At 43.8% G+C, this 72,089-nt stretch overlaps 1 protein-coding gene and 1 pseudogene across 2 annotated transcripts; one reads left to right on the plus strand and one right to left on the minus strand.

Annotated features, from left to right (window-relative positions):
- Positions 1-5,044: 5,044 nt before the first annotated feature.
- On the plus strand, positions 5,045-26,485 carry LOC308334114 (eukaryotic initiation factor 4A-I-like; annotated as a pseudogene). Its single transcript has 16 exons — positions 5,045-5,068; positions 5,425-5,470; positions 5,932-5,939; positions 6,050-6,118; positions 6,544-6,709; positions 12,799-12,918; positions 13,704-13,926; positions 14,674-14,763; positions 18,791-18,806; positions 19,258-19,378; positions 19,972-19,979; positions 22,922-23,044; positions 23,563-23,779; positions 24,533-24,622; positions 25,207-25,282; positions 26,329-26,485. The product of its transcript is annotated as a eukaryotic initiation factor 4A-I-like (transcript).
- Positions 26,486-27,177: 692 nt separating this feature from the next.
- On the minus strand, positions 27,178-55,470 carry LOC308334115 (uncharacterized protein; the record flags this gene model as incomplete). Its single annotated transcript, XM_080790702.1, has 13 exons — positions 55,203-55,470; positions 53,502-53,583; positions 53,328-53,416; positions 52,399-52,457; positions 51,727-51,956; positions 51,323-51,529; positions 51,002-51,208; positions 50,677-50,883; positions 50,540-50,574; positions 49,345-49,727; positions 48,938-49,140; positions 28,029-28,135; positions 27,178-27,327 (listed from the first exon to the last, which is right to left on the minus strand). The coding sequence occupies exons 1-13, from the start codon at positions 55,239-55,241 to the stop codon at positions 27,178-27,180; spliced, it is 1,998 nt and encodes a 665-aa protein (XP_080646828.1). The 5' UTR covers positions 55,242-55,470.
- Positions 55,471-72,089: the final 16,619 nt, after the last annotated feature.

Genomic DNA, 72,089 nt, shown 5'->3' on the forward strand with positions numbered 1-72,089 from the left:
AGCGCAACTGTTGAACATATCTCAAAAAGGTTTGGAGATGCATCATGACTATTGACTACATTACTACAAAACACAGACCTAGCTACCAAAGAGTCATTTGGCTTGAGTGAGTCATCAAAATATCTTACTATATTCCTGCTGTGTGCTCCTCCTTTGTCCTGCTGTGTACGGTCTATGAAGCAAAGTTTAAGCATTGTGTTAGTGTACATCTTTAGAGTTTCCTGCAAACAGTCTGACTAATATGTATCTCTTACCACTTTCAGCAGCAGTGCCAAACATTACATCTTGGCTCTCTATGAAGTAAGTTTAGAGAGTTTATTGTGTAGGCCTATAGGCCTACAGCTTTATGATTGTTGTATTAGTAAACCGTCATGACTGTCTGATATGTATCTCTTACCACTTTCAGCAGGGCTGAAGTCGCTAGGCTCACCAGAAGCCTGCTCCTGGCTGCTCTCTATAAAATTAAGTTCAAACAATGATTAGGTACAGCAATGACAACTGAATGTTCCCCACAATGCCAATGACAATGTCATTCAATCTATCTTCCAGTATGCTGACATGCAGTTGGAGTCGGCCGGAGGAAATTAGAATTTGGGCTCTGTATGGATCCAAGAAATGCATGATCCCCCAGTAAGCCCACTTCCTCTTGCGTCCCCCTGCTGTGCTCCCGCTTGGCTTCATCTTTTCTTTCAACTTCAGTCTTCGATAGTAGTCCCGGATGGACTTCCACCGATCTTTGCGCCTTTGAACTGCATGTGGTTGACACCAAAAGTAGAAATGGTTTGTTTTCTGTCCTATTCAAATTTTTCATTTATGGGCTATGGCAATAGGCCTGCAGTACCATGGAGATTCTTAGATTGAGATTCTATTTTGGGATACCTGAACCCTTCAACAGCAACCATCTCTGCTTCATATCTTGACGGGATGAAGTCTACCTGACTTCACATGTTTGTTGTTTTCAAGCTACACTGCAGTGTGTGTTGACAGTATTCTGTATGGAATACGTGTATAGTGGCCACAAATATTTGGTCCAATATTTTATGTCTGTATAAATTGTACAGTACAATTACACAGTATAAATTAACTGGTGGCATTTAGGATTCATCATCTGCTGTGATACAGCTGCTGTATTGAAAGTAAAAGTCTTCATGTCATGTCAATACATGTGTGTATTCTGGTTTCATGAGCAGGAAGAACATTGACAGTATACAAAGATAGTTGTGTACTTGCAACTTTGTAATGCTGGGTATATTGTTTCCATGTTTCACTCCTTGACATTACAGCAATGACAATTACCAAACAATAGCAATAATATAGTTGCCTACATGGCCGGGATTGGGAGGTTAGACGAGAATAGCACATTCAACCAACAAGTTTAGCCACATTATCTACATAATCTATAATCTATCTATGGAATATGGATCAAAGTCTTTGGTACATATTGCAATTTGATGTACTTACGTTGAAGGCCTGTCTCGGCACTTACTAGACGCCAGGCTCGCTCTCTATTAAAGGAGAATTCCATGCTAGAATGCTTTCTTATCTTTCTTACCTTTCTTTGTAGTTGTTATGTCCCCACCAAAGAGGTCCAGGTGTTTTTTTTGTGCAAAAACTCCTTATTGGCTATTTTCCCTACCATAAGCCCTCAATGAATTGCATTGCATTGAATGGGAATTGAATGGGGCTATGGGGTGGTATGCTAGTTTGCTTATTTCCATCGAAAGAAGTAGTAAAGTGTGCCGCTTGGGATATTATTTACATTATGAAGAGAGGATATATACAAAGAAATTATAATTTTGAGCGATGGAAATAAGCGAATTAGCACAACACCCCATAGCCTCATTCAATTCCCATTCAATTCAATGCAATTCATTTAGGGCTTATGGTAGGGGAAACAGCCAATAAGGAGCTTTTGCACAAAATAACACCTGGACCTAACGTAACGACTACAAAGAAAGGTAAGAAAGCCTTTTAGTATGGAATTATCCTTTAATGGTCCTCCATATAGTCATCATGACTTAAGGTCATAAATGACTGGGTATTGGCTCACAGTCATTATGAGCGCCTCATCCCCGGTCTCCTCTCGTATCGTGTCCTCTGACATGCTTGCCTCCTCTCTCTGATATATATGTGCATTGAGCTGTTTTATAGCATAAGGGAGGGGGCCACAATCAGTCTCAGGCTTGACAGTAAATTGATTGATTTAGTATTGTATTAACATTTTGCTAATGCAGAGAGTACAGTATAGTGCTACGATTATACAATTATGCTAAGGCATGAAACAAAAAAGCCCCAAGTACTACTTGTTTTTCTTGTAGTGTGTATTCAATTCATGAAGACATTTCAAGACATACAATAATATACAAATCAGTGCCAGACTTGACACAAAATCAGTACTTGACGAGGTAACAGATTGGTGGGCACCAAGGAAGAGTGGACAAACTGAAAAGTATAGCCTACAGTAAATTATTCATGATTGCTTAAACTGAATTCACATCATGTATACATACTTATGATGTAAGGTGGGTGCCTTAATGCAGTGGTTCCCAAACTTTTTCATGTGAAGGACCCCCAAGTTGACACATACTTACCCGAAGACCCCTTCCCCCCCATTTGAAAATACATGCCTGCCAGGGACTCCCATAAGAGAAGATAATGGCTCTAGCAGTGATTCTCTTTCAAGCTCCCCGAGTTTGACATGCATTAGTCTACGGACCCCCATAGCATTTCTATCTCTGGGACACCCCATTTATATTGTAGAATCAATGTTCATTTAACTCTTGAGAGTGTAGAAATGGAAGAAAATGGATCCAGGGTCCATTTGGTTTTCGCTTGTGAAAATGACAAGCGTCATTTGACAAGCCCATTTGACGCTGGGGCAAGCTTTTCCGGGAAGCTGTCAGTCAGCTGCGGAGGTGGAGCTTCTTTTCCAGCTGTCTAAAAAGCCGGGGTTGACGTCGGGCGTCAGGCTCTTCTGACGCGTCTGTGCACGAAGGTGTGCCTGCATGCGGGGAGTGAGAGAGAGAGAGAGAGAGAGAGAGAGAGAGAGAGAGGGTACCGCACACCCAAAATAGCAAATCTACAAGCTCACAACACTCACAACGATCCTTTAATTCTGTGTGTGCGCACTTTCCACGCCTGCACGGCCAAGAGACATTTAATGCAAATGCGCTCATTGCGCTGATGACGGCCAGGTTCAGACTCAGAGCCTCAGAAGGGCAGGAGCCGAGAAGGGAATTGTTTTAACATGCAGTTCAGGACACTTTTCTCTGACGGTTCAAATAGGCAGGGGCTAAGCCGGGCCCCCTTTCATAAGTATTATGTACAACCCGTGGGACCTGCAGGCAACGTGTTCCCTGTAAGAGAATATCATGATTGGGGGTGAATGGGTGTGGTGCTGGTGATTGACTGGCAGAGTAAAGTGGGTGATTGAAAGCAGGTGGCTGCAATCAGGTCCTGTCTGGACCTCCCCTCGTTCCTCATTCGTTCCTCCTGTTCACGCCCTGGTCCTGGTTGGCTGGGCAATGTCCCTGCAGTGCTCTCTATAAAAGTGCTCAGTCTGTCCTGACTGCTGTGTAGATGACAGTTCAATTCTGTAGCAGAGACGCCATCTTGCCTGCTAGTCCTCCTCCACCTCCACCCATGTTTTCTTTTGTTAGTTTTGTGAGTTTGGTTCTTTTGAGTACAGTAAGTTGTATTTTGTTATCTTTGTTTTGTGTTAATTCTGAGTTCTCATTAAGTGACCCTTAGCATTTGTTTACCCTTTCATTAGTCTGCTCCTAAATCCAATTCCCTGTAGTTATTCATTGTCCTGTTGTATCTCCTTATTTGAATGTTAAACCTGCACTTCCATCCAAAGGGTGTTTTTGTATTTTGTGATCTAATTTATTGTATTTTTCTTAGTTATGTAGGTTATTTTGGTTATAGTAATTGTATTTTTGGGGACTTTTAGTTGGTAATTGTATTTTTTTCTATAATGCAAACTGACACCCTGAAGCCATTATTCATTGAATTGAATGAACACGCAATTGCCATGGTGTAACTCCAAATGTGGACAAGAAATACAAACTAATTGCTCCAGTGATTAGAAATTGATAATTCAAAATGATGCTCCTCATTGACTTACTTTGTATGCTAAAACGGCTCTCAAAGTCACTCTTTTAGTACGTAAACAAACGGTTGATTCAGACAACATGTTTTATCCATTTTATTAGGAAGAAAACTGGATCTGGATCTGTGGATCCAGGTCTTCAAATAGTAAAATCAACGGGAAGTTAATTTATTTTTTGAAAAAATAAAACAATATGAGTTTTGGTGATGCTCTATATTGTCTGAATCAACTTTGTTTGTTTATGTACTAAAAGAGTGACTTTGAGAGCCGATTTAGCATACAGTGTAAGTCATTAATGAGGGGCATGTATTTTTATTAGCAATTTCTAATCACTGGAACATTGTGTTATTTTTTGTCCACATTGGAGTTACATCATGGCAGGTAACTACACAACCCAAACCTCAAAAGTGGTCTTACACTTTAAAAAAGTAGTTTCAACTCTGACCAAACTGCATGTTGCCTAATCTAACCCCAGTTTCTTGTTGTATACATGTACTTCAGGAAATTGTATTATGATGATGCCATATTGCATGTGTGGGGCGCAAAGGAACTAGTCCAGAGATCCTGTAGCTATTGTTGCGAACGCAGTGATTGCGAACTATAGAAGCTAGCCTAAACTGTCTAAACTGTGTCATGCTGTAATACCACCTGCCGGCCACCAGAGGGCGTAGCTGTATAACACACTCACTCTCACACAAAATGTAACTTAAAAAGAAACTGTGCAAGCAAACATACACACACTAAAATAACTTTAAAAAAAAATCTTTAAAAAAACACAAATAAAAATAACTTTAAAAAACCCCTTAAAATACGTAATTTATTCTAATTGTTGCAATTTACGAGCTGCATTCGTGTGTCTTACTTGTATACCCCCAGCAGTTAATCATGGCTCCCCTCTTGTGATTTCAGAGACCGAGACAATGGCCCGAGGGCATGGAGCCAGATGGAATCATTGAGGTATGTCTGCCATATTTCTCTAAAACAGTTGTCGGTGAACAGTTTTTTTTTTATTTATTTTTATTTCCCCCCACTGCAGTACTTGGGTAGACATTTCCTATGTTACCCAACCCATTCAGACCTGAGGTTCATTCTACAAATGCCTTCTAAAACTATAGTTTGCACACTTCCCAGACTCTCCCAAAATGTTCTAAAATGGCAGATGTACAAGCTTGCAGCGCGTTGTGCCGCCATGCAAGATTGTACAGCTAAAATCTGAAATGGCACGATGCTTTCCTATAGTTTTAACCTATCGCTTCCCTTATTGACACTTGTTCTGATGTGTTCTTTCTCTGTTTGCGTTCTCTCTCTTGCAGAGCAACTGGAACCAGATCGTGGACAGTTTTGATGAGATGAACCTGTGTGAGGATCTGCTCAGGGGAAGCATATGGTTTTGAGCTATCCAGCAGAACCATTATCCCTTGTGTTAAGGGAAAGTGGGTTTACTTTCTTGCTAAAAAGAACAAGTTAGGACTTGGATCACGGTTGATATTGGTTATGTTTGGCAACCAAACGAGGCTCTGGACACATTGCCATAAATTGAGGAACTGCTTTGTATTGGTACTAAGCATTGCATCTAGAGATTAAATGTGACCCCTGCTACTGGGCAAGGCAGTGTCGTGTCATGTCATGTCACTATGTCTTATATCTGGCAAGGGGAAGAAAGAAAGAAGTCTATTTTAATCCCAGTCAGCTCTGCGTGGTGAGATATGGCTGGTTCATGCAGTGGACACAAAAATTACTATTTTAACCTATATACTCATGCTCTGAAAAGACCCTAAAAGTTCACAGTGTGTCACATGTGCAGTGCGTTTATCTTATAGATCAGCGAGTGACACACCCGATAATGGAGTATAAATCAGCCTTGAAACGTCACGACTGTCATGGTGTCCTCTCTGTCCCCATACAGGTTATGATGTGATTGCTCCATCCTGCAGCTAGGAGATTGATGTGGAGCTCAAGGGCACACAGGCCCTGGTCCTGGCCCCTACCAGGGAGCTGGCTCAGCAGGTGAGTGTTGCTGGCACAAACGCTGACTCACGACAAGTAGTTTATCTATCCAAGGTTCCCTCTCCTACCAGCTGCTCGTGTTGGTATAGGACTGAATGTTCTTTGGTAGAGCGTCCCGTCTGCTCTCCACAGTGACGGGGCCTCACCGTCCCTACTCACGACTTAACAGCAGACGACATGTTGAAACAAAATGCAACCCTTAAGTCAAAATGAACAAACTTTGACGCACAAGGGCCTACAAGTGGTTGACATAATGGTGACCGAACTACTTCAAGACACATGATTGAGTGGGTGACTGTCCCTTTGGTCAGTCGCTCCCGCAGAGGATCATGTTCAGGCTTGTCCTGTTACAAGACGATTGGGATAAATAAAGGTGCGAGAACATGACGGTAACAACGAATCCGTCTTCCCTATAACTCTCACAGATCCAGAAGGTGATCCTGGCCCTACATGGGTGCTGGCTGCCACACCTAGGCTGTATCGGAGGGCCTAACGTCCACGAAGAGGTGGCGAAGCTTCAGGCCGAGGGCCCACACATCGTGGTGTGAACCCCTGGACGTGTCTTCGACATGCTCAACCGCAAGTTCCTCTGTAAGTCTACTTTATTTGCTTTTACCTCATTACGAGTAGGTTGTAAATTTGGGGCATATTGTACAGCCATTACACATATACAGAACTATTGGTTACAGGCTTTAGTTTAGACATACTATTGGTCCGACTGTCATTAGAACGACAACTAGCTTTTCTGAAATTGACGCCACTACCCTAGGGTCCCTGACGGCTTATTCCGCGCGGCCCTCCATGGGATGCAGATGTACATACTCTCTGTTCACGGAGAGCCACGGCGCCACTTGAGTGTTGGTGAAATGTTTCAAAGATGCATCACACAGCTATAGGAGACAACGGAAACTTGTACGAAACCGCATTAACCGCCGATGCCGTTAAGTATTTGTACATTTTTTTTTAAATGTTGCTTCGCTGAACTCCTCCTCCCTTCCTTGACTTACTGCCTCTGATTGGCCGACCACGTGAATTCAGAATGGTTATAATGCTGAAGCCAAAACTTTAAAAAAACATCGGCGGTTAATGCGGTTTCGTACGCGTTTCTGTTGTCTCCTATAGCTTGTACTATGCATCTTTGAAACATCTCACCAACACTCAAGCCGCGCTGCGGCTCTCCTTGAACAGAGTATGTACATCTGCATCCCATGGAGGGCGGAATAAGCTGTCAGGGACCCTAGGGTAGCGGTGTCCAAACTTCAGAAGCTAACCGACAACCTACCTCAAACCCTAACCGCAAGCACGGAGTAGCGCATGTCCGACCGTTGTTTCCGCATGTCGGTCCGTTGGTGGGTCTAATCTGTGTGCATCCTTAATATTGGCTGTATAGTGATGATATCCATGCGTGTCAACTGACTCTGGATGTCACTGGTCTCCTGTGGGCACAGGGTCAGTGTTCTGTTGGCCTGGACCGTCCCAGTGCTTCAGAGCGAATCTACAAGTGCTCAATGTTTAGCGCTGCAACACGTGAGCTTGTGGATCGGCTATATTTTAGATGCACAATAATGGCATTACGACAAAATACAAATCGGGCCAAGTTGACTCTGGGTGTTTAAGGCATCTCCTTGATGAGAAGTGTCAGCCACGGTAAACCTCCATTGTGTCTCCTCACCCAGGTTGTGATGCTGTCTGCCACCATGCTGTGTCCTTCCACCATGCTGTGTCCTTCCACCATGCTGTGTCCTTCCACCATGCTGTGTCCTTCCACCATGCTGTGTCTGCCTCAATGCTGTGTCTGCCACCATGCTGTGTCTGCCTCAATGCTGTGTCTGCCACTGTGCTGTGTCTGCCACCATGCCCGCTGATGTGCTGGAGGTCACCAAGAAGCTCATACGTGAGCCCGTCCGCATCCCGGTGAAGATAAAGTGGAGCTGACCCTGGAGGGTATCCTGTCGGTAACGAAGTACTGGAAGCTAGCTGGACATGCAGTCCTCTTCATCAACACCGGCTCATGGCTCACCGAGAAGACGCACGCCAGGGACTTCACCGTCTCCGCCATGGTAAGACTACTCACCATGGAGGGTTTTTTTAGATCACTGGTTCCCAAACGTTCATGTCAAGGACCCCCACATTGACACATTGACACTACGTAGCCCAATTTATAATTGTAAAATCGATGTTAGTTTGACTCGGAGAGTGTAGAAATGGACCCTAACGGGTCTATTTGTTACACCCTCTGTAACCTAATGGACCCTCTTGGCTCTGTAACTGTCATTTAGCTGGGGACCCCCTGGAACTACCTCCAAGGACCCCTGGGGGTCCCCGGACCCCACTTTAAGAATCACTGGCGCGATCACTGGTCCGGAGTCCAAATGGAGCCTTATTGGTGTGTAACTTTATGTAAGCCACAGACCTAACGGAGTAAAATTAACTGAATATTGGGGAAGAGATGTGGGGACAATAACTTGGATTGATGAATTTAGCTCATCAAATTAGCATAAATGTTTTTGTTAACTCCTTTAGGTGTCTTTGTGCCCCCTGCCACTGGGCAAGGCAGTGGCCCACAGTGTCACAGAGTCTTATATCTGGCAGGGGAAGAGACAAAGCAGTCCATTTTAATCCCAGTCAGCTCTGCTCAGTGAGACAAGGCTGGTTCATGCAGTGGACACAAAAAAGGATGAAATCGTCACACTTTTCTTTTTAAACAAATGTTGCTCTGTGGCGGTGTCTTCTGTTTTAAAGGCTCTTGTGGTGCATACTTGATCTGAATGGCGCTTCTCTTCCTCCCTCTGTTGTAGTACGGAGACATGGACCAGAAGGAGAGAGATGTTATCATGGGGGAGTTCCGCTCCGGGTCCAGTCGAGTCCTCATCATCACTGACCTTCTGGTACGTAAACTATCCCCTGTGGGCACAGCGTTTGTAGAGTGGAGTTGTGAATACAGATTTCTTATAATGAATGGGCGGGCTATTTTGGGGGACTATCTGCTTGGCAGAAGTTGGCATAGTTGGATGTTTTTGTTCAAATCGATAAAATGACAACCGGAAGTTCTCGGTGACAGACTAGTCTGTGGTGGAAGGTTGGCGCCAAGTCGGGAACGTTGATGCAGACACACCCAGCTTATCTTTCCTGTTATGCAGAGCATTGACTTTAAATGGTGCATTTATATGATCCAACGCTTTGGCTCCCAAGCATGAATTCCACGTGGCTCTCCAAGGTTCCCTCTCCTCCCAGCTGCTGTGTTGGTGAAAGGACTGAATGTTCTTTGGTAGAGCGACCCGTCTGCTCTCCACAGTGACAGGGCCTCACCGTCCCTACTCACGACTTAACAGCAAGACTACAAGAATGCTATTTACATGAACTCACAATGTCTTAGTTTTTACACTGCCGTTCTAGAGGGGGAGGTTATCGTTTTACTGACGTCAACGGCACAAAGTAATGGCTATACTGCAGCGAGGATAAAGCATTTTGATTTGAGTGCTTCTGTTGGGTACAGGCTTTATTTTTTACTGTTAGTGTTGGTCTGACTGTCATTTGACAACCGACCTCAAACGCTAACCGCAAGCACGGAGCAGCGTATGTCTGACCGTTGTTTCCGCATGTCGGTCCGTTGGTGTGTCTAATCTGCGTGTGCATCCATCTACTGTACACTCCAGTAAGCTGTTGATGTGTAATGTAAAAGTAACGGCCAACGCACAGAGGTGTTCTTTCTTGCAGCGTGTCATTTCAACTCTGCTCAGTGAGACACAAGGCTGGTTCATGCAGTGGACAACTATTTGTTTTGAACAGTATTTTTTTTTTTTTGTATCCTGACTGCAGTACTTGGGTAGACATTTCCTATGTTACCCATAGAGTATTAAAAGGATAGAGACTAAACTAGCGTGAAGCTCCGCCCCCTCCACTATTCATGTCAGTGGAAGTTGCTCAGTGGCGTTTTGAAGCACCCGGAAGGCTGCCGGAAGTACCGTCTTTTCGCTGATTCAGCATTTCACTTCCGCATTTGGACACCAAATTTTGGTGTCCAAATGCGGAAGTGCACCCAGAGTGCACCTGGGCTTTACATTGGGCGCTCGGTTGCACGGGGTTTTCTCGTCAAGAATCCACGGGTCCGCCTGCAGTCCTTCCTCTTACCACTAGGGACCGCATTCTACAAATGCCTTCTAAAACTATAGTTCGCACACTTCCCAGACTCTCCCAAAATGTTCTAAAATGGCAGATGTACAAGCTTGCAGCGCGTTGTGCCGCCATGCAAAATGGTACAGCTAAAATCTGAAATGGCACGATGCTTTCCTATAGTTTTAACCTATCGCTTCCCTTATTGACACTTGTTCTGATGTGTTCTTTCTCTGTTTGCGTTCTCTCTCTTGTAGAGCAACTGGAACCAGATCGTGGACAGTTTTGATGAGATGAACCTGTGTGAGGATCTGCTCAGGGGAAGCATATGGTTTTGAGCTATCCAGCAGAACCATTATCCCTTGTGTTAAGGGAAAGTGGGTTTACTTTCTTGCTAAAAAGAACAAGTTAGGACTTGGATCACGGTTGATATTGGTTATGTTTGGCAACCAAACGAGGCTCTGGACACATTGCCATAAATTGAGGAACTGCTTTGTATTAGTACTAAGCATTGCATCTAGAGATTAAATGTGACCCCTGCTACTGGGCAAGGCAGTGTCATGTCGTGTCACTAAGTCTTATATCTGGCAAGGGGAAGAAAGAAAGAAGTCCATTTTAATCCCAGTCAGCTCTGCGTGGTGAGACATGGCTGGTTCATGCAGTGGACACAAAAATTACTATTTTAACCTATATACTCATGCTCTGAAAATACCCTAAAAGTTCACAGTGTGTCACATGTGCAGTGCGTTTATCTTATAGATCAGCGAGTGACACACCCGATAATGGAGTATAAATCAGCCTTGAAACGTCACGACTGTCATGGTGTCCTCTCTGTCCCCATACAGGTTATGATGTGATTGCTCCATCCTGCAGCCTGGTCCTGGCCCCTACCAGGGAGCTGGCTCAGCAGGTGAGTGTTGCTGGCACAAACGCTGACTCACGACAAGTAGTTTATCTATCCAAGGTTCCCTCTCCTACCAGCTGCTCGTGTTGGTATAGGACTGAATGTTCTTTGGTAGAGCGTCCCGTCTGCTCTCCACAGTGACGGGGCCTCACCGTCCCTACTCACGACTTAACAGCAGACGACATGTTGAAACAAAATGCAACCCTTAAGTCAAAATGAACAAACTTTGACGCACAAGGGCCTACAAGTGGTTGACATAATGGTGACCGAACAACTTCAAGACACATGATTGAGTGGGTGACTGTCCCTTTGGTCAGTCGCTCCCGCAGAGGATCATGTTCAGGCTTGTCCTGTTACAAGACGATTGGGATAAATAAAGGTGCGAGAACATGACGGTAACATCGAATCCGTCTTCCCTATAACTCTCACAGATCCAGAAGGTGATCCTGGCCCTACATGGGTGCTGGCTGCCACACCTAGGCTGTATCGGAGGGCCTAACGTCCACGAAGAGGTGGCGAAGCTTCAGGCCGAGGGCCCACACATCGTGGTGTGAACCCCTGGACGTGTCTTCGACATGCTCAACCGCAAGTTCCTCTGTAAGTCTACTTTATTTGCTTTTACCTCATTACGAGTAGGTTGTAAATTTGGGGCATATTGTACAGCCATTACACATATACAGAACTATTGGTTACAGGCTTTAGTTTAGACATACTATTGGTCCGACTGTCATTAGAACGACAACTAGCTTTTCTGAAATTGACGCCACTACCCTAGGGTCCCTGACGGCTTATTCCGCGCGGCCCTCCATGGGATGCAGATGTACATACTCTCTGTTCACGGAGAGCCACGGCGCCACTTGAGTGTTGGTGAAATGTTTCAAAGATGCATCACACAGCTATAGGAGACAACGGAAACGTGTACGAAACCGCATTAACCGCCGATGCCGTTAAGTATTTGTACATTTTTTTTAAATGTTGCTTCGCTGAACTCCTCCTCCCTTCCTTGACTTACTGCCTCTGATTGGCCGACCACGTGAATTCAGAATGGTTATAATGCTGAAGCCAAAACTTTAAAAAAACATCGGCGGTTAATGCGGTTTCGTACGCGTTTCTGTTGTCTCCTATAGCTTGTACTATGAATCTTTGAAACATCTCACCAACACTCAAGCCACGCTGCGGCTCTCCTTGAACAGAGTATGTACATCTGCATCCCATGGAGGGCGGAATAAGCTGTCAGGGACCCTAGGGTAGCGGTGTCCAAACTTCAGAAGCTAACCGACAACCTACCTCAAACCCTAACCGCAAGCACGGAGTAGCGCATGTCCGACCGTTGTTTCCGCATGTCGGTCCGTTGGTGGGTCTAATCTATGTGCATCCTTAATATTGGCTGTATAGTGATGATATCCATGCGTGTCAACTGACTCTGGATGTCACTGGTCTCCTGTGGGCACCGGGTCAGTGTTCTGTTGGCCTGGACCGTCCCAGAGCACCAGTGCTTCAGAGCAATGATCAGAAACCTCTTTCTGAATACAGCATCTATAGATTCTATAAAGATTAGTTGAACAGCAAGTAACAGTGTTGCAGGATTTATTTAGTAGCAGTTTAGGCTAAAGTAGATTGTTAAGTTGCGTGATTATTTTGCCTTCCTTCCGTTACTCCCCAGCCTCGAAATACATGTACATCGAGATGTTCGTGCTGGATGAGGCTGATGAGATGTTGAGCAGAGGCTTCAAAGACGAGATCTACAAGATTTTCCAGAAATTAGGAAGCAACACGCAGGTATGTGGTGCAGAATGACAAATGATCTATAGAGAATAATCACTTTTCACAATAATCCACAATTCTAAGAAAAGCCGTTTATCCAAGGTTCCCTCTCCTCCCAGCTGCTGTGTTGGTGAAAGGACTGAATGTTCTTTGGTAGAGCGTCCCGTCTGCTCTCCACAGTGACAGGGCCTCACCGTCCCTACTCGCGACTTAACAGCAGACGACATGATAAAACAAAATGCAGCACTTTCAAAATTCAAGCACCACTACCCTTTCTCTTGTAGTGTTCCCTTGACTTCACATTTGAAGACCAAGGGCCTACATACAACAAATGGTTGACGTTGACTTACTACTTCAAGACACGCAATTTGAGTGCACTTGGCAAGTCTAATATTTCACTGATTTGTCACATTTATTTTTTCAACGTCTTTTGTTTACCCTAGGTCTGATCCATCTATACATGGTTATGCTTTGTGCCATCCCCCCCAAAAAGAGCGAATCTACAAGTGCTCAATGTTTAGCGCTGCAACACGTGAGCTTGTGGATCGGCTATATTTTAGATGCACAATAATGGCATTACGACAAAATACAAATCGGGCCAAGTTGACTCTGGGTGTTTCATCTCCTTGATGAGAAGTGTCAGCCACGGTAAACCTCCATTGTGTCTCCTCACCCAGGTTGTGATGCTGTCTGCCACCATGCTGTGTCCTTCCACCATGCTGTGTCCTTCCACCATGCTGTGTCCTTCCACCATGCTGTGTCCTTCCACCATGCTGTGTCTGCCTCAATGCTGTGTCTGCCACTGTGCTGTGTCTGCCACCATGCCCGCTGATGTGCTGGAGGTCACCAAGAAGCTCATACGTGAGCCCGTCCGCATCCCGGTGAAGATAAAGTGGAGCTGACCCTGGAGGGTATCCTGTCGGTAACCAAGTACTGGAAGCTAGCTGGACATGCAGTCCTCTTCATCAACACCGGCTCATGGCTCACCGAGAAGACGCACGCCAGGGACTTCACCGTCTCCGCCATGGTAAGACTACTCACCATGGAGGGTTTATTTAGATCACTGGTTCCCAAACGTTCATGTCAAGGACCCCCACATTGACACTACGTAGCCCAATTTATAATTGTAAAATCGATGTTAGTTTGACTCGGAGAGTGTAGAAATGGACCCTAACGGGTCTATTTGTTACACCCTCTGTAACCTAATGGACCCTCTTGGCTCTGTAACTAACTGTCATTTAGCTGGGGACCCCCTGGAACTACCTCCAAGGACCCCTGGGGGTCCCCGGACCCCACTTTAAGAATCACTGATTTACATCACTGGCACGATCACTGGTCCCGAGTCCAAATGGAGCCTTATTGGTGTGTAACTTTATGTAAGCCACAGACCTAACGGAGTAAAATTAACTGAATATTGGGGAAGAGATGTGGGGACAATAACTTGGATTGATGAATTTAGCTGATCAAATTAGCAGAAATGTTTTTGTTAACTCCTTTAGGTGTCTTTGTGCCCCCTGCCACTGGGCAAGGCAGTGGCCCACAGTGTCACAGAGTCTTATATCTGGCAGGGGAAGAGACAAAGCAGTCCATTTTAATCCCAGTCAGCTCTGCTCAGTGAGACAAGGCTGGTTCATGCAGTGGACACAAAAAAGGATGAAATCGTCACACTTTTCTTTTTAAACAAATGTTGCTCTGTGGCGGTGTCTTCTGTTTTAAAGGCTCTTGTGGTGCATACTTGATCTGAATGGCGCTTCTCTTCCTCCCTCTGTTGTAGTACGGAGACATGGACCAGAAGGAGAGAGATGTTATCATGGGGGAGTTCCGCTCCGGGTCCAGTCGAGTCCTCATCATCACTGACCTTCTGGTACGTAAACTATCCCCTGTGGGCACAGCGTTTGTAGAGTGGAGTTGTGAATACAGATTTCTTGTAATGAATGGGCGGGCTATTTTGGGGGACTATGCTTGGCAGAAGTTGGCATAGTTGGATGTTTTTGTTCAAATCGATAAAATGACAACCGGAAGTTCTCGGTGACAGACTAGTCTGTGGTGGAAGGTTGGCGCCAAGTCGGGAACGTTGATGCAGACACACCCAGCTTATCTTTCCTGTTATGCAGAGCATTGACTTTAAATGGTGCATTTATATGATCCAACGCTTTGGCTCCCAAGCATGAATTCCACGTGGCTCTCCAAGGTTCCCTCTCCTCCCAGCTGCTGTGTTGGTGAAAGGACTGAATGTTCTTTGGTAGAGCGACCCGTCTGCTCTCCACAGTGACGGGGCCTCACCGTCCCTACTCACGACTTAACAGCAAGACTACAAGAATGCTATTTACATAAACTCACAATGTCTTAGTTTTTACACTGCCATTCTAGAGGGGGAGGTTATCGTTTTACTGATGCCACAACGGCACAAAGTAATGGCTATACTGCAGCGAGGATAAAGCATTTTGATTTGAGTGCTTCTGTTGGGTACAGGCTTTATTTTTTACTGTTAGTGTTGGTCTGACTGTCATTAGACAACCGACCTCAAACGCTAACCGCAAGCACGGAGCAGCGTATGTCTGACCGTTGTTTCCGCATGGCGGTCCGTTGGTGTGTCTAATCTGCGTGTGCATCCCTTTCTGCCATCTACTGTACACCCCAGTAAGCTGTCGATGTGTAATGTAAAAGTAACGGCCAACGCACAGAGGTGTTCTTTCTTGCAGCGTGTCATTTCAACTCTGCTCAGTGAGGCACAAGGCTGGTTCATGCAGTGGACAACTATTTGTTTTGAACAGTATTTTATTTTTTTTTGTATCCCGACTGCCAATGCCTTCTAAAACAATAGATTGCCCACTTCCCAGACTCTCCCGAAAAGTCACATGTGCAGTGTGTTTATCTTATAGATCGCACCCGATTATGGAGTATAAATCAGCCTTGAAACGTCATACTGTCATAGTGTCCTCTCTGTCCCCATACAGGTTATGATGTGATTGCTCAGGCCCACTCTGGGACGGGGAAGATGTGGAGCTCAAAGGCACACAGGCCCTGGGGCTGGTTCCACGAAACTTGGATTAACTAATCCAGGATTTAGGCCAAAACCAGGCTTTTAAAATCCTGGTCTTTACAGCCTGGTTTATTCCATTCCACTAAAGCCAAGCGAGGCTTAGACTAGGCAGATTTAGCTAGCCAGGATCATAAAGCCTGGCTGAATAGACAGCCTGGCTTTTTGTCTCTAGACCTATTTGGTGGAACACAGATTTACTGATCCTTCTTCTTCATGGGATATTATGGCAGTTTGATTCCTTAATAGTTGCATTACTGCCCCCTTCTGTATCTCAGTATCTTTACTATTCAAGACTGATACAAGGACTTAAGCTTCTAAAATAAATACTGCTGCTGTAATTAAAGAGAACATACTCTCAATAGTGTATAGACTGAATGATTAACTACCCCAAAAATATAGTTTACATTTTACCACTATTAACTTAAAGGCCCGCTGACACGCCCCTCGGGAGCTAAGAACTGCTATCAAACAATGCTATCATGATTCTGACGTCAGAGTGGCGAGGGGCTTTCCCCATCGACATCTATGCGGGCTCGCCGGGCTTGGTGGCCTTGGTAGCATAGCAACTTATGCTACTATTTTGGTGTCACATTTAGCTTCAATACTGGGTGAAAGTCTCATTCAAAAAATTATTTTTTCGCTCGCAAATCTTTGTTATAATGACATTGAGTTGCTTGTTCATTGTAATAATCAATATCGCTATCATGATTTATCGCCGCGTCGCTCCGCATGACAACATACAGTCTAGCCCGTCTCAGATGCAGACTGCACACACACGGGGGGGGGGGGGGGGGGACGGGACGGACGTATAGCATCTTTAGTCTCCGCATTGAACTGGGCATGTGTGTACACGCACTCACTCACTCACTCACTCACTCACTCACTCACACACTCTCTCTCTCTCTCACACACCGATATGGGGCGGGCGGGACCCCCCCCCCTCTCTCTCTCTCTCACACACACACACACATAATGTATACTGTATGTATGGAGGGGTATAATATTTTATATACATAAAATGATCACCCATACAAGTTGATAATTATAGCCTAAATAACGCTATGTCAATGATTAATGAGATGAAAGTTTCATCATACTTCTGGTGGTGACGGAGACATTATAATCACATGCAGAGCCTTCTGAATGTGGCTATTTGGAGATCGAGCTCCAAGTTGCGCACGGATACTTTTTTTTACAGTGGTTCCTAAATGCTAGTTTCTTCGAATATATCTAATCTTCACAAGTTGTCGCGCTGTGATGCGTTTTTTTATTATTATGAGAGAGAGAGAGAGACTCTCTCTTTATTATTATGAGCTCTCTCTCTCTTTCTTCCTCCACCTCCTGCTCGTCCTCTTCCTCGTATTCATCGCTGTTTTCTTTTCTGCCGGCGGGGGTGAAAACTCCTCCACAAAAAGAAGTACCAACAGTAGTCGGTACTCAGTAACAGTAGTCGTGCTGCGGCGCTGCTCTCAGAGCGGCCAGACAACAGCAGACAGTCCGTAGTCGCGACTGTCGCGCTGCGGGGCTCAGAGGTCTCAGAGCGGGCAGACAGGGGTGTTGGCGACCGGGGGGACGTGGGACTCGAGTCCAAAATGTGCGCTTGTGCTGCAGTTCCCCTAAAAAAAACCCACGCCAACCTCAATTGCATTCTAACTAAGCATTTCTGGCGAAAAAATATTTTTTTTCAATTACATTTATAGCCAATATGACGCTAAATGTACCGTCAAAAATGCTAGCCTGACCTATAGCCACTTGTTGCTAGCGCCGTAGCCCCGTTTCAAACTGTTTCAAACTGTTTTCAGTCAGACCACGTGATGTGCTGTACCACCCATATTAATTTCGGGGCGTGTCAGCGGACCTTTAAAACAGAATTATTAATATTGTAAGCATAATATTGTCGCATTGTGATATTTGGCCTTAACTCCCTCCTCTGAGGAAGCTACCTTTGGGGAAGGGGGTTGTTGTCCAGACAGGGGCTAGACTGGTGAACTGTGGGTCATGGGTTCAAGTGGGTGAACCGTTACAATGGTAATATGTTGTGAAACAATGAGTAATGGTAATATTTAGTAGTTTTCACTTTTACAAAAAATAATATAATATAATGTATAATATATAATTCTTCTTAACCGTGCACTTGCACGACAGCAAACTTATTCTGGGGAACATTTAAAAGCAGCTGATCTACAAGCTGTCATGATGTTGTGCAGCCTATATATTTTTGTTCTTTGATTTTAAATAGTGCTTAAATTAGTCCTTTAATGCAGACCGATAAAAATAAGGCAACATAAACTCATAAAAGTGTGGAAAACATCATTGGTTTGTGATCAGTTTGACTGCTTAATGAACAGTAAAGACATCAGGATTAGGTTAAACCTGGCTGTTAGCCTGGTCCGGAGCAGGCTAAGTCCAAAGCATTAGTTTCCATGGTAACTAATGTAGCATCACTTTCATGAAACCGAATCAAGCCTAAATATATCCAGGTTAACTGGTTAAATTAATCTGGCAGGATTAACCAGTTTTCATGAAATTTTAATTGAGGTTAATTGCGGATCCAGCATATATTAAACCAGGATATCTGTTAAATCCCGGCAAGGGCCGATTCATGCACCTTTTACCGCTGTTTCGGCGCTGTAGTGCCGAAATGATTTTGGTTCGTCAGAAAGTTTCAGTCGCACCGAAGAGAGGACTTTAGGACGGTACCCGCCCCCCCGAACCTAAAATGATGTCAAATTGTAGGCTCTACAGCGCCGAACCGACTTTTATTCGGCTCTAAAATAGGAGTATGAATCGGCCCTTAATCTCTAATCCAAGTTTCGTGGAACGGGCCCCTGGTCCTGGCCCCTACCAGGGAGCTGGCTCAGCAGGTGAGTCTGGCTGGCACAAACGCTGACTCACAACAAGTAGTTTATCTATCCAAGGTTCCCTCTCCTACCAGCTGCTCGTGTTGGTATAGGACTGAATGTTCTTTGGTAGAGCGTCCCGTCTGCTCTCCACAGTGACGGGGCCTCACCGTCCCTACTCACGACTTAACAGCAGACGACATGTTGAAACAAAATGCAACCCTTAAGTCAAAATCACCACCTTTTCTCTTGTAGTGTTCCCTTGGCTTCACATGAACAAACTTTGAAGCACAAGGGCCTACAAGTGGTTGACATAATGGTGACTGAACTACTTCAAGACACATGATTGAGTGGGTGACTGTCGCTCCCGCAGACGATTATGTTCAGGCTTGTCCTGTTACAAGACGGTTGGGATAAATAAAGGTGCGAGAACATAACGGTAACATCGAATCCGTCTTCCCTATAACTCTCACAGATCCCCAGAAGGTGATCCTGGCCCTACATGGGTGCTGGCTGCCACACCTAGGCTGTATCGGAGGGCCTAACGTCCACGAAGAGTTGGCGAAGCTTCAGGCCGAGGTCCCACACGTCATGGTGTGAACCACCGGACGCGTCTTCGACATGCTCAACCGCAAGTTCCTCTGTAAGTCTACTTGATTTGCTTTTACCTCATTACGAGTAGGTTGTAAATTTGGGTCATATTGTACAACCATTACACATATACAGAACTATTGGTTACAGGCTTTAGTTTAGACATACTATTGGTCCGACTGTCATTAGAACGACAACTAGCTTTTCTGAAATTGACGCCACTACCCTAGGGTCCCTGACGGCTTATTCCGCGCGGCCCTCCATGGGATGCAGATGTACATGCTCTCTGTTCACGGAGAGCCACGGCGCCACTTTAGTGTTGGTGAAATGTTTCAAAGATGCATAACACAGCTATAGGAGACAACGGAAACGTGTACGTAACTGCCGATGCCTACATTTTTTTAAATGTTGCTTCGCTGAACTCCTCCTCTCTTCCTTGACTTACTGCCTCTGATTGGCCGACCACGTCAATTCAGGATTTTTATAATGCTGAAGCCAAAACTTAAAGGGCCACTTCACCCCTGACACAACCTGATCTTATTTTAATGATGTTTAGGGCACTAGAAACACTTTTTCTGTGTGCAATCTCTGTTTTCAGATATCCTGGTAAATTCAGAATGTTATGTACGTCACTAACACGGTGACCCCTCCCCTCCGGACTACAACAGTCTAACCTCGCGTCACCGTAGAGTATGCGCGTCACCTACACACGGCTACACCTACACCGGCTGAAGACAGCCCCCCGAGGGGTGTCCGTTCCACCTACAACCCCAGGCCACCCCCACCGCTGCATTCCTCAGTTTGTTTGTGTACTAATATCATGGCGTCTGCAGTGCAGAGTTATACTGATCCACGGACTCCATGGACAATATTTATTTGAACCCGAATACACAGAAGAGGAGAGCCCTGGATATTTTTTACTTGATCAAGTAAGTATTTCTGTAGCCCTGAAACATGACTGTCATACGAGCGAGCGTCATGTGAACCATAGCATTTCTGCAAAGTGTAAACATTATGTAAACTTGCATAATCTAGCAATTGATTGCTTTAATGTGAGATATGTATTACGTTAGGGTAGTAGCTAGGCTATGTATGTACTGTATTTCAGACTGTTCAGAGTGTTGTAGTACTACTATATTTGTTTCATATCAAGATTCCAGTTCATAGACGCAGCCATGTTCTATCATATCGTTACGTTGGGACCCGAAAATAGAAGGTCTACAAGCTCACAGCGCATCGCGGATTTGAGTGACACTTTGTGAGCTTGTAGGTCTGATATTTGTGGTGCATCAATGCCATGCATGCGTACAAAGTATAAATCAGGCTTCACGTCGGATAAATGTTGGCCATAATTCTCTCATTTACAGGAATCAGGAGGACAGACAATACGGATGTCGTTTTCAGCCTTCAAAACGAGGAACTGCTGAAGAGTTGTGTTCACCTATAAAGAAGAACATTCCCTTTTCCAAGCCTTCATGTCATCATTTAAAATCTTGGAAAACAGCTATGAAGTTATCTAATAAAACGTTTACATGATGTGCACCTGCTTGCTGCTCATTGACTAATGACTATAGCCTATAGAAAAACAATGAAAAAAAGGTTGCACCCCAAATTCCATATAGTGTTCATTTGAACGATTTTCATTTGGCAGAAATTATTAGATTCATATTTATTGCATAACGTGTTGTACATTACCTTCATGTAATAATTTAGCTGGGGATTGCTTACTATACAGTTGAACTACGTACAGTAAAACATATGTTACCATATACACTAATTAAAAGCATGATGACACGGTTACAATGAAACATGTTCTCTGAAATTATTGGGATAGCACATGAATATGAAACGTACATTTTGTTTTATTATAAAATGCATTATTATTATCTCCCTTCAATGTCAATCACAGACTTTCTTTATGGTGTGGGAATGACGAAACAATTCTGAGGAAAAACCTAGTGATACTATACTAATTTATATATTTAGTTTGCTTTGCTATAAAAAGCTACATGACAATTTTCAACATGCATGAAAAACAAGACGCGTCTGCAGCGGCTCTGTCTAATTCCTGAAGAGTGAATACTTTCTTCCAAAACAAATCCAACCGTTTACTGGTTCAAGAAAAAGGAGAAGCAGACTTCACGTTGTACAAGAAAGGGCTTCATGTCGTGTTTTTCAGTCATCCACTCCAAAAAAGCTAGCAAAAAGTGGGTATGAGTCAACGTCAGGTTTGTTGTTGTTTTTGCAAAAAGTTCTGCAAGCTGTGAAGGTTGCCAGATCTTTGACTTTGTGAGAGAAATAAGCAACCATGTCCATGCAAAGTGCAAACAAGCCCAAAAACAATATGCACATATACTTTTGGTTATTTATATTATGCATATATTAGGCACATAAGCCGGCTATTTAAAAAAAAATCTTGAGTGGATAAAGTGCAAATGTGGAATATCTTTCAAACATTTTAACACATATCTAATACAGGGCACCATGGCACAAATTACGTGGAGAAATACAAATTCATTTGGGGGTCCTTGGCATGTTCATGGAGAACCACTGGTGTAAAAAACATTTGGAAGAAAGCCCAAATATCAGTTCTACATTTTGAAACGAGCCAAAAAAAAGAATCAACCAGTGAACCACCAATATTTACAAGCAACAAAAAAAAAGCCTAAAGTTGCTTATGATAAGCAGACATGGCAACACTGGGGCACTTCCATGTGTATTTGTTGTTTTTAGAAAATGGGAGGATAAAGTCACACCTACACGCAGCCTCCCCCTGAGGAACAGCGCAGCAAAGCATTATGGGCATTGTAGGAATTCTGCAATCCAGTCAACCCCTAGTCAAATACACAGACTTCATTCTTTTTCTGGTCAAAGGGTGCAAATTTCAAATTGTGCTACTGTTATCTATTACAAATAACATTAACATTAAAATAAGATCAGGTTGTGCCAGGGGTGAAGTGGCCCTTTAAAAAAAACATCAGCGGTTAATGCGGTTTCGTACGCGTTTCTGTTGTCTCCTATAGCTTGTACTATGCATCTTTGAAACATCTCACCAACACTCAAGCCGCGCTGCGGCTCTCCTTGAACAGAGTATGTACATCTGCATCCCATGGAGGGCGGAATAAGCTATCAGGGACCCTAGGGTAGCGGTGTCCAAACTTCAGAAGCTAACCGACAACCTACCTCAAACCCTAACCGCAAGCACGGAGCAGCGCATGTCCGACCGTTGTTTCCGCATGTCGGTCTGTGTGTCTAATCTGTGTGCATCCTGAATATTGGCTGTATAGTGATGCGTGTCAACTGACTCTGGATGTCACTGGTCTCCTGTGGGCGCCAGGTCAGTGTTCTGTTGGCCTGGACCGTCCCAGAGCACCAGTGCTTCAGAGCAATGATCAGAAACCTCTTTTTCTGAATACAGCATCTATAGATTCTATAAAGATGAGTTGAACAGCAAGTAACAGTGTTGCAGGATTTATTTAGTAGCAGTTTAGGCTAAAGTAGATTGTTAAGTTGCGTGATTATTTTGCCTTCCTTCCGTTACTCCCCAGCCTCGAAATACATGTACATCGAGATGTTCGTGCTGGATGAGGCTGATGAGATGTTGAGCAGAGGCTTCAAAGACGAGATCTACAAGATTTTCCAGAAATTAGGAAGCAACACTCTGTTATGTGGTGCAGAATGACAAATGATCTATAGAGAATAATCACTTTTCACAATAATCCACAATTCTAAGAAAAGCCGTTTATCCAAGGTTCCCTCTCCTCCCAGCTGCTGTGTTGGTGACAGGACTGAATGTTCTTTGGTAGAGCGTCCCGTCTGCTCTCCACAGTGACAGGGCCTCACCGTCCCTACTCGCGACTTAACAGCAGACGACATGATAAAACAAAATGCAACACTACAAGAGAAAGGGTAGTGGCGCTTGAATTTTGAGTGTTCCCTTGACTTCACATTTGAAGACCAAGGGCCTACAACAAATGGTTGACGTTGACTTACCACGCAGTTTGAGTGTACTTGGCAAGTCTAATATTTCACTGATTTGTCACATTTATTGTTTCAACGTCTTTTGATCCATCTATACATGGTTATGCTTTGTGCCATGCTGTGTCCTTCCACCATGCTGTGTCCTTCCACCATGCTGTGTCTGCCACCATGCTGTGTCTGCCTCAATGCTGTGTCTGCCACCGTGCTGTGTCCGCCACCATGCCCGCTGATGTGCTGTAGGTCACCAAGAAGCTCATGCGTGAGCCCGTCCGCATCCCGGTGAAGATAAAGAGGAGCTGACCCTGGAGGGTATCCTGTCGGTAACGAAGTACTGGAAGCTGGACATGCAGTCCTCTTCATCAACACCAGGAGGAAGGTGGCTCACCGAGAAGACGCATGCCAGGGACTTCACCGTCTCCGCCATGGTAAGACTACTCACCATGGAGGGTTTATTTAGATCACTGGTTCCCAAACGTTCATGTCAAGGACCCCCACATTGACACATTGACACTACGTAGCCCAATTTATAATTGTAAAATCGATGTTAGTTTGACTCAGAGTGTAGAAATGGACCCTAACGGGTCTATTTGTTACACCCTCTGTAACCTAATGGACCCTCTTGGCTCTGTAACTAACTGTCATTTAGCTGGGGACCCCCTGGAACTACCTCCAAGGACCCCTGGGGGTCCCCAGACCCCACTTTAAGAACCACTGATTTACATCACTGGCACGATCACTGGTCCCGAGTCCAAATGGAGCCTTATTGGTGTGTAACTTTATGTAAGCCACAGACCTAACGGAGTAAAATTAACTGAATATTGGGGAAGAGATGTGGGGACAATAACTTGGATTGATGAATTTAGCTGATCAAATTAGCAGAAATGTTTTTGTTAACTCCTTTAGGTGTCTTTGTGCCCCCTGCCACTGGGCAAGGCAGTGGCCCACAGTGTCACAGAGTCTTATATCTGGCAGGGGAAGAGACAAAGCAGGCCATTTTAATCCCAGTCAGCTCTGCTCAGTGAGACAAGGCTGGTTCATGCAGTGGACACAAAAAAGGATGAAATCGTCACACTTTTCTTTTTAAACAAATGTTGCTCTGTGGCGGTGTCTTCTGTTTTAAAGGCTCTTGTGGTGCATACTTGATCTGAATGGCGCTTCTCTTCCTCCCTCTGTTGTAGTACGGAGACATGGACCAGAAGGAGAGAGATGTTATCATGAGGGAGTTTCGCTCCGGGTCCAGTCGAGTCCTCATCATCACTGACCTTCTGGTACGTAAACTATCCCCTGTGGGCACAGCGTTTGTAGAGTGGAGTTGTGAATACAGATTTCTTGTAATGAATGGGTGGGCTATTTGGGGAACTCTGCTTGGCAGAAGTTGGCATAGTTGGATGTTTTTGTTCAAATCGATAAAATGACAACCGGAAGTTCTCGGTGACAGACTAGTCTGTGGTAGAAGGTTGTCATTGAATTGATTCATAAATAGAAACTTGAATATGCACAGCAGCAAGCTGAACTGTGTAGATGTTAATAATCTGCTTGACGGCACTGTACTGTCTAAAACGACACCCTGGTGACAATGCACCACACCTGACCTCATGCAATACACTCTGAAGAGTTTATCATCTGTACATGCGTATGGGAAGAAAAGTCTCCATACTTCCCAGAATGTGTTTGTGGAGCCACTCAAGGACAGTCAAAATACAGGATCTAGTGTCTGCATGTTTGTCGGTTACTAATGAACGTTGTTGTCGGTGTCTAATGAACGTTCTTGTCTGTGTCCTCATGTCGGTGTCTAATGAACGTTCTTGAACTTCTTGTCTGTCCTCATGTCGGACTGTACTTGTGTCCTCAGGCCAGAGGTATCGATGTCCAGCAGGTTTCCCTGGTCCTCAACTACGACCTGCCCACCAATAGAACTACATCCACAGGTGAGCACTTTAAAACCTAGTCTAGCCGAGGCGGACCATCACACCTCTGACTACAGGCGATGCCTTTGTACATCTAAAGTCAATGTATCGGCTGCCAACAAACCTACGCCCACTGTTCTAGAAAGTGAAATATATCACACGCTCTCCTAAAAGTCTATTCATTGGTTCTGCGACGGCAGTTTCGGTGTTTTGCACATTTCTGCTCGACTAGCTATGTGAGACTATACTTTCCCTAATTCTGGCACGTCGCGCAGGCAAACTAATATACATCCTCAAACGTGTCGCAAGCGTTGACCTTATGGTTAGGACGAGACCCAATGATTTGCTGATGAAAACAGCAGAAATGTTTGCATTCATGCGTTGGTGGTCATTTACCAATTAAGATGTATCTTTTGGCCCCCTGCCACTGGGCAAGGCAGTGGCCCACAGTGTCACAGAGTCTTATATCTGGCAGGGGAAGAGACAAAGTAGTCCATTTTAATCCCAGTCAACTCTGCTCAGTGAGACAAGGCTGGTTCATGCAGTGGACACAACTGTTTGTTCTAGTGTTGATGGAAATGCTTATAGGGGTAGTTCACCGCAACATGTCTTATTTTTCTATCGATTTCACACCCCATGAAGCCTTGAATTATGTGTCAAAGTCCTGGGTAATCCGACCGGGTCATCGCTCTATAGCAGGGGTTCTCAAACCGTGGGTTGAGACCCCTCGGGGGGGGGGGGGGGGGGGGGGGGTCGCCAAATTATGTTTGGGGGTGTCCCCAAATTATATATATATATATATTACAACTGAATGTGTACTATATGTAAACTCTTCATTTCCATTTTCCAGCCATAGTACATATAAACATTCCCTAATGATTATAACTGGTTTCAGTATCGCATGTTTTGGGTGAACTATGTGGTATGTAGGGGTTTACCGAAGCCTAAAGTTTGTAGCTTTACCGTGTGGCAAAGTAGTTGGTTGATACTATAACGTTCACCAAACTGTACACTTCATCAAATGCTAATCCTGCATCCTCCTCCTCCTCTTCCTCTTCTCCACTCAGGATCAGGCACGGCGGTCGTTTCGGCAGGAAGGGCGTTGCCATTAACATGGTCAACAGAGGACGAGTCCAACAAGCGCACCCTGCGAGACATCGAGACCTTCTACAACACACCACGGTGGTGGAGGAGATGCCCATGAATGTCGCCGATCTCATCTAAAAGGGGAAAAAAACCTGCGTTTTCTCCACTTCGACCCTTTAGTTCACACTGATCCCATATCTGCCACCACGAGAGCAGGCTCTCGGCCCGACTAAAATTGTCCCCGCACTCCTGTCGTCGTCCCCCTCCACCCCACAAACTGGTAATGGAAGGCTGAAGTTTCCTTGTTATTCCTAGTTTATTTTTGAACAGCACTGTGTACAAACATAATGCATTAACTCCCTAAGCCCTTGAAAACGAGATGCATCTGAAGAGACTTTTTCCTCTAGTTACATTTCCAAAATAAAACGAACAAATGTCCCTTGCCTATACCCCTGCAGTACAGGAATACTACTAATGCTAAGAAAAGGCATTATAAGAACTGAAACGTAAAACGGTATGCAAAATGTGTGACTTGAACAAAAAAAGTGCAACCCTCAACGGTGCTTATTGAAAGGCCTCTGCAGTATGAATGATGTATTTTGAGGATAGTCCTTGAGAAGCTTTCCCCACAAGTAAGGCTTTTCTCACAGCATTCGACCCGTATCTCTATTGAATCGGTGAAATCCGTTATCAGCACCTTTGAATCGATTGTGACGGGTGATAATAATGTCCTGACGGAGGCGCGCCAGCCTTGAGGCACCGCCGAGCGAGTCGCCGAGCGTTGCGAAGGCCACCAGACCCGACTCGGTGCCGTCCGAGTTACGTAGCCCCTATTGGTAGCCCCCCCCCGCGCCCACCGCGGGCGGGGATTCGGCGCATGGGCTCTTCCCTCTTCGCTCGCCGCTACTGGGGGAATCCTTGTTGGTTTCTTTTCCTCCGCTTAGTAATATGCTTAAATTCAGCGGGTCCTCTCGTCTGATCTGAGGTCGTTGTGAGAGTGGGTGGGACGTTTAGACATACCTATTCTGTGTAACTTCACTGGCATCAACATGGCACAAACGAGTGTTTGTTAAGCTTAACAGACAGGTGGCGCCCTTATCCTATATGTCATGTGTTGTATTCTATACAGTGTACAAGGGTGACGCACAGGATGTGACGTCTTTATGTCCTTGCTGGAGAGCGCCAGTTTTATCCCGCCAAGAGCAGAGCAACAGTCTTGCGCTGACAAGATTTGGAAAAGACACGTCCAGCAGTGGGAGTCCTTGACCAGGCTATGTTCAGCCAAGGGCCATACTGGCCCCATTCAAAGGTGCTCATAACGGATGATTTTGCCGATTCAATGCAGAGAGAACGGTCGAGTATGGATGCACATATGTCTCTTTAAATGTTTTGAGCACTTATAACGGGTATGGGCACTGACACGGAGGAGGGAACACGCCGCCAGTGCCCACAGCGTCCCCAGCGGGAGACGCCAGATGAGTCTTTAAAGTACTATTGGCCGCAACACCTTCACCACACTGATCACAGCTGTAAGGCCTCTCTCCAGTATGGATGCGCTGATGGCACTTTAAATTTCCCGACTGACAAAAACTCTTACCACATTGATCGCAGGCAAAGGGTTTCTTCCCTGTGTGTATTCTGTTGTGCACTACAAGGTCTTTCTTATGGCAGAAGCTTTTACCACACTGCCCACAGCTGTGAGGCCTCTCTCCAGTATGGCTGCGCTTCTCTTGTCCAGTGTTGATTCTCTGGTGGGTTTGCGAGTCAGAACATGTGCTGAGGCTCCTCCTGCGCCGACCGCGAGAAGGATGTTTGGGTTTCACCGGGGGCGGTGCCGAAGAGTCATCTGAGAAAACGACATTGACATAATTATCAACATGGGTTCCCTGGACCCTGAGATCCACATCATATGAGAAGGGATGCATGTGTGGCAGGATGGACGTGCAATAACACGGCCCATCTCCCATCCTTGTTGGTGGATGGATCAGAGTCACAGCCATCCTCCGCCCACTTATTAGTGGGCTGATTGGTAACGTTATAAAGGCAGTGCGGTTCCTTTGCTAGTCAGCTGGTTGTCTCTGCTGCTGGTTTGTGGCTGCCACACCTTGCTGGTTGAGCTGGTGTGTCCACACAGTTGATACCTAACTTGCTGGCCCGTCGGGCTACAGCGTGGGGTTGTTGTTTAACCGATATCTGGCATTTGATTGTTTGACCATGAACTTGACTATGACCGCTTGTCTCTTTAGCTTTGGGCTACGCTCTGCAGCCACTCACTCCTGTTGGAGTCTTGTGCTGGGTGTGCGGTGTAGCTTCACCACGCCACCCAGGTCCGTGGTTTATCCTCCTCCTCTGCAGTATTTCATTTGGTGTCTTTGACGCCACGGGAATGTAAACATGGGCTGTTTTTGTTGTTGTTCCAGTGGTTTCCCTACCAGCTTCCACTGCGTGAGGCACTACGTCGATGCTTCCCCCTTCCACACAGTCCCTCCCCACTCCTTCCACAACGGCCCGGTCGGGAATCGACCACATAGCCACTGGCTGGATAGGCCACCAGGGGGTCGCCAGTATTGCTTGATTTATTATATTATTATTTAGTTGTGTTTATGTTATTGGAAGGCTCATCAGGCATATAAGCCAACTCTACCGGGGAGTGATATACAATGTAGGCAATTAGCAGACGCTCTTAATCCAGAGCGACTTACATTAAGCAAGAACAAAAAAGCATGGGAATACATCACATAAAAACATTTATCAAACATGCGTAAGCTAAGAAAGTAACAGTGGAATATCTATATAATGAAGCTATACATATAAACTATACATCTATACTACTATGCTATGCATATGTACTATGACGTGCTATGACTACATACAATGCAATCATAGTGCTGTCTACATAACATGCTATAAGTCTGTATCAAATTCTATCTAAGTCTACAGAAATGCTATCTAAGGGGGGTAAGTGCTATGGTAGCTATGATATGATTTTAATATATTCCACTATGAAGTGTGGAAGGGAATACAAGCATTACATCTGAACCGCATTGTTGGCTATAGGTTAATTCAGACCATCCTGTAACACATGCATAGCAAGTGTTACCAAACAAACTTTGTAGGAGCCATGAATTGGATCATTGTGTTTATGTTTATTTATACCTTGGTCAATGAAATGAATGGGCTGTCAGTCACTGGTGTTAATGTGATTGATTGTGTGGCATGCCGTGCTTTTTGTTGACCGCTTTATTTTACTTTATTTACGTTGATCGCTGTGATCTTGATTTATGTTTGAACACCCTTATGAGTTACATTTCACTGCTTTAATAAATCCCTTAAACACATTATTTTTGGACCAAACTAATTCCTTTTTTTTTGTGGAGCGGCGTGAACACGGCCCATACGATGTGCTGCTCAGCGACTTATTTATAATTTACTCTCCTCGCTTTACAAACTTTAAGATAACTTGATATTGATCAAACTTTAGACATACTTATTCTGTGTAACTCGATCACTGGCATCGGGTTACACACCGTTTGCAGGTCAGAACATGCACCAATAAAGCTCTTCCCGTGTTGACCACGAGCGGGATGTTTGGGTTTCCCCGGGGGCGGTGCCGAAGAGTTATCTGAGAATACAAAACGACAGGAATAATAAATATGTAAAATGACATGCGTTTAAATAACCTCTGCCTTTTATTTATTCATGGTATTGTAGGCGTACGTTTGTCAGCTAATGAGCATCCTATAGCTCAGTGGTTCCAGGTGGTCCCCATGCAGCTAAATGCTAGTGTTAATTGGTAACCAAATGGACCCTTATAGATATTTAACTCTTGAGAGCGTAACATTAAACCAAATGGACCCGTACCATGTTGCCAAACCAAATCGTGGACAAAATCTTATACAACTACAATATTCTTTAGCTTTGGGTCCGAGAGGCTTAATCTCATCAAATGGTGGTCCGTGGCTCAGTCGGATGCCAAATAAATCATGGGCCTTGAAATGAACGGGGTTGAAAATTCTAGCTGGACTTTGCAACTCTAGATTGTTTTTTTTAATGGGATGAATCTAGAGTTGCAATACCCTCCATTGACTCCCCATTCATCCAATTTGCTTTTGCGATCTGCTTAAGAGACGTTAAACTCAGCAACTCGAAGTCACTGAACAGCCCTGCGTTTAACTTGAAAAAATAATCACCTGCAGAGAATTTCTTGACAAAGTAGCTCATAACATGTCTATGGTGGATTTTTATGAAACAAACGCTTGGCAGATTGAAAGAGTACAATTGGCCTACAGCTGCAATATTAGTGAGTTTAACGTTGTTTAATACAAGCGGATCACAAAAGCAGTGGAGTCGAGGGTATTGCAACTCTAGATTCATCTATTATTTGGCATCACTTCCAATTGCACATGTTAATACATTCTGTTGGATCAATTAAAATCCCCCAATGACCCCTGGCCCTGGGGGTCCCCGGACCCCACTTACTTTTAGACATACCTATTCTGTGTAACTTCACTGGCTTCAACATGGTAGCGATAAGCGTTGATGCTAGAAGGTTCTCCTCAGAAGATGTTTTTATGAAGTCAGTCAGTCAGTGGACACGTTTCTGGGTTTCCGAGACTAGTGGATACTCTGACCAAGTTATGTTCTGTTGCTATGATGCTGTTTTCCATCCACGCGGCTCCAGGAAATACACCGTGCTGCCACCCAAGCTGTTCACAACACAATAATCACGCGCTTGGCTGCCTATACCTCGCTGCTGCAAGTTCTTCAAAGACAGGCAGGCAATTCCCTACAATAAACTACTAAAGTTTAAAGGGACACTTCACCCTTTTTGCAAAAAAATAGCTTTAGAACACTTTCCTGGGGGTCTTTATGTGTAATATGTGGTTTTAGATATTTTAGATTGTAGCAGTGAGCCTGTTGTCTCTGATGTCATGGACACTGGGCTCACTTCCTTCCTGGACTACATGTTGTCTCAGTAAGACAGCTCTCCCCCTATCCACAAGGAGGAGCAGTGCACCAAAGAATTATGGGAATTGTAGTCCAGGAAGGTAGTGAGACCAGTGTCCAATAGTGGCAACTACTGTAGTGATGAAGGGCCAGTCCTGGTAATCAGGCCTTTATGTCCCACCAGATGGACTGTTAGGGCTCCATTTTTGTCTCATCTTTCTAAAGCCACTATTTGGGGATTTAGGAGTGGGGAAAGGGTGTTCCCCCACTAAAGTTGTATTTTGGTTACCTGTCTAAATCCCTTAAAGACCTCCGTTACCCGTTATATTATGCATAGGTGTGGTTTGGGCGTTAAATAATTAAACAGAATTTAACCAATCACCAGTCCACGTGCCATTGCCTTTAATAGATCCCTTATCCGTTGCCCGTTAGTACTATATTGCTTCATAGCCTTACGGTCTATAGCCCATGGAAGAGTGTTGCGTTGCTGTTTTTACAGAAAATAAGCCAGACAGTGCTGGCTGCAGTCTCCACAGTCCAAGACAGCTTTAAAGACAAAAAGGGACTCTGACCACTTTGATAAGATATTTGAGAAGGCACAAGGTATGTGTGAACGACTGTCTCTAGAGCCCATTGTTTTTCCACGCAATCGTAAGCACCCCCAAAGATACAGTATTCTGGGCCGGCTGCTGCAAAACTGTTGCGACAGATTTCCTGAGATGCTCAAAATTATGTCAAACTCACTAAAATTGCAGCTGTACGAAAAGCTTGAATGATGCTCTTTCAATCTGCAAAGTGTTTGTTTCATAAAAATGACACCTGTGTGAACCGAGTGGTGCAACTCCCCTCCCCCCCTCTCTCATTAGCAGGCTACAGTGCAGTACTACAGCGCCCCTACTGGCCCCTACTGGTACATACTGGTGCTCATTAACGTCACATAGGTGAACAACACATACGGACATTGCTGTTCCTTGGAGTGGTTGCACCACTCAAAAATCCACCATAGACATGTTATGAGCTACTTTATGTCAAGTGATTTTTGTGTTGGATTCCTTGCAGTTGATTTTTTTCTAAGTATTGGAGTTTGGAAGCGCCCCCTTTCAGTAACGCAACATCCTGCTGCCTCCTGCATTATGTGCAAATTCAAAACAGGTGGTACACATGCAGGACTGTTGAGTGATTAATCAACGAGCGCCTCCAAACTCCAATACTTAGAAAAAAATCAACTGCAAGGAATTAATTGACATAAAGTAGCTCATAACATGTCTACCGTGGACTTTTATGAAACAAAACTTTGCAGATAGAAAGAGGATAATTAAAGCTTTTCGTACAGCTGCAATGTTGGTGGGTTTGACATAATTTAATACAATTAGATAGGACTTTGTCTGTTTGGATGTAGGCTGTGGGCGGTCATTGGCAAATTGTGGCTAGTTTCCACCCTGCCATTAACTTATGGAAAAATGAAGTGCATATCTTAGCCAGGTCCTGGAGTATAACACTGTGGAAACACTATACAAGATGCCCGACAGGGGGCACCCTTGTCTCACTGACCTTTCCAATGGAAAAGTGTCAGTCAGAACTCCATTTCACTTTACACAGCTCTTGGCATTACTACTATACAGCAGCTGAATCCATTTAATGAGCATAGGCCCAAAACCGCATATCTCTCCATTGTTTTGTAAAGGACATTATGCTGAACTCTATCAAATGCTTTATTTAAAAAAAAAAAAAACATTTCTGGACGGGAAACCCTTTTGTTGTTTTAAGCATTATGTAATACTTATTGCAAATAGCAGTTCTACAAGCTCATAGCATGGCAGCTTGTAGATCTGCTACTTTTTTTTATTGTGAAAATGTGGCTCAAATCTTAGAATGTATATTCTTCCAGAGAGAACGTTTTCAACTAAAATCTTTGCTTCTGGGGGGGTTCCTGGAGCAACATATGTTCAGATGGGGGTTGGTGGCCAATGACATATAATTGTTGGGGTCCTTGACATGAAATATTGAGAACCACTGATATAGAAACATGAGGTATTTCAGAAAACTTTTAGAAGACATTTGTTTTTTATTTCAACGTCAGGCCTAAATAGTCTATATTTAAGATTATACCACCTTCTCCATCATTATTCATATGGGGAATCACATCTCGCATTGTGCATATTATATCTTCTATATCTCTGTATGCCTGTGTAGAAGATATAATGCTACCCAATACCTTTTTAATCCTATTTGCCAGAATCTTATAGCAATAAAGTCATTGTTCAAGAGACTGATTGGTCTGTAGTTCTCTACTTTCAGTTTTCTACCCTTATTCTTATACAAAATTGTGATTACACCAGTCGACATGGATTGTGACACCAGCTGCATCCTCCATATGCCTGTAAAGCCTTAGGTGCCACCGTGCCAGCACCTCTGAAAAGGTTTTATAAAAGTCCCCTGTTAGCCAGTCTGACCCTGGGCTCTTGTTAGGCTGAATAATATAGCCTCTCTAAGCTGCATCAATCAATATATCATCATCACATACAGTAGCTGTTTCTCAGATTCACTTATTTTCACCTTGTTCAAAGCATTCTCAAGTCTCAACACACTCATTGTCAACGTCACTTTTCCCGAATAAGTCCCTATAAAATGATTCTACCGTTTCTAGAATACATTTCCTTTTCACCATTTTTATTGAATGAATAAAATTTCTCTTTTGCTTAGTTTTTTCAAGCACTATAGGAAGAAGGAAGTACATGTTTCACCCTTTACAATTTGTGCCCTACTCCTCACAATTGCATGCATAGGCTACACTTGTTGTTTGTGCCCTACTCCTCACAATTGCATGCATAGGCTACACTTGTTTTTCTCATATTCATCTAACGCAGGCTTTATTTTCAAATATGTTTTAACATTGTAATTCATATTATTACCAGCACTTTCAATTTCCCTTGATAGCTTTTCCCTCAGTTCATTTTCCTCCTGTTTCTTTCTGAAATGACTTTGTTTTGCATATAGGCCTATACTTTTCTTTTTCAGGGTCTCCCACCAAGTAGCAAGTTCCCCCAAATTGACACTTATTAGGGGAAACTATCCCTGTGGCAATTGTGCTCAGTGAAGCAATACCTTTAAGGCTGCTTTTTTCACTCATCCCCATACAGGCAAGAAGTTCAAAATTCAGAGTATAATCACTTGTATTTCCATGTGGTCTATATGATCCGTTGCCCATGAGGATTGGCCTATGTGGGCAAAACCACTAGACCGCTCAAGCAACGAATTAGTGAACATAAGAGCTCCATTCGGAGAAACGACCGTGATTACCCTATTGCTGTCCATTTTAATGACTCTAAACATGACATTTCTTCTTTCGTTTTATGGGTATAGAACAAGTTCGCCTGCCCAAAAGAGGCGGTAACCATGACCTGTTACTCAAACAACGTGAAGCATATTGGACCCATACCCTTCACCCAAAGGGGCTCAATGATGAACTGTTACTAAATGTGTGTGTGTGTGTGTGTGTGTGTGTCCTAACGCTATTTACTAATACGTCAAATATATAAGCACTTTAATTCAGAACTTCTTGCCTCGTTGAGTGAATTTGGTTTGTGTATATATATTCTATGTATTTTTCCACTCTGTGTGTACGTCATGAGAGCAGGACCTAGTGACTTTTGTCTCTTATTGTTGACTATGTTGATTTCCTATTGTATTTGTACAACCATTAGTCTTTACATCTTTTCTCGTATAATGTAAAAGTTATTTGGGGTCCTTGTGCCTTGTGCCAGCAAATTGAGGATCATCACAAGCTGTACCTCTTCCTCTAATTAGACTCTGTCTATTGAGATTGGTTGATTCCTTTTAAAACGTTTGTATATAAGTAACTCTGTTAAAATGATGTGTTATGCCTGAGAAAGGTCCGGAGGGACCGAAACGTTGCTTCATTAAATAAGACAATACTCTTGTGCCGAGCAGATACACAGTGTGCGGGTGTACCTTATTGCTTTCAAGGACCCCAAGTTTGACATGCATTATGGACCCCCATTTAATGGAATTTCTATCTCTGGGACCCCCAATTTATGTTGGTAAATCGATTATTAATTTAACTCTGACAGTGTACAAATGGAACCATGTCCCGTTAGTGGGTCCATTTGGTTCCATGTGTACACTATCAGAGTTACAGATGGGTGGGGGGCTTTTATTTTGTATTTAATTTGAATTATGAAGTGAATCTCACTCCAATTCAAGTGAGATTTGAGTTTAGTTATTGTATATTTAGTTGTATTATGGTTAAAACTTTGAGAGCTTCTGCTCTGTCTGCACTGCAAACAAGACCTGCTGTGTTGTGGGGTAGCTGCATGTGGAAAGCCTGATCCAGTCTACAGCCCGCCATGGACAGTAACTATCCGAGGGGGGCCCTGAAATACAAAGGAACGTGATTAATATCTCACTTACTGGTATGTAGGCACTAGGCCTACACCACGTACACGCGCGCGCGCACACACACACACACACACACAAACACACTGCATTTAACACTTTAACTGCTACAGGTTCTAGTGGACCAAGGATTACTGGTGCTAAGGGGTTAACATGGGATTTTTGAACTTTTTGGGGGGCCCACAGCGAGGGGCCTCTTATAGCGAGAATCACACCGCATAAATCAAAAGAAAGCCCAACTTGTCCACTAATATAAAAAATTATGATTCTACCATCTTCCATTCTGGAGATATTGACCTTTTTCTAACACCTGCTTTTGCCTGCACGCTGCTCGTGAAAAAAAACAACAGAGATATGGAGGCTTGAAGTTGACAGACATTGACAGACAGATATAAAAATGAACACAAATAATATCATATACATACTATACACTGAATGAAAGCCCTGAATGTCTACTTTTAGGAGGAAAACAAATACACATTGATCCCATGTACAGTTTGTCACTAATTGGCTATTGAATGCAGCTTGCGCCCACCAGAGAACTTTAGAGAAGGCATGGACCCGAATAACTATTATTCACAAAAAAAGGCCTATAGCGACATGTACATACTACAGTATATACCGTATGAAACAGTAGACTCTCTGCTTTCATAAGAAAAATACCACCCAGAAAAATCACACCCCTGTGAAGTGAGCAGTGCAATTGCACTGCTCACTTCACAGGGGTGTGATTTTTATTATTATTACAGTATTAGTATTTTTCTTATGAAAGCAGAGAGTCTACTGTTTCATACGGTATATAGTATGTACATGTCGCTATACGAGCTACAATCGCAGTAACAGGGGGGGGGGGGCAACTAGGCTTTGAGGAAATGATCTTGCATAATCAACATTATTGTCGATCGTCGTGTGCCGCTCCAAACATGTCCAGACATACCACTAACCTCATCGATCCAGTCTCGCGTCTCTATAAGGTGAGACGCGAGACTGGATCGGTGAGGATTATGTCTGGACATGTTTGGAAAAAAAAACAACGACGATGGTGGATGGATGCGGCAGCAGCAGAAGCAGCACGTCAACGTGTTTGGAAAAAAAAAACAACGACAAAGGGGGATGGATGGTTGGATGCGAGCAAAGCAGCAGAAGCAGTACGTCAACAATTATAGGGAAAATAGCTTTATCCACCACGGCCTCCGCAGTTTAGGATGAGACATGTGTATTCGTTATACATTACAAACGGGTCAATGACGTCCCAGACGTCTTCATTGCGGTCTTATCACTGCAATTATAATGAATGCAACGGTTACAATCACAGCCGATAGATAGTGTCTGCTGGCGAAGACGCTATGGCTTGCGATCAGCGACCAACGTATCATGGCGGTCCCTCGATAATGATGTGCAATCTGTCCATGACTAACTCCATGTGTCTGGCAAACGTTATGAAATCAAATGCCGATCGTTGCAGGTTTATATACGGGCAGAGAGCAAATCGCGTTGTATCTTTTTCCGAGAATGAGAGAAGTGCAAGGCAAGCCTTGCAGTTGAAAGCAGTGGGGAGTGGGGGGGGAACTGCCAATGCGATCCAAGAGGAAGAGACCCCCCCCCACAATTCTCCCTCGGGAGAAACCATGTAGAAACAGGAGGGGAGGGGGAATCGAGTGTATTCACACACACAAGAGCATGGACCCATCCATTTTAGATCCCCTGACATCTGCGTTGGTCTATGCCGGACGGCCGTCTCCATTACGTCGTAATGGGGGCTGCCTCCTCGCATAGACCAACCAATAGGCGGTGCCAGACGCTTCTCAGACCAACACCTCTTTTCAGCAGGGGGGGGTTTTAACTCTTTTTAGAGCCGATCGGTGTTACATTATGAGTTGTCCGGGCGCGTATATAGTTGAACTACAGAAATCAATAAAAAGACGTATTTTGGACCATAAAACGTATAAAAACGGTATGCGCATAGCACGGGTGGGTATAATAAAGCGTATAGAAACGCTTTCAACATTCTAAGTGTTAAGGCCCTCATTTATCAACCGGGCGTACGCCAAAATATGGGTGCACGCCGAAACTTGACAAAGTTCAAAACTCACGTCTGGTCGGGAGCTGTCCTCGAGCTGTCCTCGGCTGTTTTTCTGTCGTACACAAGCGGAGCAGCATTGTCTGAACTGCTGACACGCTGTCACAGGCATCTAAACATATGTTTTCACTCATAAAATGTTAATATAAAACGGTATGTGTATATACATTGTGGAGTCTCAGTGGTCAAGGAGCAGGCGGAACAGGGGATTGCAGCAGTTTCAAACGGCTCTTTATTTGTTTAGCAGCAAAGTATACAGAATGCATGCAGGAGAAACCCCACGTAGATTCAGCATAAATTATATTCCATACAATTTAAGTTTCACAGGCGTCGTCGCCAGCCTGGAGAAGGATGAGAACAGAAGATTAGATTTCAACTCAGGTTTGTACAGTCTCTGATAGCTCGCTCCTCACTGGAGGGCTGTGGTTTTAATAACGATAAGAGGTGACGGCGCTGCCTTGCTTCGTGACGTCATCGGTCTTTATCTTTAACTGTAGCGGGTCTTCTCCCCTAGCGGGTTCCAGCTCCAAGGCCTCAATAGTAGACTCAAGAATTATAGGTTTCTTTCCGACCTTATTTTGTGTAGTGTCCTTGTCGCTGTCACTGTGGCGGGGCTGCCACCCTCCCGCCGCGCGATATGCGGACTTGGAACTCCCGTCTCTATATTTTACTCATACAGTCCGAGTGTCTCTGTCCCTCGGACATTCCCTGGACCGTTCCTAAAAGCCTGTGATGAGAGGAGAATGACAGTTAAGACATGCAGAGCTATTCACATGAATGTGTGTTCGGTGGAGGTGTGTGTGTCGTCTTACCCCCCGACGGTGTGCCGTGCGTGCCTCCGTGAGCATATGTGTGTGAACCAGCCGCTGTCAGACGTAGACTGAGTCTTCCTTTTTATATGACGGGTGTGGCCGCTTGCTGATTTGGGTGCGGTCGATCCATCAGCTCCAGCTGGCGGAGGAGGAGATTCGGGACGTATACATTCCCTATCACACGGCCGAGGGCGTTCCTAACGGCCCGAGGCTTCTTCTGTCTGACAGCGTGTCTGGTTGCCCTGGCAACGCACTTACCATCGCGGGGTGTCGCTCTCGAGACCCCACAACATGTAAAACTTTCCAACTTTACAAGTAATTAAAATTGCGCAATTAAAAAACAATATAACATGTTTACATTGTATTAGTTTGTGCTTAATCAAACAGTGCTTTACTGGCCTTGTTATGCGAGCGCACTTGTGAGATGATTTGGGAGCGCATGCGGTGATGCGGCATCACTGTGATATTATTTAAAAAAAAGGCATAAATGGACTGCACGCCATTATTTCCAAGTGACAATGACAGGCATACAGCTTGCCTATTTGCAATTGTAGCAGGCTATAGGCGTAAGGGGCTTAATCATTCACCATTTAAATAAGTGCTTTGACAGTTCAGATAAAAGCGAGATCATTTTTGGGGTTCGGGGGGACGGGACCGTGGCGTGCGTCGCCAACACATACCAGCACACAAGCGGCAAGCCTTCATCCATATGTTTATTATTCGTTCATCAATGATCAAATCACTACATAAACGTTGATTATGACTGCCTTGACGACATGATAGCCTATCTCTCATGCAGGCTTCACTCACCCACAGGACTTATCACAGCAGTGTGCAGTCTCACGCCTTCGCGAGGCTTGATTTCATAGGGCGTGCCTGATAGATTTCAGCCGTCACATTTATTAACGTCAGAACGAAATTAAGGAAGGATCAGCTGTTTGCGATCACTTTATAAATGCCGGGGCGACGTGGGTGTACTACGAAACCCACACTCGAATTTGGGGCAGATTTTACACTCAATTGATAAATGAGGGCCTTAGTGTCTTGCTCAAGGACACAGAATGGGAGACCTTCCATTTCCCAGGTGGCCTACTCTACCGAGCTCCTGAGCCACTGCCGCCCAAAAACATGAATATTCTAAAATGATGATTTGATAATTTAGTATAGCATACATAATGTCCTGTCATTTTATCATATATCATGCAACACAACAAGCAGAGTTGTCGAAATATTAATATTACATTTACAGTTTCATATTGATTGATATTTGATATTTTCACCTGGCCAACTTGTATAATTCCTGCATACGTTACTGGTGTGTCACTACAATGTTTTAATAGCCTGTTAGTAACAGCACGTCCCTAGCAGGACTTTTACATTCTTGTTGTGTTCATATAGTTTTAACCATGTTGCATTATGCATTATGTTGTACTTTAGCTATTGAAAAATAGAGCTTGTAGGTCTTCTATTTTTGAAAAATCATGAAAATGTGGCCCAAATGTTTGAATATATTCTTTCAGAGTGAATGTTTTTAACTAAAACCTTTTCTTCTGGGGGGTCCCTGCGGAACAACATATTTTCAGATGGGGGTCGGCGGCCAATTACATATATTTTTGGGGGTCCTTGACATAAAAAGCAAAGCTTTTACACACCTACAGGCGACAGGTGTGTAGGAGAGGGTACGATGCCCGATAATGAAAAAGGAACAAAAACTGTCTTCAAATGCAGTGAACCAACTTTAATAGGGAAACAGCAACGTTTCGGCCTATGCGGCCTTCATCAGGCTATCTTTGAGGTCCTTGACATGACATTTTTTGAGAACCACTGATATAGAAACATGGTTTTTCAGAAAACTGTCAGGACTTTGGAAGGCATTTGTAGAATCGATCTCAGGTCTAAATGGGTTAAGCAGACTTATTTCAAGATGCTCCACTGTTTGTGTTCATACAGTCTCCATATAGTAAAGTGTCACTACCTGCACTAACCGTGCAGCCAAACCAGCCAAATCCAGATGAGCATGAAGAGACCACACGCTGCTCGAGCTGTGAAGATCAGAAGACAAGATAAGTGCTTCACGCCTTCCATTAGACTAGTAGACCACACAGCACATACACACACACACACACACACACACACACACACACACACACGCGCGCGCGCGCACTGCAGGCAGACACGCAGGCTGTCTGTCTGACAGTGAGGGAAGAGGACAGGGGATAGTCACTGAGTAGAGGGCTTATACAGAAGAGAGAGGGTAGACTACTAGACTGTATCGCCATTGTGTGATATATGGACCCTGAGTCTGTACTAAAGATAGAATAACAAATGTCTTGCCTATAATGACAAACCCGAGGCTATGTTCATTGGAGATTGACAGTAATGTTAGTAAACTAAAAAGTAGTTTTGGAAAAATGGAAACTTGTCAACTGCAGGATGTGGTTAGAGACGTCATTTCTCATAGACCTGCTGTGTTTTCCTGTAAGTGAAGATGTTATCTTCTGTGTTGGCCTAAAAATAAATATAAGATCCTACAGATAAAGGCCAATGCACACCTCATAAGGTTGTTGACTGCAGGTCTGTACTGCGTAGGACAAAAGTGCATTTAGGGAATCTTTGAAAAGCAGAAAAGCGGAAACTTGGCAAAAATGTTGCTCTTTACTCCGTCCTGATGAAGGTCTGACGACCGAAACGTCGTTTAATATAAGGAGCAACAAACAATGTGTCAAAAGTGGACCATCTATCCATAAATGCTTCAAATTAGACACACACGTTCCTCCACTCCACCACGGGGAGTGCAGTGCCCGTCCTTGAGTCGGTCTGACCCACAGTTTTTCAGAACCGCCACTAAAGGCTAGCTCTGCCCAGGCTCTGGACAGGGCCCAAATTAGCCAATTGATTACACCTGATCACCCCTGCATGGATCTTCACTTTTTTCTTATCAGAGTTCTATTAAAAGTTGAGAATAGTTTAACATTTTCAGTATAATGCGTATCTAATGCTTTTTTATCATCTGTCCAATCAGGTGTGTCTCTCTGTGCCGTGCTATCAGCGGAAGCAGCCACACTCACACTGTACCACCACCAGGCCAGCCTCCCTCCACCTCCACTGGGCTCACAAAAACACTATCAACCTGAATTACACAATCCAGTCAGGTGAAAAGTAAAATGGTATAGCCTACCTTTTTCCTATATATCAATGTATTGCTGTATTGAAATTGAGATTAGTTTTGTTCTAATTTCACAGCTTGTGCTTGTATTGATGATTGCTTACTTTTAAATGGCTGTACAAAAGTATAAATGTACAACAAGTAAAACATGAGGTCAAAGTGGTTATACTGGTTGTGATGCCATGTTAATAAATGTGTGGACCCCCTGGAAGCCCCTTCAAGGACCACTGGCGCGCACGCACGCGCGCACAGTGGGGTTTGACGGCATGGGATCTTTTTTTAAAGACTGTAAGCACATCCTGTGGTTTAAACCTTTCAGGTAAACACTTTTTGAAAACAAGTTTTTGATGAGACATGAGCAATAGTGCATGTTAGTGGTGTGTGTGTGTGTGTGTGTGTGTGTGTGTGTGTGTGTGTGTGTGTGTGCGCCTGCCTGCCTGTCCGCCCGCCCGCCCGTAGCACATTTCACATTACGATGGAAAGAGTGTCTTTAAGTCAGCTTGATTGAAATCCCCTGCCGCTAGATGATGGGTGTGGATTGACATATTTTATTTGTCGACTTAAAATCTGATTAATAAAAAAAAACATTCACACATATTCACGCGCAGGCAAGCAGCACACACGCACGCACGCACGCATGCACGCCAGCCAGGCTGTCTGACACTGAGGGAAGAGGACAGAGGGATAGACACTGATAGAGGTTTTTTACAAAAGAGAGAGGGTAGACTGGACTGTATCATTGCCATTGTGTTTGTGATATATGGACCCAGAGTCTGAAATAAAGATTGAATAACAAATGTCTTGACAAACCCGAGGCTATATTCATTGGAGATTGACAGTTAGTATTAGTAAATAACAAAAAAGTAGTTTTGGAGAAAAGCATTTAAATGGAAACTTGTCAACCGCAGGATGTGGTTAGAGACGTCATTTCTCATAGATCTGCTGTGTAGCATTTGGGTTTTCCTGAAAGTGAAGATGTTATCTTCTGATCTAGAATGAGTCTATTGGCTTAAAAATAAAATTAAGATCCTATAGATAAAGGCCAATTGGTGACAGTTGGTGACAAAAATGTTGCTCTTTACTCCGTCCTGATGAAGGTCTAACGACCGAAACCCGGCCTTGAGTCGGTCTTACCCACAGTTGACCAAAACCGCCACAAAGACTCCACATTTGGGCAGAAAAGGGACGCAGACATAATGGGTGGGGCATCCATTTCCAACTTGCATCGTTCCAAGTAGGCCAGTGCCCAACGGGCACCGCTGTAGTGTCTATAAAGACTGACTGAGGTCCATTAATTTGTTTAAGCAGTGCAGGTTTAGTCAGTGTACTGAGGTTTTTTCATGTCTCTTTGGTGTCATGTAATCCTTTGAGAAATTAACAAAAGTTGACCAGTTAGACACTGCTCAGAGCACTTTTCCTGCAGGCTGAGCAGAGTTCTTTTAAAAGTTGAGAATAGTTTAACCTTTTTTCAGAAATGTGATCTGTCCAATCAGGATTTAGTGTCTCTCTGTGGCGCGCTGTGAGCCTCCGTCACAGAAGCACACTACCACCACCAGGCCAGCCTTCAACCTGAATGACCTAATATTCACCATCCAGTTGTCTTAAAGGCATTCATTAATATATCTCAATTAATAAGTGAGCTCTGTTCCAGCTTCAGCAGTGTGAGGCCCAGTCAATAAAATCACCAAATAATTCATAATTGGTATAGCATTTTTCTATATCAATGCATTGCTGAATTGAAATTGAATTAGTTTGTTCTTGTTTCACAGCTTGTGCTCGTATAGTATATAATAATAATAATAATTATATTTTATATTTAAGATTATACCACCTTCTCCATCATTATTCATATGGGGAATCACATCTCACATTGTGCATATTATATCTTCTATATCTATGTATGCCTGTGTAGAAGATATAATGCTATACCCAATACCTTTTTAATCCTATTTGCCAGAATCTTATAGCAATAAAGTCATTGTTCAAGAGACTGATTGGTCTGTAGTTATTTACTTTCAGTTTTCTACCCTTATTCTTTTACAAAATTGTGATTACACCAGTCGACATGGATTGTGACACCAGCTGCATCCTCCATATTCCTGTAAAGCCTTAGGTGCCACCGTGCCAGCACCTCTGAAAAGGTTTTATAAAAGTCCCCTGTTAGCCAGTCTGACCCTGGGCTCTTGAATAATATAGCCTCTCTAAGATGCATCAATCAATATATCATCATCACATACAGTAGCTGTTTCTCAGATTCACTTATTTTCACCTTGTTCAAAGCATTCTCAAGTCTCAACACACTCATTGTCAACGTCACTTTTCCCGAATAAGTCCCTATAAAATGATTCTACCGTTTCTAGAATACATTTCCTTTTCACCATTTTTATTGAATGAATAAAATTTCTCTTTTGCTTAGTTTTTTCAAGCACTATAGGAAGAAGGAAGTACATGTTTCACCCTTTACAGAATATTGTGCCCTACTCCTCACAATTGCATGCATAGGCTACACTTGTTTTTCTCATATTCATCTAACGCAGGCTTTATTTTCAAATATGTTTTAACATTGTAATTCATATTATTACCAGCATTTTCAATTTCCCTTGATAGCTTTTCCCTCAGTTCATTTTCCTCCTGTTTCTTTCTGAAATGACTTTGTTTTGCATATAGGCCTATACTTTTCTTTTTCACCATTCACTATAGCAAGTTCCCAAACTTCATGTCCCCCAAAGGACCCCCAAATTGACACTTATTAGGGGAAACTATCCCTGTGGCAATTGTGCTCAGTGCAGCAATACCTTTAAGGCTGCTTTTTTCACTCATCCCCATACAGGCAAGAAGTTCAAAATTCAGAGTATAATCACTTGTATTTCCATGTGGTCTATATGATCCGTTGCCCATGTGGAATTGGCCTATGTGGGAAAAACCACTAGACAGCTCAAGCAACAAATTAGTGAACATAAGAGCTCTTTAATTCAGAACTTCTTGCCTCGTTGAGTGAATTTGGTTTGTGTATGTATGTATACATGTATGTATTTGGTTAAAATGGGTAGGGTTTAAAAAAAGGCAAAAGCTTGCTCTGGTGCACTGGCCTAAAAGTGGGTCCTTAAAAACTGCTAAAACGTCTGAAATGTATGTATGTATGTATGTAAGTATGTGTGTAGTATTTAAAAAGGGGGGCTTTTTAGTAAAAAGCCCAGCCCACAAAACCTTCAAATAGGCAAACTGCCTATTCACTGGGGACTATGCAAGGCAGAGGCGTCCACCCCCCTGAGTCCAAGTTAGGCTAGACCGCATACCTAAACCATGGTCCGAAACTGTCCTCTAAAACCCAATGGTAAAATGGATATAAAAATAGACATTAATAAAACAACCTAAAACCATAAAAGAGTAAAAGTTCACAGCAAGGCCTGGATACCATTTATTTAGTTTGCAGATCAATGAACAGAAAAGGGATAAAATTCAACTTCTTTCATTTAAACCAGTGGGTGTTACAGTTTGCAATTTTTGAATCCATCTGTGTTCCATGAGTTTCCGCTGTCCACTGGTCCATCGGACTCCACATTCCAGACCTGAAATGATGAGGTTAGTGATGGGATGGGATTGAAAGTGTGTGTACAGAGTTGTGTGTAGGTCTGCTCGTTTGATGTGATATAGGTGTTGTTTGAGGCGTGTTTCTAATGTGTGTCCAGGAGGAAGTGTGACTATGGGGGTTGTTGATGAATTTGCGGGGTTTGAAATGGAGTGTATGTGGCTGTGGGGGCTTGGGAGGTAAAGTGGAAAATTTGGAATGCACAAGGAGGTCTCCCAGGTTCCTATTCCTTCTGAGGGCCGAAATTACCTGATGTGTTTGTGATGGGGGGTAGGATTGTTGTGTAGTGGTGACATTTTGTTTAAATTTGTGGTGAAGTGGTTGGAGTGTATGTGAAAATGTGGTTATGAATGGGAGTAATGTTGTAATGGTAGAGGAGCCGATGGCCTGGATGGTGAGAGAAGAAGAGTTGGAGGAGGGAAGACATAGAGGAGAGGGTAATGTGTGGGCCCCGTCCAGGTCCGTCCCTGTCCCTGCACTAGAGAGGGGCCTCTGATCCGGGTGCATGCTCTGAGGTGGCTGGGGAAGAAAGCTAGGATTGAGGTTAGGGTTAGAATTGGGGTTGAGAGGGTTAGGGGTAGGAGGCAGAGTGTTTGTGGAGAGTGACTGGGTGGGGGAGAGAGAGGCCAGGGCATTGCTCCTGATTGTACGTAACAATCTTTTACTGTAACCTCTCCTTCGGAGGACTGTAAAGAGTGTGTGTGTGGCCTGATTAAAGTGTTCCCTATTGGATGAAATCCTAAAAAACCGAATGATTTGTGATTTGATGATTCCTGCAAAAGTGTGCTTTGGGTGGTAACTGTGTTTGTGGAGTAGTGCGTGTGTGTCTGTGTGCTTAAAATATATTTTTGTCAGTAGTTGTTTATGTGTCTGATCTATTGTAAGAAAAAATACGGTGGTGTCCAGGAAGTTAATCTCTGTTGGATGAATTATGTGTTTGATGGTTATGGAAGCATGGTGTGTGTTCAAAATCTGTAAAAATGTATCAAACTGTTGTAAGGTGTGTGGCCAGAGCCCTATGATGTCATCTAAAAATCTGAAATACATGGTGGGTTGTAGTGGACACTTTGCCAAGGCCTCTCTCTCCCACTCACTCATGTAAATGTTGGCATAAGCGGGTGCAAATTTCTTGCCCATAGCTGTGCCCTCTATCTGTAAATAGTGTTTGTTATTAAATGTGAAATCATTGCAATTGAGACTAAGTTCTAATAGTTGTAAAATGGCATTGTCTGGTCTAGTGCTGTCCGGGTGTGTCTGGAAGAGATTTCTAACTGCCTGTAAACCAGTGGCTGTATGTATGTTGGTGTAAAGGCTGTCAATGTCTATGGTGAAAATGTATGTGTGTGGTGGCACGGCTATGGGCTTGATTTTTTTTTTGTCTCTTAAATAACTGGCGTGTATGGTGGAGAGGGGGTTGAGGAAGTGGTCTATATATTGTGCTATGTGGTATATATGTGGTATATATGTGGTATGTACATATGTGGTAGGACTCACTGCTGCAGTCTGACACTATGGGCTGGATTTTGAAGGTGCGTTTTACCATGTGGTAATACATAAATTGGCCTCGCTCTGCGCACAATCGTATTATGAAAGCCTTATCGTCCCGTGTTGAATGCACACACATATGGAATACGACGTTGCTGAATATTTTAGCATTGTGGGAGTGTCCATATGTTAATTATTTTCGCTTTGCGCAATTTGCTATTAAGCCCCTTGACCTGCGCATAACGATTAGACGTGGGTCTAGGCACCTCATAAACGCAAAAAGAAGATAAAGCACTGTTTGATTTTACACTTGAGCGGCTCTGGGACGCTGCTGGAGTGTTGCCAAGTCTGTTTATTATAAGCGGCTTCTTTTTCTGTAAAGTTGCTTGTAAATATTGGTAGTTGTGGTTGCTTTTCTTGTTTCTAAAGGTTTCTCCTAATGTTGTTTAAACCAGTGATCCTCACACAGCACATTCCCATGTCAAGGATCCCCAGATGAATGCATTTGCCCAACTAAGGACGGCTAATACAAAAATGTAATTAAAGTTTTACTTTTGAAAATAGCAGATCTACCAGCTCACAATGAATCACATTAATTCATTAAAACTATGAACTCTGACTGCAGGCGGATATATAATGATCATTATAACAATGTGCAAGAAAATATTTAAAAAGATGGAATAACTTTATATTTGTGGACAATCAAAATATGTTTTTTATTTTAATGTGGTGTCATTAAAATTAATCTGGATATAGCAGACTCACTATCTAGAAAATAAAAACATGGCACTTAATTTAAAATAGGTTACAGACCCCTGTTATATGCGCTTATTTTGGGATTATTTTTATAGACCTATTTACTTGTTTCTATGAGACATGGCAACAGCGCAGCAAAAGACATTTAAATGTTGAGATTAGAAACGGCCATAATTATTTCATTTCTCAACCTTAAAAAAAAATAAAAACATCGCCATAATCCTTGGGAAGTGTGCTTTCATACGCTGTATCACACTCAATCCAAGTCTTCTTCAATAAAATGCTACGAGCGAAGACCATACGATCACATACACCACACATTCAACTCATTACTCATTTCAAATATAATATAATTATAATTTAAATTAATTTAAATATAATTTTACTGGTGTTTCTCAATAGAAACAACTTATTTTGAGGCATAAAGGTGACAGCATGCAGTGCAATAGGAATAATTAACCCAAATGTGACAAAGTCATATGTCATGTCTTCTATGGTGCCAGCCTGAAGAAATGTAATATAACGATCCCCAAAGTGCGCATTCCGTATGTCACATCAGCTGACTGGTAAAGAAAATAGTACGGACATGTTGATTGGGTAACTCTCAAACACGCCTTAAACACTCCCATGACTAATTCAAGGCCGTTTTGCGCACTCCACGGGGTGGAAAGCGCTTCTTAACATGCTTAAAATTGCAATATGACATACCCCAAGCCCCCAGCTCATATTACTGTAATCTTATATGTCATATCATATGACGTTCAAAATGGCACCCTATGGGTCTGCCGGGAGGCACCTCCAAGGGAATAGTCCAAGTCTGGGGATCCTTATGGATTTTTGGGTAGTAGATAGAATATCCTAGGTCTGGGGTTATCGTACATAGAGGAAGTCGCGTTGTTTGGAGGTGATGTAGTTTTGGTGATAAAGTGTTGTAATGATTTGTCTGAGTTTGATCTGAGTCTGTGGTTGTATGCTGGCTGCTATGTGAGTGTAGTATCTTGTGTTGGATAGTTGTCTGTTAGCTTCATATGTGTATTGGAAATTATCTAAAATGACTATTTTTGAACCTTTATCAGCTGGTTTAATAACTATTTGTGTGTTGTTCCGCAGTGTTGTGATGCTGTTCCGTTCGTCTGTGGTCAGGTTGTCAGGTCTGTCTGGTGATGGGTGGTACTGATTAAGTGTATGGTTATCTAGCTGTATGAGGTCTCGTATCCTGCCGTCCACCTGGGAGAGTTTTGGAAAAAGTCTATTAATTTAAGTCTCCTATGGTATCTATGTGTGTCCCTTCGAAGTGCCTCCCAATCCGTCCCTGTGGGTCGAGGAATGTAGGCGAGACCCCTCTCCAGCAACTGGGCCTCTGCGGCCGTGAGACGGACGGACCTGGACAGGTTCAAGACATTGGAGTGGGGGTCAGGTGCTGGTCGGAGGGACTGAATGGCTGTTAGACGTTGAGAGGAAGAGGGGGGAAGAATGGTGGTGGGCGGTGTGGGACAGGGGAAGGGGGAGGAGAAGGAGGAGGAGGAGGAGGAGGAGGGGAGCCTGTTGGGAACAAGGTACCAGAGGAAGAGGAGAGGTAGGGCAGGAATCCAGGCTTCGGCTCCTGTTTAGAGAAAATTTAAATGTGTGCACCAATGGTTAAATATTTTGACTGCTGTGGTGTGTGTCCAGTGTATGTTGTCGGGTTCTGTGTGAAACTGGTCGTGGTCAACTGGTGGGATGTATGGGAAATGTGTTGTGATGTACTGGTTCATGAGTGTGAGGTTCTTCTTCTTCTGTTTGACTGTTAGGAACTGGGAGAAGTTGATGAGGGGAATATGGATGGTGGCGTTGGGAAAGGTCCGTTGTGCCTCCTTGTGCATCCCATTAAGCTGCCTATAGGAGGTCTGGTCTGTATCATTGTCCTTGCAGTTGATGCCCACCGAGAGAATGACTTCTTCTACCCTGGGGTGAACCTCCGCCTTTTCCAAAACCTTGGTCAGGTGGTTGAAGGTCGCCCCAGGGTTGCTGTCTATCTGTAAGTCAGTGTGGTGTGATGGTGGGATTCTATTTAGATTGGAGTCCCCCAAGATGGCCACCGGCTTTCGGACCACAATGTTCCAGTCCAGCACCTTTCTCTTAGGCCTGGCCTTGTGATAGGTGGGTATACAGGGAAGTGTTGGGGATGGAGGGGGTGGTGACGTGTGTGGCTGTGAGGCGCCAGTAGTGAGAGGCTGCGGGATCGGGTGGTTCTGAGAGGGTTCAGAGTATGTATGTATGTATGTATGTATGTATGTATGTATGTATGTATGTATTTGGTTAAAATGGGTGGGGTTTAAAAAAAGGGCAAAAGCTTGCTCTGGTGCACTGGCCTAAAAGTGGGTCCTTAAAAACTGCTAAAACGTCTGAAATGTATGTATGTAGGTATGTATGTATGTGTGTAGTATTTAAAAGGGGGGGCTTTTTAGTAAAAAACCCAGCCCACAAAACCTTCATATATTTAAAACAAATCCAAAATAAGGTTACCAGTGAAGGGCAAAATGCCTATTCGCTGGGGACTATGCAAGGCAGAGGCGTCCACCCCCAGGAGTCCAAGTTAAGCTAGACCGCATACGTATGTATGTATGTATATGTATGTATTTTTCCACTCTCTGTCTGTATGTCATGAGAGCAGGACCTGGTGACTTTTGTCTCTTATATTGTTAACTATGTTGATTTCCTAATGTATTTGTACAACCATTAGTCTTTACATCTTTTCTCGTATAATGATTTTTAGAATGTAACTGAAATGTACTGTAGAAGCTATTTGGGGTTAGTAACAGCACGTCCCTAGCAGGACTTTTACATTATTGTTGTGTTCATATAGGTTTAAGCAGACTTATTTCAAGATGCTCCACTGTTTGTGTTCATACAGTCTCCATATAGTAAAGTGTCACTACCTGCACTAACCGTGCAGCCAAACCCAGATGAGCATGAAGAGACCACACGCTGCTCGAGCTGTGAAGATCAGAAGACAAGATAAGTGCTTCACGCCTTCCCTTAGACTATAGAGAGCACACACACACACACACACACACACACACACACAATCCCTGTTACCTTCGTGAGGAGAGGAGAAGCCACTGGCGGAGAGGTTGGGAGGAAGACTACTGTGCTGTAACAGGTTGTCAGTTGTCTCGTTGACAAGGGAGACGGGCACAGGACTGGGCGCAGAGGAGGTGGAGGGCAGAGAGAAGAGGCTACTGGAGGGCATGGGGGCATCATCATCCAGTTGGCAGTTGAGCAGCGACTTACTGGTGGAATGATCTAAAGGGAAGAGAGGACGAGAGCAAAGATTAGTATAGGAATATACACAAATGTGGTTGTAGACACTATAGAGTTACACTATGAACACACACACACACACACACACAATCCCTGTTACCTTCGTGAGGAGAGGAGAAGCCACTGGCGGAGAGGTTGGGAGGAAGACTACTGTGCTGTAACAGGTTGTCAGTTGTCTCGTTGACAAGGGAGACGGGCACAGGACTGGGCGCAGAGGAGGTGGAGGGCAGAGAGAAGAGGCTACTGGAGGGCATGGGGGCATCATCATCCAGTTGGCAGTTGAGCGGCGACTTACTGGTGGAATGATCTAAAGGGAAGAGAGGACGAGAGCAAAGATTAGTATAGGAATATACACAAATGTGGTTGTAGACACTATAGAGTTACACTATGAACACACACACACACACACAATCCCTGTTACCTTCGTGAGGAGAGGAGAAGCCACTGGCGGAGAGGTTGGGAGGAAGACTACTGTGCTGTAACAGGTTGTCAGTTGTCTCGTTGACAAGGGAGACGGGCACAGGACTGGGCGCAGAGGAGGTGGAGGGCAGAGAAAAGAGGCTACTGGAGGGCATGGGGGCATCATCATCCAGTTGGCAGTTGAGCGGCGACTTACTGGTGGAATGATCTAAAGGGAAGAGAGGACGAGAGCAAAGCCAATCTGGTTGTAGACACTAGTGGCAAAATGGTAAATCTCACCAATGACCAATGTTTACTGGTACTAGATCAAGCGACTGTGGTGCTGAGACTGAGAAGGGTAAATAATAAAGTAGATTTTCGCCTGACTCGGCTCTGAAAAAGCCAAAAGTCATGCTGAGAACTCACCAGAACCTTTTTTGTGGAGGAAGGAGATACATTTCTTAATCCTCTGCTGCGTGGAGGGCTTGAGTTTATGGAAATCGACATCAAGCTCGGCAGGTGTGGAGGACTTCTTGAGCGAGGGTTTATCGGACTGGATAATTTCTACCACTTGCCACAGATGTTGAGTGGGGAGCTCGGCGATGTCTTTAACGATGTCTTGCAACTCCTCCACAGACATGGGTTTCACCTTCTTACTGAAGAGAAAATAAATATTCCCATTTAAGGAGTAATAAGAGACGACAAGAGATCCAGTACAAGTCATTTTACACTTGGTCGCATGCTGAAAATAGAAGATCTACAATATCACGCTGAAAATAGCAGATCTACAATCTCGCAGCGCGACACGTGAGCTTGTAGATCTGCAATTTTCAGCAAGTTTAAAATCAGTCATTATGCCAAAAAAAAAACATTTTAGTCGACTAAATAAACTGTAGATTTAGTCGACTAGAAATCGCATGACATTTAGTTGACTAAAATTAGACTAGACATTTAGTTGACTAAAATTAGACTAAACATTCCAGGTGACTAAAATGTGACTAAAACTAATTTGAAAACTATTCAAGAGACTGACTAAAACTAAAATATAATTTTGCTGCCAAAAAGACTGGTTGGGATTAAGGCCAATGCCAAACCTACCTGATCTTTCTTGTTTTGGCTTGTTTGAGAGCTGGCTGCAGCTGATCAACGGCATTAAGCTGCAGGAGGGAATGAGGGAGACCAGAGTAAAGGGGCATATCAACAAAAAACTGCGAGAAATATCCTCATAAAATGGCCTTGTGTCTGTACATTTAGAGAAGTTTAGATTGTACGGAGGCATCCCCCCTCCTCCCCAAATGACAGAAGCGTCATCATTGTCATTTCACATCCTACCCGGTTTACATTTAACCACCTCCGCCCCCCCCCTTCGGAATTCCAATCCCGAAGCATCACTTCAGTGATGCTTGCGGAAATCGACTTCGTCTCGTTCCTGACCGGATCACTGTCGTGGCAATAATCACGTTAAACAACACCCTCTCGTGTAATATTGCTTAATTTGAAACCACCTGTGGATGTGACTCAAGTCACATTTGGAAAAAGAAAATCTGATTCCATTTAGACTTATTTAAAACCCATTTTGGGCAGGAACCCTTTTTGGTGTTTTAAACATTGTTATAATTTAGCCATTGAAAAATAGCAGATCCACAAGCTCATGGCGTGACACAGAGTGGCGCGCTACGAGCTTGTAGATCTGCTATTTTTTTTTAATAATAAAAATGTGGCGCAAATCTTTGAATATATATTCTTTGGATTAAGCAAATCGGATTTCTATCTTGTGACACAGACCTGATTCAGGCTACTTTCAGGCTAGATTTGGCTGCCAGTGTAAATCAGGCCTAAGTGGGATAATGTCTGCCTAGGTGGTCATTGTCGGGAGATAATTCACCGACAGGGAGTTTAACCACCGACACGAGCGGAAAATGACCACCTAGCCAGATATTATCCCTTACAAAACGTGAATCACAATGCAAAGCATTGGGTTTCTGTGTGTTGCTATACAGTGGTGAAGGTGCCGGTGTAACTCTGACCTGGCCTTTAGCATCTCCTGAAGCTCTCAGAAGGTTCCTCTTCACAGAATGGACCACCCCATCATCATACCGAACTGTGTAAATGCCTGCTGTCAAAGCACAGAAGAGGGGCTCAGATAAATAAACATGTCTATAGTTTCTGTGTTGATGAAAATGTGTTTCAGTGATTCAAACCTTCTTCGTTGACAGATGCAATCTTGCCAGGGTAGAAGCGACAGTCCGTCCATCTTGCTAGTACTTCTACTCCAACATAAAACTGAAAATCAAACACACACACAGTCACCCCCACATACTCCACTTTATAAGACTTCTCCACTTCTTATAAACTTTATAAGAACAGGATTATTTTGTTGGGCAGTAAACACTCCAAGGAGCTGTGTGTGACATCATGCGGAAGCTAATTTAGCTAAGATAGGTATACGTCAGGGGTGGGCAATTATTTTTCCCAAGGGGCCAAATGAGAAACAGAAAATATTTTGGAGGGCCGGGCCAAAAGGCTAAACTTAATTATGCATAATATCAATTTTATTTCTATATAAATAGCAGTAAATGGCATTGTTTTGCAAAGCAATGGTAAACTAAATGTGAAACATTTGACCCAAATTATAGGCAGAGTGACTATTTTACATCATGATGATGTACAATAAGAGCACCCCTCACTTCACATGGGTGTGATTTGTTTTACTTTCAACTTGCAGGCTTGCAGAACAACGACGTTCTGAAAACAATAATAAGCCAACCATGGTATTGTTGAGACTTGGCAGCCTGACAGGCGCTGAATGTTGATGTGTGCACGTTCGTTCTGCCAGATTTACTTTGTGGTACAACGGTGTCGATCGACTCGTGTGCTGAAAACAGACGATCCACAAGCTCACGGCGCATTCACGTGCACAGTAAAAGTTGACGTGCAGATTGTGTGCACTGTGAGAATGCATGGGCTTCAAAATAAAAGCGACGCCGTTTTAGTCCACCCATAAGGTAATTAGAAAGTATGTTTTATTTTCGGATTATCAAGTAATCTTTCACGGGCCGTACAATGCCCAGGCGTTCATATCCATTAGCACTGGTTAGCTGTAGGGATGTTGCACACATGCCTAAAATTGCTCTTATTTGCGCCGCCCAGCTTGTCACACTTCAGGCTGCATGAACAGCGCTCTGGCTCTGTTTTCTGCCCCCTCAATGTCCCCGTTCTCTGTTGTATTTCAATGGCTAGTTGGCGACAAGCCTACAACGGTAGCGTTGCAGTAGTCAAAATGTAAGCGAGTGACAGGCTGACAGCGAGACGAGATTAACACATGTCGATCGTATCAATGCAGAGACCTACATTGTTAAATCCATTATTGGCCATTTGGCCTGGATGGAGAACGTTTACAGCCGCTGTCGCTTCCTCCTCAACCTCCTATCCGTCTCCTCGAGTCCCCACACTGGCACGGTAGTTACGGCTATCAAGTTAGCCATGTGCTATCGATGTTTGAGGGTTTTCTCGTCAGCGAAATGTCAACAAACAGAACACGTACGGTGACATGCATGCTGATCTTCCTTAATAATAAAAAAAGGCTTAGCCCATGCGTCCAGTGGCTTTATAGGTATAACTTGCTCAGATCTGGACTGGATTTATTTATGTTTTGGACTAGGTACTGTAGACGCGCAGATGCGATGCGTTGTTTATTGATGATTAAGCCTACAACAATTTATTTATATTGTTAAATGTTGCTTTTTAGTTTGTCTTTTAAAAAGGAGCATATATAAATGTATACCATTCGTCTACCAACTTTAATTATAAACAAGAAGGTGGCCGCACATTCTATAATGCGTTTTACAACATCTTACAAACAATTCAAAGCTATTGTGAAGCTGAATAAAAATCACTTTTACCTGGAAGCGGTTGTCACTGGCAGCATTCTCCAGGGCCATGACGGAGAATGAGCCTATGAAAAAAATAAAGGAAGTCAGTCACTGGAATAACAATTTTCTTCTCGTGCACCAAAGATGAAAGTTTGTCCTTTACTCCAAACGAAACGACGGCAACACAATTTGGGTGAGCGAGGCAGTATAGCTACTTACAACCAAGTGCAGTAAATTCACCCCCTCCCCCCACCTATCTGCTGGAGAGGTTTCCAATCGAGGTGCTCATTAGACGCAATTCAACACAGCTGCGCGAAATTGTCTAGCTCACACTAGTATTACTAGGCAAGAAAAGCCAAGAGTGCACTATGTACAAGACCTGCACAACATCAAATTAAAAAAAATACAGTCAGTCCAAGAAAAAAAAAAACCCAGTCCACAGTGATTTAGGCTTGATGCCTGTATATATAAAATATAATACATTTAATAATATAATAAAATACTTATTTTATTTGGAACTTTATTGGTATTGTTTCTACTGTTTTACCACAGGCGAGTTGTGGACTAAAGCATTGTAATAGTTAGTTGAACTGTACAAAAACAATCCGATTCTTATGATAATTACAAAATAGTTCGAAAAGTTACCTTCTCTCTTCTCCTGCCTCCTGCCTCCTTCTTCCTGCTTCCTTGACGGTGACACCGTACGAGCCTTCAGGCTGGCGGGGGTGACGTGTGACTGGGGGGTGTCACCTTTTACCGGTACTGTAACCTGCTAAACTCGCGCTGATTGGCTAAAGTGACACGTGATAGGCAGACTGGGGGGTGTCACCTTTTACCGGTACGGTAACCTGCTAAACTCGCGCTGATTGGCTAAAGTGACACGTGATAGGCAGCACGGCATATTATTGGCTATAGGTGTGTGAAAATGCCTGAATTCACACACTTCTGCAGTTGCATAGTTTTGGTCAGTAGGGGGAGCATATTAACACACTTTTAACACACTTTTCATGATTTTCTATCTCTGTGGGCACTTTTTTTAAAACCAAATAAATTTGCCCTAGGAATACTAGAAACTGTTTTTCTATCAATTTAAATGATAATCCTTCTGGGGACCAGGATTTTGGTGCCCACAAGGATGCAGGTCCCCACGTCGTTGGTGTGTAGTCATAGTTCGATCCCCACAAGGTAGCAAAAGCGCACGCACACACACACACACGTATGCACACACACACACACACACACACACACACACACACACACACACACACACACACGCACACACACACCACAGAGGCAGTAACTGCGTCGATCAGCACTCCCTGTGCGGTTTATTTTAGGGGTTTTTTCTTCAGGTTTAAAGTAAACATTTTTTTCTAAACAGGTTTGTGATGAGACAGCAACAGAGCACATTTCTGACCGTATACTTTTAGTATTAGTATCGGTGTGGTGTGTTGTGTTCCACATGCAGTGAGCTTGCGTGTGTGTGTGCGTGCGCGTGTGTATGTTCAGCACAGTTCATTTGGTCTCACTCCATGTCTCGGCTCAGTAAAGAGCGAAAACAGCTAACTCCACCACCTCTCCCCCTCTCATGCACATCATTTGGAATATATAAAGCCACACAACCAACATCGATGAGGCAGTATTGCTTTGTTTTCAAAATATAAGGTTTTCTTAATTTCCTGAAAAATGACCATTTTGGAGCAGAGATATGCTACACAACCACAATGTTGCACATAGACATACAACAAATCCCCATGAAAAGCAACACTAAAGGCCCTGGCACATTCAAAATGTCAGAAGCCCTCAAGCCCCAGTCCAAATGCACTCATTCAGGGACGCTGCTGACCATGTGGTTGCCCTGCTGCGCATGATATGTTTGTGCTGAGGCCAAATTGGCATTTGATGCGTGGCACAGCTGAGCACCATAACACACTACTTACCCAACAGGTCCCAACAGGGTTCACGAGAACTTTGCCAGTGGTCAGACTTTTCAGAGTGCATGTGAGAACGGAGAGAAGAGAGCAGTATAGAGCCCTGCACTGCATGCACGCTCACTCTCGCTGTCTCAGTGTGATACACATGCCACATACTGTACACTGCTTGGTACTTTTTGTAGTTAGTGTGGTTGCCTATGGCGACCATACTATTGTTCCCCTACTTTGGAATACTTTGATTCGCTACTCCTCCCACAGTTTTTGCCTCGCGCACTCGAGCCATAGGCCCTATATCAAATCGACCGGCTTCATCGGGAATGGTGTGCTTGCATTTTGCTAAGAGATACGTTGTATAGTTTAATTGATATTAATTAATTAGTTCTCCATAGACGTATAATGGGAAGATCGAAGAGTAATTAAGGCTCCAATTTAAGTATTTTTTCCCTTGGAGACGGTAAGCGCCATATTTAAAAGACTTAGGAGGGAGGTTCATATTAATCTCTCTCTAGGTCGTCCTCAGACGAGCCCTCCATCGTCGTTTCCAGTCATCCCGATTCTCCATACATCTGGCCAGTTCGTTGGTACTTTGCACTCCTGCATCGTTCTTGAGTACATCCACGTACTGTATAATAGCGTGGGGCGTCCTCGTGATCGATGCCCGTGTGTTGGTTCCCAGAGCACCAGTTTGCTGGCTGGCAGTTCTTGATGCCTTTGGCAGTGTCCTGCTAGTCTCATTCTCCTGGCTGCTATTTTCTGGCTCACCCTTGGTAATCCCTCATACAGAGTCTTGTTAGTGACATGTACAGTCTTGCTGATGTTAAGTACTGAACGCAGCATTCTGGTGTAGCAGCCGTCAAGGGACTTCTGCAGCGTTGGCTTCAGGGTCCAGCATTCACTTCCGTATAGGAGAACAGACTCCACTGAGTCCACAAGCTGAGTTTGATTTGTCGGGGGAGTTTGGAGTTCCATACACTGGTCATGCCATTCAGGGCCCTCCATGCAAGTGCCTTCCTCACTTTCCGATCTTGCTCGGTTGAGTTGACCCATGACCCCAGGTACTTGAAGTCCTTGAGTTCCTTCAGCACAGTGCCTCCTGTTGTTGTGAGAGGTGGATGTTCCGGTGGGATGTTGTAGGTGATAACCTCAGTTTTCTAATCATGAAAATGAATTGAAAAGGAATTACATCACTCAGCCTCATGGTGGCGCTATAACAGCCCACTTCACGTTTTTCCCTATAACTCTAGAACCTTAAGTCATAAAATCTAAATTTCCTTTTCCATGGATTCCTTGGATCATGACGGATCTCCCCACATAGACCACGCCCATTTCTGTCTAGAATGAAATTGCACCAAATTAGCATTTTCTTCAAAACACACTTTTTGCTCCACCTCCAACAGATTTTGTCCAAATCTCACACAAATTGGTACACAACATCAAACAAAAACCATTGAGACACAAAATTTCAATCACATATCGAGAGTGGTTCAATCAATGTAGCGCCAAAAGCAATTCCATTTTCACCCATGGGGTCGCCACAAATGCCAAAAATCTCACCGTTTGTTGAAAAAACAATATGTTGGGGGGCTCAATCCCCACCAAAATACTTGATCTCAGGGGTGATGTGACCATTTAATTGACTCGTAAAATTAGTGGGAGGGGCCAGGCTGTCTGTCTGACACTGAGGGAAGAGGAGAGGGGGATAGTCACTGAGTAGAGGGCTTATACAGAAGAGAGAGGGTAGACTACTAGACTGTATCGCCATTGTGTTTGTGATATATGGACCCTGAGTACTAAAGATAGAATAACAAATGTCTTGCCTATAATGACAAACCCGAGGCTATGTTCATTAGAGATTGACAGTAATGTTAGTATTAGTAAATAACTAAAAAGTAGTTTTGGAAAAATGGAAACTTGCAGGATGTGGTTAGAGACGTCATTTCTCATAGATCTGCTGTGTTTTCCTGTAAGTGAAGATGTTATCTTCTGTGTTGGCCTAAAAATAAAAAATAAGATCCTACAGATAAAGGCCAATGCACACCTCATAAGGTTGTTGACTGGCTTGACTGCAGGTGTGTACTGCGTAGGACAAAAGTGCATTTAGGGAATCTTTGAAAAGCAGAAAAGCACACTGTCGGAAACTTGGCAAAAATGTTGCTCTTTACTCCGTCCTGATGAAGGTCTGACCACCGAAACGTCGTTTAATAAGGAGCAACAAACAATGTGTCAAAAGTCGACCATCTGTCCATAAATGCTTCAAATTAGACACACGCGTTCCTCCACTCCACCACGGGGAGTGCAGTGCCCGGCCTTGAGTCGGTCTGACCCACAGTTTTCCAGAACAGCCACTAAAGGCTAGCTCTGCCCAGGCTCTGGACAGGGCCGCCGCCTATGCGTGTATATGCTTTTTTATCATCTGTCCAATCAGGTGTGTCTCTCTGTGCCGTGCTGTCAGCGGAAGCAGCCACACTCACACTGTACTACCACCAGGCCAGCCTCCCTCCACCTCCACTGGGCTCACATAAACACTATCAACCTGAATTACCTCAAATTCACAATCCAGTCAGGTGAAAAGTAAAATGGTATAGCCTACCTTTTTCTTATATATCAATGTATTGCTGTATTGAAATTGAGATTAGTTTTGTTCTAATTTCACAGCTTGTGCTTGTATTGATGATTGCTTATTTTTAAATGGCTGTACAAAAGTATAAACGTACAACAAGTAAAACATGAGGTCAAAGTGGTTATACTGGTTGTGATGCCATGTTAATAAATGTGTGGACCCCCTGGAAGCCCCTTCAAGGTTTGACTGCATGGGATCTTTTTTTAAAGACTGTAAGCACATCCTGTGGTTTAAACCTTTCAGGTAAACACTTTTTGAAAACAAGTTTTTGATGAGACATGAGCAATAGTGCATGTTAGTGGTGTGTGTGTGTGTGTGTGTGTGTGTGTGTGTGTGTGTGTGTGTGTGTGTGTGTGTGTGTGTGGAGCTCCAGTACCCCACACACACTGCCTGCCTTCACCATTGACCACAAGCCACTGACAATAACTCCATCATTTAAATACCTGGGCAGTATCCTCTCTGAAGACTGCAGCATCGACAGTGAAATCCAAAACCGGATCAAGCAGGCATCAGCTGCCTTTGGGAGACTACGGCGTCGGGTCTTCCAAAACAACAACCTTCATCTGCACACCAAAGTATCTGTTTACCAGGCTGTCTGTATCACCACCCTCCTCTACAGCTGTGAAGCATGGACCCCATATAGCCGTCACATCAAGGCCCTGGAGCGCTTCCATGTTGGATGCCTGCAGCGCATCCTTGGCCTCACCTGGCGTGATCATGTACCTCAGACTGAAATACTTGCCAAGACCAACTGCAGGAGTATTGAGGCCATGATCACCCAGCACCAACTGCGCTGGCTCGGACACTTCATACGGATGCCCCAAGATCGGCTGCCCCGTAGAGTGCTGTATGGCCAGCTCCACCATGGCCAGCGCCTGGCAGGAGGGCCAAAGAAGCGCTACAAAGACCAGCTGAAGACCTCACTGAGGAAATGTAAGATCAGGCCTGAGGACCTGGAGGCTGCTGCTGCTGACCGTGACTCATGGCGGCAGCGCTGTCACCACGGAACCCAGAGGCTGGAGGAGGACAGGACTGTCAGAAGACAGCAACAGAGACAACAGAGACACAGGAGGAACACACCCATGACTGCCATTACCACTATACCACCACTACAACCTACCCATGCCCCACCTGCAATAAAACATGTAATTCCAGGATTGGACTCTTTAGCCATCAAAGAACTCACCGTTAAGGACATAAGTGGACGTCATCATCGGATTCGATGGACAACCATAAGCAAGTAAGTGTGTGTGTGCGTGTGCCTGCCTGCCTGCCCTCTGGTAGCACATTTCACATTACGATGGAAAGAGTGTCTTTAAGTCAGCTTGATTGAAATCCCCCGCCGCTAGATGATGGGTATGGATTGACATATTTTATTTGTGTCATGGTCTGTCACTCCACAGACCATGTCTCCTCCCTGGCCACTCCCTCATTCCATTCCCTCACACTGCACACCTGTCCCCAACTCTCATCAGTGCTTCCCATTACACACCTGTGAACCCTTTGCCATTATCCTGCTGCCTATAAATACTGGACTCTTTGCACACACGAACTGTCAGTACATAAAACCATTGTCCGGTGCTCCTCTTGGTGTTCCTCGGTCCCTGGAATTCCTTGTTCTCCTTCAGTAAGGTTTTTGCATTTCTGGACTTCCTATGTTTTTTGCCTTGTGCCTTGTTTAGTTTTGCCTTTTTGGATTTTTGTTTGTACATTGGAAATGTTTGGACTTTGGGCTTTCCTGAGTAGATTATTGCTGTCCTATTTTTTGATTGTAAACTAATCTGCCTTTTCGGCCTTAATAAAACAGTTCTTGAAACTATACTTTGCTTGTGGCTCTGCATTCTGGGTTCAGACATTCTGCTACCGTGACAGTATGTACTGACCATAATGAACCCAGCAGAGCTAAAGCTTTTTCATAGAAAGGTGGCAGAATTAGAAAATGTGGTTTCTCGTCTCTTGGCCTCTCCACCTAAACTGCGTACTGAACTGGAGATATCAATACAGCAGCATTGGTTCAAGGAGAGACCATGGGTAAGCCATTTTGTCCCCCACCTGGATGTGGTGCGGGGGAGGCTTAAGGACTTTGAAGACGCCTCAATACCACATGTTTCTCAGCCAGCTCCCAACTCCATTAGGCTTGGAGTAGTGAGTCTGCAATCAGCCTGCCCTGTTCCAGACCAACAAAGGAACCAACCCTTGGACTTATTTTCATATTTTTGTAAACCTGTGAAAATACCGGTGTACTCTGAGCCGGTTCAAGTCCAGGACCCATATGAGGGGTCGCGCCTAGCCTTTTGTGTGGGGAACCGTGGGCCTGCTAGGGGAAGGCGTGGTCACCATGGCCCTCTACATCCCCAGCGGTCGTCACTGCCCTGCACTTCGCTGCCCGGCTCTCCGCCGCCCAGCCTGCCTGGCTCTCCGCTGCCCAGCCTGCCTGGCGCTCCGCTGCCCGGCTCTCCGCTGCCCGGCTCTCCGCCGCCCAGCCTGCCTGGCTCTCCGCTGCCCGGCGCTCCGCCGCCCAGCCTGCCTGGCTCTTCGCTGCCCGGTTCTCCGCTGCCCAGCCTGCACCACCACCTCCTGTACCTGCAGTCCAGGCTCCAGAATCTGCAGCATCCTCCTCTCCTGGGTGTGCAGTGTCCTCTGGGGTCCCGTCTGCAGCACCCTCCTCGCCTGGGTGTGCAGCATCCTCCTCTCCTGGGTGTGCAGCATCCTCCTCTCCTGGGTGTGCAGAATCCTCCTCTCCTGGGTGTGCAGCATCCTCCTCTCCTGGGTGTGCAGCATCCTCCTCTCCTGGGTGTGCAGCATCCTCCTCTCCTGGGTGTGCACCATCCTCCATGTCTCCTCTGTGTGCAGCTCTGCCTGTAGCACCACCGGCCCCACCTCCTGAGCCTGCAGCTCCGCCTGCAGCCCTCCCTCCTGAGTCTGCAGCAATGGCTCCTGCAGCCCTGACACCTGCAGCTCTGGCTCCAGAGCCTGCAGCTCCTCCTGGGGTGTCACCTCTGCCTGCAGCCTCCCCTGTGGTGTCGCCTCTGCCTGCAGCCTCTCCGGTGGCGTCGCCTCTGCCTGCGACATCCCTGGCGTCGCCTCCAGCCTCTGCGGCAGCCCTGGTGGCTCCTCCCAAGTTCTACATCTCGGCTCCGCCTCCTGGCCGACCTCCAGACGACGCGTCCTTCGTCTCCTCTCGGCCTCCTGGCCGACCCCCAGATCCATCCTTCGTCTCCTCTCAGCCTCCCGGCCGACCTCCAGATCCATCCTTCGTCTCCTCTCAGCCTCCCGGCCGACCTCCAGATCCATCCTTCGTCTCCTCTCAGCCTCCCGGCCGACCTCCAGATCCATCCTTCGTCTCCTGGCCGTCCGCCCGACGACAACTTGACCGTCTCATCCCAGCCCCCAGGCCGCCCGCCTGACCCCTCGTCCCAGCATCCTGGCCGCCCACGTGACATCATCTGCTCAGCATCAGTTCCCTTCCCCCAGACCCCCTCCACCCACCCTGCTCTGTGTTCCGGGCCAGCATGGTGGGACGTCTGGAAGCCGTCCCTTAAGGGGGAGGTACTGTCATGGTCTGTCACTCCACAGACCATGTCTCCTCCCTGGCCACTCCCTCATTCCATTCCCTCACACTGCACACCTGTCCCCAACTCTCATCAGCCCTGCAGTGCTTCCCATTACACACCTGTGAACCCTTTGCCATTATCCTGCTGCCTATAAATACTGGACTCTTTGCACACACGAACTGTCAGTACATAAAACCATTGTCCTGTGCTCCTCTTGGTGTTCCTCGGTCCCTGGAATTCCTTGTTCTCCTTCAGTAAGGTTTTTGCATTTCTGGACTTCCTATGTTTTTTGCCTTGTGCCTTGTTTAGTTTTGCCTTTTTGGATTTTTGTTTGTACATTGGAAATGTTTGGACTTTGGGCTTTCCTGAGTAGATTATTGCTGTCCTATTTTTTTGATTGTAAACTAATCTGCCTTTTCGGCCTTAATAAAACAGTTCTTGAAACTATACTTTGCTTGTGGCTCTGCATTCTGGGTTCAGACATTCTGCTACCGTGACAATTTGTCACATTCACACATATTCACGCGCAGGCACGCAGCACACACACACACACCCGCACGCACGCACGCCAGCCAGGCTGTCTGACGAAGAGGACAGAGGGATAGACACTGATAGAGGTGTTTGAAGAGAGAGGGTAGACTGGACTGTATCATTGCCATTGTGTTTGTGATATATGGACCCAGAGTCTGAAATAAAGATTGAATAACAAATGTCTTGACAAACCCGAGGCTATATTCATTGGAGATTGACAGTAATGTTAGTATTAGTAAATAACAAAAAAGTAGTTTTTGAGAAAAGCATTAAATGGAAACTTGTCAACCGCAGGATGTGGTTAGAGACGTCATTTCTCATAGATCTGCTGTGTAGCATTTGGGTTTTCCTGAAAGTGAAGATGTTATCTTCTGATCTAGAATGAGTGTATTGGCTTAAACATAAAATTAAGATCCTATAGATAAAGGCCAATTGGTGAAACTTAGCATCCACATTATGGTCATTTAAACATTAAATCCTTTGAGAAAGGATGACCAGTGTCTAACTGGTCAACTTTTGTTGACCAGTTATAGACACTGCTCAGAGAACTTTTCCTGCAGGCTGAGCAGAGTTCTTTTAAAAATGGAGAATAGTTTAACCTTTTTCAGAAATGTGATCTGTCCAATCAGGATTTAGTGTCTCTCTGTGGCGCGCTGTGAGCCTCCGTCACAGAAGCACACTACCACCACAAGGCCAGCCTTCAACCTGAATGACCTAATATTCACCATCCAGTTGTCTTAAAGGCATTCATTAATATATCTCAATTAATAAGTGAGCTCTGTTCCAGCTGCAGCAGTGTGAGGCCCAGTCAGCACCAAATAATTAATAATTGGTATAACTTTTTTTTCTATATCAATGCATTGCTGAATAAAGTGAAAATTGCTGATGGATCACATTGTAACATGAGCTATTTTTGACAATAATATAATAAATGACATGCATGCAGTTTTCCAACTGCCGCGTTGATAAGCATTTCCTGTCAGAGTGTCAGTAAGAGCAGGGTGACGTCATAGAGAAACCACATGACTGATGAAGAAAACATGATAAAACACGAAGTGCCGACCCCAAAGAGACCAGACCACACTGCTTCTTGTTGACTGAATGCCCGTTTAAAGACTAAAGTCTGATTGAACGTCCATGTATCTGTTTTGACAGCTAGAAACAGATATGAATTTTTACCAAATGTTGGTGCTGTTCACCTTTTTCTGGACCTCAGGTAGGACTCTGTTTTAACTTGTTGATTGTTTTAATGCGTTGATTGATTACTAAACTCACTCAATGGTTTTTGGCTAAAATGCATACCGCTGACTTGCTTTTACATTGTGAATCCTTAAGTGTCCTGTCATCAAGGACTAGTTTGAACACATTCCTGTATATGTACTGGGAAATATATAGGTTTATTCCTGTCAGGGTCGTAGTCTAGATGCGTTCATGTTAAAAAATCTCACCAGGTTTGGTGAGTCCCATGTTTTGACATAAAGTACAGTATAAAATTGTCTCACGCAATAAATTATTATATACTACAGACGAACCAGATCGTTAGCCTTGACCTTTTTCTCATTTATAAATTCCAAATGACACAATCCTTTTTCAACATAAAGTTCATATTCTTAGGGATTTGTGATGTAACAAGCAGAGCGGCCAGTCTACGCGGCCTGCAGGCAGCAGCACAAGTCATGTTTATACTTAGTCGTAAAACAGTGTCACGCGACGACGTAGCAGATCTACAAGCCCCACATGTCATGGATTTGTTGTGTTTTGTTGTGAATTAGTTTGAATTTTGTTGTGAATTTGTTGTGAATCAATAATCAAGTTTTTATTTGCCAGTAACTTGTACTTGTAGGAGCAGTGGAATGCTTTTGTTCCGCAAATTGTGCTACAATATTATATTAAAGCAGAAGTGGCAAAAGTTTTTTTCTCTTTTTACACACATAATGTTCTTATTTTGATCCCAATTACTGAAAGTCAGTCGGGGTGCATACTTAGTTTAGACTAGTTATTGGTTAGACATGGGTTAAGGTTAGGTTTAGGTGTGCTGCCCTGTGGGAGGTTAGGGTTAGGGTGAGGGTTTGAGATAGGTTGTAGTCGACAACATGTCATATTAGGAGTCCTACTAACTAAACCATACATGGTAAATGGCGGCCCGGGGGCCACATGCGGCCCCCACCTTCACTTAATGTGGCCCGCAGGTTAATAGCAGAATACTCATATATTATTGATTTCAGCTAATTACTACAATTCAAATGCTATTGTCTTTTTTAAATTAAAAGGTTACTTTTCAGGATTCCAATTCAGAAATAGCAAAAATAAATGAATAAATCAGGATTTAAATTAAAATATAGCAAACTGATCTACAAGCTCAAAATGCATTATCAGTTCCTCCAGATCTGCCATGTCCGCCGCGTCACGCCGTTGACCGTTGTACGACAAAGCATAAACTGCTGCCTGTCTGTCTGTCAGAATGCTGAAGCACTGAGAAAGCACTGTTACGCCTTTTGTCTTCGTCCTTTTTTTCCCAACTTGACTACAGGAGCAGTGGTCTCAAAAACATAGAGGAAAACTTGACAGAAAAAGACTCACTCACTAATATATAAAAAATGAAAGAAAACTCTAACAGACAGAGACTTAAGAAAACATTTATTTTATTTTATTATAACATAAAAGTACATTAAAAGTAGCAAATATTTCGGTCCTAAGACCTTCATCAGTGCTATATATACTAATACCGGTAGTCTTTTTCTGTCAAGTTTTCCTGCCTGTCAGAATGACCTCTACTTTTAATCATTTGAGGGAAACAAAGAACACATGTGAGAAAGACATCAGAAAAGATAAGTCAAGAAGAGAAAAATGCCGGTGCGAGATCATGTTAGATGTGTGAAAAATATGTGTGAAAAGTGTGTGAAACAGTGCATCTGTAAAAAAACTGCCCTTTCTGTGGTGAAAGAAGTGCAACTCTTTTCCTTTCCAACATGCTGGAAGGCAGAGCATTCAGAAGAATTGCTTTTCTTTTACGAAGTCTCCTGAACTTGAACATATTTGTTTTGAAATCCACTAGCTAAAGAGTGCTGGGTTGCGCCCCCAAAAAAGCTGATCTACAAGCTCTCAACGTGTCGCGGTGCCACGCGTTGTGAGCTTGTAGATCTGCTTTTTTCGCTATTTTTGTCCAAAAGTGCCCTCTTACGGGATTGCAGCCCCTGCCCCTCTAACACTCTCTGCATGTCCCTGGGGTATGCAGGACGCATGTTCATGACGTCTAGATATTAGATCTATAGGACATTTATTATGATAACTCTGCTGTCGGGGAGAAACCAACTCCACAATGTTCATTAAAAAAACTATTTTAAATAATGCACACTGCCTCATCAAAATTGATATTGTGACTTTATATATTGTATTCCCGACAGTGACGATAGATACATTATTTGGTACCTGTTTGAAAGTGAAATCCTGCAGTGTTCACTTTTCTCTCATGCCAATGAAGCCAATTGAATTGAATTGGAAGTGGAAGGTCAGCAGATTGTATTCTGGTGTTGTGCTGCTGGCTGCTATAAATGTTAATATAGACCTATGTCTTCTATTGTGTTCTGAAGGTCAGGCTGCTGTACTGCCACTAGTGTTAATGTTATATTTTGTATTGTGTTCTCGGCTGCGCTGCGCCGCGCTGCCTGGGTACATATACTGTGTGTGTCATGCAACCCATTCTGGACGGGAACCCCTTTTGGTGAATTAAGCATTATGTTATTCTTTAGCTGTTGACAAATAGCAGATCTACAAGCTCATATAGCACAGCACAGAGTGCCGCGCTACGAGCTTGTAGATCTGCTATTTTCTTTTAATAGTGAAAATGTGGCGCAAATCTTTGAATATATATATATTCATTCAGAACGAACATTTTTTTAACTCAAATCTTTGCTACTGGGGGGGGGGGGGTCCCTGTAACAACATATTTTCAGATGGGGGTCAGCGGCCAGTTACATATATTTTTGGGGGTCCTTGACATGAAAATGTTTGAGAACGACTGACAGCTCTCCCCTGGAGTTGTCTCCTTTGTTAGTCTCAAACAAAACTCAGGATTCCCTCCCAAACACTTCCACAAGCCTCCCTTATATACCAGGTGAGACCCCACCCACAATGATTAGTAATTGGACCAATCTACTCAAACAAGGTAAACCATGACCCATGAGTTAGACCCACTATACAATTACACATTTCCTTCATTGAGTCTGAATGTTTTCCAAGGCATCACATCAAACACAAAACAATTATGATAGCATTAGGCAACACAGATAAGTAGTATATGATGCTACACACAGCCACACCTCCAAGGAGCTTGAATACAGTCAATTAATGGAAGCAGCTGTGCAGTGTGTGTTTGTAATGTTCAGTTTCACATTGTGGAGTCTTCTAGTGTCTATAGGGCACGGGTTGCCCCGTGACACCATACATGGTAAATGGCGGCCCGGGGGCCACATGCGACCCCCACCTTCACTTAATGCGGCCCGCAGGTTAATAGCAGAATACTCCTATATTATTGATTTCAGCTAATTACTACAATTCAAATGCTATTGTCTTTTTTTTATTAAAAGGTTACTTTTCAGGATTCCAATTCAGAAATAGCAAAAATAAATGAATAAATCAGGATTTCAATTAAAATATAGCAAACATAGCTGACATCTGCCATGTCCGCCGCGTCACGCCGTTGACCGTTGTACGACAAAGCATAAACTGCTGCCTGTCTGTCTGTCAGAATGCTGAAGCACTGAGAAAGCTGTTACGCCTTTTGTCTTCGTCCTTTTTTTCCCAACTTGACTACAGGAGCAGTGGTCTCAAAAACATAGAGGAAAACTTGACAGAAAAAGACTCGCTCACTATATAAAAAATAAAGGAAAACTTGAACAGACCGAGACTTAAGAAAACATATTTTTATTTTATTTTAACATAAAAGTACATTAAAAGTATAGCAAACATTTCGGTCCTAAGACCTTCCTCAGTGCTATATATACCGGTAGTCTTTTTCTGTCAAGTTTTCCTGCCTGTCAGACTGACCTCTACTTTTAATCATTTGAGGGAAACAAAGAACACATGTGAGAAACACATCAGAAAAGATAAGAGAAAAATGCCGGTGCGAGATCATGTTACGTAGATGTGTGAAAAGTGACAATACTAATGACAATATCCTAAGGTGGAAGGGCCAAGGATGCCATGGAGGATGCTGTGACCACTAACCCAGCCTTAGCCACTGAAGAGGCAGGACTCAGCAGCCAGGTGGACACCACAGGTGGGTCTGGCATGGAACGTGCACACATAGACATCAAAGGGGGCTTCAGCCCCTGCCCTTTTGCCCGTCTGTAAAATAACTTCCCTTTCTGTGGTGAAGGAAATGCAAATGCAACTCCTTTCCTTTCCAACATGCTGGAAGGCAGCGCATTCAGGATAATTGCTTTTCTTTTACGAAGTCTCCTGAACTTGAACATATTTGTTTTGAAATCCACTAGCTAAAGAGTGCTGGGTTGCGCCCCAAAAAAAGCTGATCTACAAGCTCTCAACGTGTCGCGGTGCGACGCGTTGTGAGCTTGTAGATAGCTTGTGAGCTTGTAAATAGCAGATCTACAAGCTCATAGCACAGCACCGAGTGCCGCGCTACGAGCTTGTAGATCTGCTATTTTCTTTTAATAGTGAAAATGTGGCGCAAATCTTTAAATATATATATTCTTTCAGAACGAACTTTTTTTTAACTCAAATCTTTGCTACTGGGGGGGGGGGGGGGGGGTCCCTGGAACAACATATTTTCAGATGGGGGTCAGCGGCCAGTTACATATATTTTTGGGGGTCCTTGACATGAAAATGTTTGAGAACGACTGACAGAAAAATTTCAGGATTTAGAAGGCATTTGTAGAATCGTCCTCAGGTCTAAATGCGTTAAGCATTATGTTATTATTTAACTGTTGAAAAATAGCAGATCTACAAGCTTGCTGAATATATTCTTTCAGAGCCAATGTTCTTTAACTCAAATCTTTGCTTTCGCTGGAACAACATATTTTCAGATGGGTGTCCACTCCACAGCCAAATACAGATAATTCTGGGGGTCCTTGACATGAAAAAGGTTGCACCACTGACATAGAAACATAGATTTTCAGAAAACTGTCATGATTTAGAAGATATATTTTGTAGAATTGAGCTCAGGTCTAAATGGGTTAAAATGGCCAGGGTCCACTTACTGAAATGAATTAATAGTTACCGTCCGTATGCAATAAAGAGGTTTTCTTCTAAACCAGTGTTTCCCAAACCTTTTTTTTTTAATTCATGAAACTTTTTGCTTTTTTGGGATTTTCTTTCTTTTTATGTCCTGAACTAGTAATAATTAAAAACAAAATGTAGGAAACAAAACATAAAGGGACCCATAACAATGTGTCCATGACCCACAAATGGGTCCCGACCCCCTATTTGGGAAACAGTGTTCTAAAGAACAAGTCTAAAATTCAAAATTTAAGGAAACACAGACAACAGACTTAAATGAGGACATTTTGATCTGTAAGGGCAAACCTTACAGTATAAAGTATACAAAAATCAATTGCAATGCTTAATATAATATTCAAATAGTGAAATGTTACCTGAAATATAGGTTCAAAAGTAGGTCATAATGTAGGCAAGTAGGCTGCCAAATGAACTACTTTTCTCCAGTGCATTTGGTGCAACAGATAAACCACAACTAGACCCAAGCAGAATGTATTAGTAGCGACGATCCATGTTCTCTGTTACAGTGGAACTCATTTATTCTGATATTTGTCTCCTCAGCTCTCCAGACTGAATCACACAACACAACAGGTAAACAAAGAACACATTATTATTATTATTGTTGTTGTTGTTGTTGTTGTTGTTGTCCAATGGATCCACTGTAGTTATTATTCATTCACAATATATTGTTAATACATTTGCATTGGTTGGTTAGGTATTCATAAAACTTTCACTTATATGTTTATTTAGATTTATTTTTAAATAGCTAAAATAGCCGATCTACATGCGATGCGATGTTGCGATGCGTTACAGAGACCAAAACTTACAAGCCCTAATAGATAGGAAAATAGTAGATCCACAAGCTCAGGTTGTGCGCATGTAGATCTGCTATTTTCACTGTCTTACTTTATTGCGTTGTGTGCTTGTAGATCGGATATATAGGAACAAGCAGGGAAAAAAGTTGAAATATGGAAATAAGAGGTTAACGATATTATATCCCAGGTGTGGTATTGACAATAATAAACACAGACATTCATAAATGAACTTCACGCATAACTGTCGATAGAACTGTTGCTTTTTCCTCTTATTGTGTAATGATATCCCAACAACTATACTTCCTGTGCCTCAGTGTTCAAGTGTGACAGCGAAGAGTTCCTGTGTCAAAAAAAAATATGTGTCCCCAAGAGCTTTGTGTGCGACCATGACGACGACTGTGGTGACGGCTCAGATGAGCCCAAGGAGTGTGGTGAGTGGACGCTTCTCATACTGAATGAATATGGATATGAATTAATTTGGTCTCAGACGGATAGGAAATTATGTTGTGCCTAATGCGAGATCTTGTTAAAACGTTTCAAACATATTCACAATGTCAAGCTCTATATACTTCCTGTTCAAGAGTATCCACCATGTGGCTCCAACCAGTTCCACTGTGCCAACGGCCGCTGTCTCATCCAGAGAGCGTGGGAGTGTGACGGAGAGCTCGACTGTCACGACCACTCAGATGAAGCTCCCAAGAATACTCGCTGCAAAGACCCAAGTAAGAAACGCACACGCACGTACACGCACACGCACGCACACACACACGCTCTCTTTGCTGCTCAGTGTAGTGGAATAGATGGCTGTCAAACTCCTGTCTCTTACAGTATATACTGTACATACTGTACCTGTGCATGTCAGAACTACTGGTGTGTCTTAAAGAAATACTCTCATGTGAGGTGCATGGGGTCATTCCCTATACATATTATATGTTGTGGAGAGATATATCAATATTGATTGATTGGTTGAGTGATTGATTGATTGATTGATTGATTGATTGGTTGAGTGATTGATTGATTGATTGATTGATTGATTGATTGATTGATTGATTGATTGATTATAATATTAGACAGAAATGCAAACAGCACGAGTACAGTCAAACACAAAAAGTGGACTGGATGGATTGTTTCCATCAAGGTCTTATGTAAACAATAGAGAATACACTATTCTATATTACAAGGTAGGATATTGAAGATATCAGTCACACATTTAAATTAATAAACAGATA

The sequence above is a fragment of the Protomyctophum bolini genome, assembly GCF_963924005.1.
Source record: "Protomyctophum bolini genome assembly, chromosome: 19".
NCBI classification, from domain to species: Eukaryota; Metazoa; Chordata; class Actinopteri; order Myctophiformes; family Myctophidae; genus Protomyctophum; species Protomyctophum bolini.